Source organism: Emydura macquarii, unplaced genomic scaffold (genome assembly GCF_026122565.2).
Source record: "Emydura macquarii macquarii isolate MOO-44397 ecotype Brisbane River unplaced genomic scaffold, CSIRO-AGI_Emac_v2 contig_1483, whole genome shotgun sequence".
In the NCBI taxonomy this organism is placed as follows: domain Eukaryota; kingdom Metazoa; phylum Chordata; order Testudines; family Chelidae; genus Emydura; species Emydura macquarii.
The window spans coordinates 2,349,666-2,418,473 of record NW_027131620.1 but is presented as its reverse complement, the minus strand read 5'-3'; the positions used below and the strand labels follow the sequence as shown (position 1 = coordinate 2,418,473).

At 58.4% G+C, this 68,808-nt stretch overlaps 3 protein-coding genes across 3 annotated transcripts; all 3 read left to right on the top strand.

The window, feature by feature from the left end:
• Positions 1–5,849: 5,849 nt before the first annotated feature.
• On the top strand, positions 5,850–8,095 carry SLC52A3 (solute carrier family 52 member 3). The gene is made up of 3 exons (XM_067554582.1): positions 5,850–6,904; positions 7,573–7,696; positions 7,883–8,095. Exons 1-3 carry the CDS (start codon positions 5,850–5,852, stop codon positions 8,093–8,095), a joined length of 1,392 nt encoding a protein of 463 aa, XP_067410683.1.
• A 24,932-nt stretch (positions 8,096–33,027) lies between these two features.
• Positions 33,028–43,047, top strand: SCRT2 (scratch family transcriptional repressor 2). The gene is made up of 2 exons (XM_067554581.1): positions 33,028–33,169; positions 42,341–43,047. Exons 1-2 carry the CDS (start codon positions 33,028–33,030, stop codon positions 43,045–43,047), a joined length of 849 nt encoding a protein of 282 aa, XP_067410682.1.
• Positions 43,048–51,104: 8,057 nt separating this feature from the next.
• On the top strand, positions 51,105–52,587 carry SRXN1 (sulfiredoxin 1). The gene is made up of 2 exons (XM_067554580.1): positions 51,105–51,458; positions 51,857–52,587. The coding sequence occupies exons 1-2, from the start codon at positions 51,213–51,215 to the stop codon at positions 52,058–52,060; spliced, it is 450 nt and encodes a 149-aa protein (XP_067410681.1). The 5' UTR covers positions 51,105–51,212; the 3' UTR covers positions 52,061–52,587.
• The last annotated feature ends 16,221 nt before the right edge of the window (positions 52,588–68,808 follow it).

The window sequence follows — 68,808 nt, the reverse complement described above, 5'->3', positions numbered from 1 at the left end:
CCAGTTCTCCAGGCCCCTCGCCGCTGCTGTTCTTGCGTCTCCCGTCCTGGCCAGGCGCTGACGCTGCGCTCATTGCCATGGCACCTGAGCACCTTCCAGCAATGCTGCTCGCAGCGGCCTGGTACATCCCCCCTTCCAGGGCAAGGACCCATGCATGGGGGGGGGCACCTAACCCACATTCCGCTCGGGGGCTCCATGCCAGCAAAGTGTGTAGCTACAGGGCAGCCAGAGAGGGGTCAGGTTTTATCTGGAGGCCTGTCTGGTACCCCCAGAGCAGCTGTGGGGGAGAGAGAGATGCAGCCAGGAGCTATAGTAACGAGCATCTCCCCTCTCTGCGAGATGCTCCCCCTTGTCCGTTCCAGTGTGATACGGCGATGGAGGCCTCCGGGGAACCCACCTCTCCCCATACGAAGCCAGCAGCAGTGGGAGCCAGGCAGGGAACGGAACAGGACCGGGGGTGGGATTTCACGTCGGTCTCTTCCCAGCTGCTGCAGCCTGAACCAAGGCAGGGCTCCTGGCCGCTGGAGTCAGGGCTGGGTTTAGGGGCAGGCGACTGCCTGGGGCACCAGCTTCGGGGTGAGGTGCCGGGCTCGGGCAGGCCATTTTTGTTGTTAGCGACAAAGGGGACCTAGACCGTGTGACGTGCCATGCGTCAGGCATCCCGTGTGTGGATTCCTTTTCCATACGCCTCCTAGAACGTTGTCAGTCCTGCCCCCGGGGGTATATAAGGGGTATGTGCAGAGGTACAGATCCTAGCGTGCAGATGTATTGCCTTGTCTGACAGGGATAAATCAGGCGTGCAAATCGTGCAGCAAAGCCGTGAAGTGGGCTACAAATGCCATAGAAATAAGGTAGTCAAAAATTTAACACATGGGGATGGTGGGGGGGCGGGGGAGCACCGAAGACCCTCCCTGCTGGGGCACCATCTGGTCTAGGGCCGGCCCCGACTGGACTCATCTAAATCTCCAGTCCTGCCCCTCCCCAGCTCTGGGTCCACTTGAACTCGGTCCCATCTCAGGGAGGCCCCGGATCACTGGATCTGGGGGGCTGGCGTTGCAACCCGGGGCACGGCGTTACGGCGCCGCTCGGCTTTGGCCCAGCCGCCCCTCCGTCATGGTGGGCAGGGAGATCAAATCTGAGTGAAGATGGGGAGGGCCAACTCCATAGCAGGGCCCCAGAATCCTTTAATCCAGCCCTGGTCCTGTCTGGGCCAGCTTCGCGGGAGCCCGAGTGGCAGCTCCGCCTCTGTGACACACAGCAGCTTCTGACTCCAAAAGAAGGTGACAGCCGGGCAGGGCGGTGAGCAATGGGGCCGCCATGGGGACGGTAGGTCTGTGAGCTCCTGCGGGCAGGGACCCGCCACGTTCCAATCCACAAAGCCACCCTGCACAGCTGCAGAAGAGGTCCTGGGCTGATCCAGGGAGTGGAGAGAGAAGGCAGGCAGGTTGTGTGGGCTGGGGAAAGGAGGACACAAAGCAGCCTGGGGAAGCGCGTCTGCATCCCCTTAGGGATAGGCAGGATTCCCGCCGGTCAGTGGGAGAGGGGGACCTGTGCTGTCAACAGCAGCACATGTTCTTGGGGGACATGTGAACAGCTGACGAGGGAAACTGTTCGGGGAGCGACACCTTGTGTGCATCCAGGGGAACAGCTTCTCCAGGAGCACGGCCTGGCAAGCGCTGGAGCTGGGCTGGCCGCTCACCGGCTCTGTTTCCCTGACACACAGCAGGAAAACTCCGCCACACACCCAGAAGGGACTTGCCCGGCTGTGACGGCGTCCCCCAGAGATCGTGCTCTGAACGCAGCCGGTCTTCGGAGGCTGCCCCCCTGCTCTCCACACACCAGCGCAGCCGTCTCCTACATCTGGTCTCAGCGGGATCAGCCCCCTCTCCCCCAGATCTGCCCGAGCTGCCCCTACGAGCCCCTTCGCCGGGGGCCATGCACCCTGCCTTGCCATCAGACGCGATGCCCAGCCAGCATGGGAGTCAGACGGGTTTATTAGTTCTCAGGATCACCGCGCAGAAGGACTTTGCTAGCAGCTTAACTAGAAGTTACAGCGGCGGCTACCTGGGGATCCCCGTTCTCAGGGCTCCCTCCCCGCCGGCCCCTCACAGGGGACTGGTCTCTTTCCCCAGCCACCCCCAGACCTGTCCCCTAACCCCTCCCCAGTCCTTTGTCTACTTTCCGGGCAAGGTGGCCACTCCTCTTGGTCGTAACCTGTTCCAGGGCAGGGATCCTGGCGAGGTCTGCGTACCTGTGTCTGGGGAAGGCACGTCCGCCCTCTAGCGGCCTCTGCAATGATCACACAGCCGGCTCCCATCACTGACATACAGGAGTGGCATATGGGGGGAAACCGAGGCACGCACACAGCACTCAGAGAAAACCCCAAGAATATCTCCACTTCGTCTCACCCGCACATCGCCCCTTCTCCAATCCTGCATTCCCCCATCGTCATTCTTGGGCGGGTGGCTTTGCCTCCTGAAATCAACGAGCGCCGGCCTTCCTTCTGCCTCGCAGTTGCCCCCATCGTCATTCTTACTTGTCTGCATACGGTTCCTGGCGCGGCTTTGCCTCCTGAAATCAACGAGCGCCGGCCTGAATACGACCCACAGCTGGACCCAGCCCCCTAATCATTTTTGTTGCCCTCCGTCTCTCTCCAGCTTCCCCCTTTTTGTATTGGGGGGCCCAAAACTGGACACAATCTGGGAGGTGAGTCTCTCTCCCTGTCTGACTTTCTGACCCCGCCCCCGGACTCCCCTCCAGAGGTCCCCGTGTTCTGGAGGACACTGGGGGAAAGGGAAGGATGCAATAAATTGCCTCCAGGCCTTTAATAAAGTCCTGGCTCAGAGAATCTCCTGTGGGCAGGAACATGTGCAGGAATAAAATGTGATGGCTTTTGGAGGGGCACGTTCTGTGCCCCTGCTGCGGCCCCGGTGCCAGAATAGCTTGCTTTTCCTCCAAGGTCCCAGGGCCGGAGCAGTTCTGTGTCCCCACCGATTACTGGGGTGCCCCTGCTTGCCCCGCCTTGTGCACGCCCCTGCCTGGGGGATGGGTCACAATTTTGTGGCAACATCCAGAGTCTCATGACAATCGAACCCCAGGCCTGACCGTCAAACATCTGAGGTCATTTGCTTACACGACAGCCGTCTTCCGAGACCGTCCCAGCTTCCACGGGCTGGCGCCTCTGAATGCTATTTGCAACAGCAAACGCAAGATCCCACGCTGGATCAACGCCTCCTACCCGGTGGGACGAATTTGGCACTGTGTGTATGCACCCCCGCCCTCGCTGGCTGGAATCAGACCTGTTCCACCGTGTGTCCTGGCCCCTGTACTGCTGGCACAGATTCCCCTTTGCAGAAGGAGTGGCGTTTTATTTCCCACTGTCGCCAGGATAGTCTGAGTGGCCACAACATGCAGCGTGGAACGTTCCCAGACAGGGAACCCTCCCTACAGGAGACTACCCCAGGGCACGAGGATGATGTTGAAACAAGATTAAAGGAGGCTGTTGCTATAGCTCTGAGACCTCTCCTGATCTCCATTTTAACCAGGCCAGAGTCTTTATCGGAGCCCTTCAGATAATCCTCCGCCTCTCCCACTGGATGCTCGCAGATCCTGCCGGGGGCGCTGTATCATCATGGGGCAGTAACATGAGAATTTAAATCTTAACCTAATCCCTGCCCATCTTTCTCACAACCCTCCCTCCTCCCCCCCCTAAATAGAGGGAGCCCTACAACAGCCAGGTGGTTCCTTGGCCCAAGGAGACTTGCCCAGTGTGTTACCAGAGTGACAGGCAGTGCAGCTGGCTCTGTGGTGTGCAATATGCCCAAATTGCGTACCAAAGGGTCCATCCGTTCTTGCTCTGGTCTGTCTTTTTGCTTAGCTGTGACACGGCCCCACAACACCATGGCAGGGCCTCACTCCAGGCGCCCGCCCGCACAGGAGGGAACGCAGGGGAATTCACCGAAGGGCAAAGGGCTCTTTAGAAGTTGCAACACAATCAAAGTAACAAACGTGCTGTCGCGAGGCTACGCTGAGCAACGGCGTTAATTCCCGTCGCTGGGTGTGAGACAGCGAGAGCAAGTGAGTTTAAACAGGATCTGCATCAAGCACGGGTGACCCGATGCAAAAACAAAAAAAAACAAAAAAAAAAAAGAGAGGGAGGGAGGGAGCGTTGTCTAGTGATTAAGGCACAAGACTAGGAATCTATTCTCTGCTCTGCCACTGCCTTCCTGTGTGATCATGGGCAAGTCTCATGACAGCTCTGTGCCTCAGTTTCCCCATCTGTGGCATGGGGAAAATGCCCCCCCTCCTTACAGAGGGTGTAGGGAGGGTTCATTAATTGCTGGGTCTAACGAACGTTGAGATTCTCAGATGGAAAGTGCAAGGGAAACACAAGTTTTATTACGTGATAATTGCCCAGAACGTCTGCCCTGGTCTCCAGCTATACCTGTGATTAGCCATTTCCGGCCCAGGCCTCTGCACTTCCTTGTGCCTGCTGGAAACAGAAGCCCCAAAACCCCACCACCCAGGCTGTTCTCCAGGCGCTGCTCACCCAGACGAACCAGGAAGTGCCAGGAGTGAGGTCACCTTTCTGCTCAGAGGTTTGGCGTATGTCCACACTGATCCTTCATGTCTTTTGAGGGTCCCCCGGGACTCCTGCCCATGAAGGCTAGTTCCCGGCAGGCCTGGCTCTGGGGAGCTGCTCATTTGGGGTCCACATGTGAAAGGTCCAACATGCACCCTGCATACTTGTCTCCCTGCAACTACCCCAGTCTCCCAGGCCACGCAGACTACAGGGGAAGGGAATTAGGGGAATCGGCCATGCAAGACTCCTGTGAAAGATGGGAAAGTCCTACATGTCCCAGCCGGGGGGAGCAGTCCTCACCCCAGGTCACTGACCCCAGAGAGCCCCCAGCCAGCATGAGGCCCCTTGTACTCAGTGGCACTGGGGCAGGAGCTGTCAGCAACATCTGGCAACGCGGGGTCCCCACGACTGCCGGTAGGGGGTTGGGGTTCTGGGGCTGCACGCCTGAACCAGCAACCCAGGACCCTCACATCTCTAGGGGCCGGCTCAGCGGCTCTGCTCCTGCAGGCAGCTGGGGGTTCGGCTGGGGAGGAGGAGTTCAGGAGAGCGGCTGACTCAGCTCTTTCTTCTGGGATAGGCAGGCTCTGGTTTCAGGGTGGAGCTGCTGGCAGCGCGTCAGGCGTGTGAATTCACCTGCCATAGTCCCGACTTAACTCCTCCTGGGGCAGGCACAGGGCCGGGCCCCTTGTGCCTCTCTGACCTGCGCTGCAGAGAGGTAGGTGCACCCCCACGGAAGGGAACCTGCCAGGACCTGAGTCAGGATCACTGGGGGCCCTCTGCCGTTCTCCCAGGTGCAAGGTAAGGGAGCGCACCTCTCCTCTTTGTCTCAGAGCTGCCCGGAGCAGGAGGGTAGGAAGGCAGGCACTGCCCGGCCTGGCCTGCCTCGCACCCCATCTCTTGGCTCCAACCGTCCTGGGCGAAGCCTGCCGGAGGCAGTGACGGGAGAACTGCCCACCGGGCTCTGCGGCCAGAGAGCCCCCAGCCCTGGCAGGACGCTGCGGCGTGTCTCGGGCAGCTGGGGCGGCCCTCCCGCGCCCGGGGACTGCCCAGGCTGGTGCGGGAGCGCTTGGGCCAGTGGGACGGCACGTGCCACCTTGAACACTTGCCGTTTTCCCGAGGCGCTCTCAGTGCAGTCCCAGCGAGCGGGGTGGGGGGAGCAGGGCTGCCCGGGCCGGGAAAGGCCCCGGGGCTGGAGTGAGCTGGCCCCGAGGAAGTAGCTAAGCCTCCCCTGCCCCCCTCTCCTCCCCAGGGGCAGGCCAGCTGAGCGATGGCGCTGCTCACCCACCTGCTGGCGTGCGCCTTCGGGACGGGCTCCTGGGCGGCCGTCAACGGGCTGTGGGTGGAGCTGCCCCTGCTGGTGACCGAGCTGCCGGAGCAGTGGTACCTGCCCTCCTACATCACCATCATCATCCAGCTGGCCAATGTGGGGCCCCTCCTGGTCGCCCTGCTGCACCGGCTCAAGCCCGGCCTGCTGAGCGAAGTGGCCGTCATCTACACCGTGGTGGCTGTGGGGGTCCTGGCCTGCCTGCTCCTGGCTTTCCTCTGGCGCGTCACCTCCCCCATCGCCGGGGCGCCCCACAGCACAGCCTTCTTCGGCCTGGCCTTCTGCCTGGCGCTGGTGGACTGCACCTCCTCGGTCACCTTCCTGCCCTTCATGGCGCGGCTGCAGCCGCGGTACGTCACCACTTTCTTCATGGGCGAAGGGCTCAGCGGCTTCATCCCGGCCCTGGTGGCCTTGGCCCAGGGCGCCGGCATCGCCAGATGCGTCAACGCCACCCGGGGCGCCAACGTCACCGGGGGCAACCACACCGCCGAGGGCAGCCAGGTCCAAATGGAGACTCAGTACCTCCCGGCCAACTTCTCCACCCTGGTCTTCTTCCTCCTCTTGGCCACCATGATGGGCGCCTGCTTAGTAGCCTTCTTCTTCCTCACCAGGCTGCCCACGGCGTGGGAGCTGTCCAGACAAAACTTGTGTCCTAGCGACATCACCCTCCACTCGTTTAGGGAAATCCCAGGGGACGGCCCCAGGCTGGCTGGGAGAGGCGGCTGCTCTGCCGTAGACTCCCCCAGGGGTGGGAAGCCAGCTAGCTCCAAGAAGGGAGCCGATCAGCCAGACCCGGAGAAGGTTAGCTACTCGCTGGCCAAGTTTGCCTTCATCTACCTCCTCGTGGCCTGGGTGAACTCGCTAACCAACGGGATCCTGCCATCCGTGCAAGCCTACTCCTGCTTGCCCTATGGCAACATGGCCTACCACCTGGCCGCAACCCTGAGCTCCATGGCCAACCCGCTCGCCTGCACCGTCGCCATGTTTCTGCCCAGCAGGTACGTACACCCGTGGCGCCCGCCTCACGTAGCCCTGAGATACAGCGCCCACAATGAGATGGGCTGGGCAACACCCGCACCCGCATTTTGCACCTGGGCCTCTTCGCCCACCCAGACTGCTCGGCAGGCCCTCACGGACACTGAATCCACCCGCCGGGAGCCAGGGCCACTTAGAGAACCGCTCGCCAGCCCCGGCGCTGACGCCAGTCGTAAGGAGCATTGGCCCGGACGGTAGCCGGGAGATAGTACACAGACAGTCCCCCAGCCCTGCAGTTCTGAGCACTGCTCATGCTAACCCCCTGGGGGGGTGTGGGGGGACACGCAGACACAAAGGGCAGCTGACCCTGGTACCTGTGTGACCTGCAGGTCACTGCCCCGTCAGCAAACCAGCCGAGGTATTTACTGCTCCAGGAGAGACCCCCCACTAGAAATACCAGGGGAGTTTGTTTGTTCCCTTAACTCTTCGCTCTCCTGCCTGCAGGTCCTCGCAGCTGCAGGTGCTGGCCAGGCAGACGCAGCCAATTCTCAGCCTCCCAGGCGCATCCGTTTCTGGGCCCCGAAGTTCTATGGGCTGGGACTCCAGCCGCCTTCGCAGGGGGCAGAGAGGGCTGAGCCCAGGGGAGGTGTGTGGATGCCTGGCTGGGAGTCACTCTCTGTGTCTCACACAGGTCTCTAGCCCTGCTGGGGGCGCTCTCCATGGCCGGGACCGGATTTGGAGCCTATAACATGGCCATGGCTGTCATGAGCCCCTGCCCCCTCCTGCAGCACTCAGGCTGGGGGCACGCCGTCATCGTAAGTAGCTGGCCCGGAAACCTTCCCCCGACCCCCAGGCTCTTGGGTCTTTCCTTAGTCTCTGCGGGGTCTTTGCTGCCCTCCCTTCTGCTCTGGCTCCGGGATCCCGCACCGGTGCCTTCCCCTCCTCCCCGCTCCCGGCCCCCACCCCACTGCTCCCAGCGGATTCTCTGTCTGTCCTGACAGGTCCTTTCGTGGGTGCTCTTCATTGGGAGCCTCAGTTACGTGAAGGTGATGATCGGCGTGATCCTGCGGAGCCAGAGCCACGGCGCCCTTGTGTGGTACGGTGCGGTAGAGCAGCTGGGGTCCCTGGCGGGGGCCCTCATCATGTTCCCCCTGGTGAACGTCTACAGCTTCTTCCAATCTGCTGACTATTGCAGCCTGCGGTGCCCCGTGTGAACCGGATCCGCCTGGAGCATTCCCCACATCGCATCACTCCAGGCTGTCCGCTGGAGCTCGGTCTGTGTGCTTTTGGGCAGGCAGGCGACTCTCTCGTCCCAGCTGCTCTCAAGCCTGACATTTGTTTGCTCCCATTGATTCTGCTCCCTGTGGCGTGCCCTGGGTGCATGTCACGTTCCTGCTGGAGCTCAGTGAGTCGTGGAAACACAGGGCCGAAGGGGATCTCGAGAGTCATCTAGACCGGCCCCTGGGGCTGAGACAGCACCCAGTAAACCTAGTCCATCCCTGACAGGTGTCTGTCCAGCCCCGTCTTCAAAACTCCAGCGACAGGGGATTCCACAGCCTCCCTGGGCAGCCCGTCGCAGAATTTAACTACCCTCCTGGTGAGAACGTTTTCCTGCTGTCTAACCTGGCTGCAGAGTGAGCCCATTACTTCTTGTCCTGCCTTCAGGGGACATGGAAAACAAGCGATCACTGTCCTCTTTACAACAGCCCTTGCCAGATCTGACGACGTATCCGGTCCCTCACTCCGTCTGCTTTTCCCAAGACTAAACAGGCCCCGTTTTTTAACCTTTCCTCGTAGGCCAGGTTTGCTAAACCTTGTGTCAGTTTTGTGGCTCTCCTCTGGACTCTCTCCAGTCTGACCACATCTTTCTTAAAGTGCAGCGCCCAGAACTGGACACACTTCTCCAGGTGAGGCCTCACCAGTGCCGAGCAATGGGGGACAATTACCCCCCATGTCTTACATGTGGCACTCCTGCTAGCACACCCCAGAACAGTGTTAGCCATTTTCACAACTGCCTCACATTGCTGACTCGTTCAACTGGTGATCGCCTTTAACCCCAGCTCCTTTCCAGCAGTACCGCCACCTAGGCAGATATTCCCCGGGCTGTACACTTGATTTTTCCTTCCTACGTGCACTACTTGGCACCTGCCTTTATAGAATTTCTTTATGTTGATTTCAGCCCAATTCTCCAATTTGTCAATGTCATTTTGAATTCTGACCTTATCCTGCAAAGTTTCTGAATGTTTTGTACAAATGATTCTGTACCTCATTGTTTTCACCAGAACCAGGGAAGTTGGAAATACTGCAAGGATAACGTGATATAAATAGCCAGTGCTGGAAATCTAATGAGAAAGGAACCCTATCTTAGACTACGTAGCTCAGATAAACAACACCCCCTCTTCCCCTCTCCTCCACCCCCCCAAAAAGAGGAAAAACAAACAGCTGACGTTTGGTCTACAGTTCTACATACATGCAGAGCAGCTCAATTTTGTTTTAAGGTAACGAGGGTTTTTTAGGCGTCTAGAACTTGTTTCAGTTATCGTACATCATACGATTTGCTTTCCACTATTGAAGAAACAATTTCATCATTTGAAATTCCATTTGGCACCTTTGTTTCTTCGTCAGTTCACTGTCCGAGTCACAAGACACGACTCGGTTTTACCTGAATAACCAGAACGGGCTGAGCTAAATTGGCTGGTAGTGCCATGTTCTGAAATGTGTTGAAGTCTGTGCTTGACAGTCCGTTAAAACAAACATTAGGTGAAACGTTTTATAAAGAACGGCAGATTATAAGGATGATCGTTTAAAATGAGCTGGAGTCTGTAGTTCATTGTTTTAGGTAGATGTTAGCACCCGCTCATATGATTCAGGAAACCAGTTACATCCCATTGCCTTAAAGAACATGTGCATGTCCCAAAAGCAGCTCAGACCATTCTATCGCCGCTCTGAAAACATCAGTCCGAGGGCAGCAACCGTGAGCAGGATGCTAAGGAGACGGAGAAGTCAGGCCCTGCCTGAGTCTTTGTAGAGCCCAGTGCATTTGTCAGCACTAGCATCCCAGCCAGATTCCTCCTTGGGTATCATTCCTACCCAAATTCCCCTTTCAGTTCAATGGGATATACTTTTCTTCTTCACTTCCTGTCCTGAACTGCTGTGAAGTATTGTTACTTCCCACCCCAGACATGGCTGCATTTCTCTGGCAACTGACGTGCTCCCTAAGCACCTACCGCTTGTAACGCGTGGAGCGCTTTAAACTTGTGAAAGGTGCTGTCTAGACCGGTACCTCTGCCGCCACGTTCACGCCGCTCCTCTGAGACGCACTGTATCTACCCGGCGATACACTGCTTCAGAGAGCTCTGCCAGGATGCAGGGAGCCGTTGTGGGGGGTGAATCCAGCCCTGCCAAGATTTGCATCCTTCTAGAGTCTCACAAACATCCTTGTGAAAAGGACAAGGTGACCGCTACAGCGGGCAGCCCCGTGCTAGGAACCTCAGGCGCTTGCTGCTCCGCCAACAGTGCCAGGCACTTGCAAGAATCCTGCAGGTTTGTGGGGAGGCAAAGGGGTGCATCGGGGAGAGAGCGGCATTCCTGACTCTGAATAGGACCGGGGTAGACACAGCACAGCTTTGTACCACCAGGTGTCAGTGCAGCCCTGGAGAGCGGAGAGAGAAGGCAGAAGTGGGCTGGTTACGGCTAGGGCTGGTTACAGACCGTGCTCCGACAAGGCTGGTTGCAGAGGTCATGCAGGGAGCTGGCCTGCAGGGGAATAAATGGCCACTGCCGCTGAGGGCTGCAGGCTGACTGGGTTTGCAGCTAAGCTTGGCTCGCCCGGGCAATACTTGCATGGGACACCGCTCAGGAAAGCTGAGTCCCAGCTGATGCAAAGCCCTGGGCTGTGGAGTCCTGAGGGCCTGAGGGCCTGGCAGTTCTGCTCATTCAAGAGCTCCCCCTGGCCCTGGTAATGGCACTTCTCCGGCATAGGTTTGGAGCTCTTCTCGGCCTGGCCCTAACTCTGTTGCTGGTAGATCCTACCCAGAGCTGGCTGCATTTTAGCCTCCGAGGAAGTGGCCCCTTCCAGCTTCCAGTCTACAGGGCACCTCAGGGAGCCGTTCTTCTGGGTCCGAGGGAAAGGCCGGGGGCTTGACGGAGCTGCAAATGAGGGGTGACCCGATGGTGCTGCACTGGTGGATGGCAGAGGAAAGCCACGCTCAGGGGCTTAATTAATCGTGTCTCACCAGGTCCACGAACCGTCCCCGTAGCCCACACGCAGGAGGGGAGTGGCAGGAGCCATGAACAGTTATCTGTGAGCCAAAGGGAAGGGGCCATTAACCCCTCTGATCCCACGGCAGCGAGCCGGGCCCCTGCCATGCTGGGTTCTGGGAGAGCCCTGTGCCCCGCAGCTCAGCCCCTGCTGCCCTCCATCACGGCGGATGAACGCCTTAACTCTTTCATGGCCAATCCAAAGCATCTCCGGTCCCCTGGGAATGAGCCCTGGAGGGGCATCCCCTCCCCCCCCCAGCACAGGCCGCTTCACCCCAGCGTGCAGCTGTTCTAATGCCCCCGGCGCAGGGACTCCCTGCTCCTTGGAAAGCGGGGGAGGGAGCAAGACAATGGTGGAGGCAGCCGGCCCCCCCCCCCCGCCGTTAATCACAATTAGGGAGCGGGGTGTCAGCTGCATTGCTCAGTTCATCAATCATGGGGGGGCAGAAGCGGCAGCCCAGGCAAAGGGAGACACAGGGTGACCCAGTTACCATAGGAGCAGTACGGCAGCCGGAGGGTGGGGGGCAGAGACAGCAGGGCCCCCACCTCCCCACACAATTGCACCAGCCTCTAATGAGTCTAGGGCCAAGAGGCAGCAGAGGGGCGGGGGGCCAGCGAGCCCCTTCCCCAGCGGGATGTGCTGCAGTTACATGGGCCCTGGTGGAGAAACCCTCAGCGCCGCCCCTGCCGTGATGCCCCCTTTCAGGCTGGAGCCGTCGGCTCTGGGCTAGCTGTGGTTGCGGCCCTCGGCTGGGGCCGCTGCAATGCAAAGAAGCAGCAAGAACCGGAGGTTAGGGCCCCCCAGCTCCAGCCGCTCCCCCAGCAGGGCCCCGTTCCTCTCTGGCAGAAAGCTGGTGCCAGCTGTGCAGGCCAGGTTTGCCCTCACCCAGCAGAGTCCCAGGGACCAGGGGCTGCCTCCCTTTCCCGAGTTTGGGGAGCAGAAAGCAGCCCCATGGCAGGCCCTACGCCCTGCTAGCCACCGGGGGGTAGTAGAAACCGGTGGTGGCTTTTGTGGGGGCCAGGGGCGCCTATCCGACGGCCCCTATCCGCAGCCGGCACCTGGCCCACAGAATCCCTGCCTTCGCCGTCTCGAGGCTGCACTGGCCTGGGCCCCTCCACGGACCCCAGCAGCCGCCTGGCCAGAGGGGCTGTCCTGCCGGGAGCAGCCTCCGCCCGTGCCCTGGGGTCTGCACCCGCTGCCTGGGCGCAGGTCAAGGAGCACCGTGTTCTCATGGGGGGGGCCTTCCCCCTGCAATGTGCTCCCCCACCTCAGGGCTGGTACTGCTGGGTGGGGGGGCTGCTGAAGGGGCACAGATTGCTGGGGGGGCGCAGAGGGGAGGGGGGCTGGTTTGGCGTCTCCTGGCTGGCCGGGGCAGCGCACGCCCAGGGCCTGATCCTTCTTAGCAGCCTGGCCAGAGGCGCTTGGACGGCACAGCCCGGATGGGGGCCACTGCTTGCCATGCGGCCGAAACACAGCGGCTCCCACCCGCCCACCTCCCGGGCCAGTGCAGGGGTGCAGCGGGCCGCCGGGCGCCGCAGAGCGAAGGGAGCGGCCGCAGCTGAAAGGGCCCCGCCTGCCCGGGCACAGGACCCCACCAATCTCTGCACCCCCCAGCTCAGAGGGTTGCGCTTGTGCCTTCTACGCCTTCTGCCCCAAGGGGGGGGGGGTGCCTCTCTCCCCTCCCCCGACGGGGGGAGGGGCTTCTTGGCTAATTAACTTGGCGCTAATAAGCCGCCGACTCGGCCTCCTTTGTGCCCCCGTGGTGGGCGGCGTTGAGATGCAAAGCGCTCAGGGCCGGGGCCTCCTCGCAGCCCCCCGGCTCTGTCACACGGACCCCAGGCTGCAGCTGGCCGGAAAGGGCCAGCACCACCTGGACATCCCAGCTCCGAGGCAAACGTCCCCCCGCAGCCTGGAGGCGCCAGCGAGTCGCCCGACGGCTCTTCCAGCTGCTGGAAGGCTGCCCCCCTCCACTTCACCCACGGCCGCCCTGCTCCAGCCGGAGAGCGTGCGGGGAGCTGGCTGCATTCACACACACTCCCCGGGGGGGCTGATGTACCCCCCAGCCGCAGAGCAGGCCAGGGCGGTCTCGTGCACCGAGCCTGAATGTGGGAAGCAACGTTAGCTGCCCCCCGCCCCGGCATCCGGCTGGGTCGCGCTGCAGGGCGGGAGGGGGAGCTGGGGCTCGGAAATCCCAGCTGCCGAGTGCTGGGCCAGGGGAAGCAGCCCTCCGCACCGGGAGCGCCGTGCCAGGGAGGGAAGGGTCTGATCTCTAGGGAGTCACGTGCAGGGGGTGGGGATAGCACCCTGGTGTGGGGGGGGCCTGCGGGAGCCTCCCCTGGGAATGCCAAGCCCCTGGTTCTATGCAGCCCAGCCCGGGGGACAGTCTCAGATGCCAAAGACCCTGTGTGAAAGCCAGGCTCCGGGTCCCTGCAGTTTCCGCCCCTGATGTCACCCTGCGGGGACGCCACTGGCTTCGGCGGCCTTCCTGGGAGTTTACATCACAGCCTGTGAGAGAAAAACCAGGCCTGTGTGTGTGTGTGCGCGTGCACACTCACACTCACGTGCCGGCACTAAACGGCAGAGGGGAGACACACTCCAGGCCAGCCTTTGCTCCGTTGCACCGGGGCAGGCAGCAGGGACGGGTCCCTGATGTCACCGCGAGCAGAATGAGGCCCTGGGGTTTGCCCTGCCTGGCGGCCGAGGAGCATCGGGCGACTGATCCGGCACCGGAAGGGCCTTTGTGTTCAGCCCGCGCTACAGCCCTGGGCCCGCTTGCTACAGCGTGACGCCAGGGGCCGGCCGGCCCTGCAGCCGCGGAGCTGGTGTTTGGTTTGTTGCTGTAAACGGCCGGCTCGCTGGACTGACCGGGCTGGTGAGATGGGGCCAGCTGCTGGGATGTGACCATTCCAGCGCCTTCCAGCACGTGCAGAGATGCCTGGCGGACGTGGGAGGCAGTTTTCACAGCACTGTGACACCCTGTTACTGGGCCCCGGCCAGCTGGTCTGAGAAGCCCCAGTATACAGATGGGGAAACTGAGGCACGGAATGGCCTATGGCCACACAACAAGTCGGGGCCGAGCTGACAATAAAACCCAGGTCCCCAGCCACATCCTCCCGCCACTTTGCCGCACACACCGGTACGGCTGCTCTAAGCTGCACATTGGAATGCGGTATCAAAGTGCTGGACGTACATGCCAGGAGCCCCGGGCCCAGCCCCACTCACCCACCAGCCGAGGTAGCGCTGCACTGGGGGGGACTCCCCGTGGGGCAGAGAAACAGGGCTGGCGCTCGGGTCCCGCCCTGCCGTTAACCCCGCCGTGCACAGCCGGAACAGGAAACTCGGCCTGGACCGCTCGGGCTGCTGAGCCTTTGCCCCTTTGCCCAGCGAGGTGCCAGGAGCGGCTGTCGGCCTCCGGCACAAAAGGCTGGTGCTGGCACGCTTTGCAGGCTGGGATGCAGCGGGTGCACCGGGCCACCTGGCCTGCCGACTGCTCCTCTGCAGCGGAAGAGCAGCGCACGGCATGCGTGCCCCTGGGAGGGGCGGCAGGCAGGAGGGAAAGCCTGTGCGGGGGGCCGCCTCAGACTAACGGGGTTGTAGCGAGGAGAGAGGGGCCGGTCGGGATGTGGCAAGCAAGGGCAGGGTTGTAGGTCCGAGGAGGCAGCGCCGGCTCAGTCCCGGGCTCTGGATTTGGATGGAAAAGGCTGGCCCAGGACTGTAGGAAACAGGCAGAATAAAGGCTGAGCCGCCAGGAGACATGGGCCCATCCGCTGCCCCAGCAGGATCTTTGCACGGAGCGTCCTCAGGGGAGGTGGTGTGAGCGGGTCCGTGCCAGGCCAGGGAGTTCCCTGCCCAGAACGCGCCAGCGTGTGCAGGAGGGAAGGACGCAGGCCCAGCACTGAGCCCTGCGCGGGACCAATGGCCGGTCCCGCACTCCAGACTGGAGTCTCCTCCCCCCCTGTGCCTGTCAGCTGTGGGGCCAGCTCTGACCCCCTGCCTGGTGGTAGTGCGGCTGTTACAGGGTGTGCAGTCGGGGCGGGCGAGGTCTGTCCCGCACACACAGACCCGGCAAAGCACGTTCACTGTCCCGTCACTGCAGTGCCAGCCTCCTCGTGGCCTCCTCCTGTCAGCCCCAGCTGGGACCGGCCCCGCAAGGTTCACGCTGCTGGGGTTGCACTGTTTCACAAGCAGCCAAGTCACCCCCAGATCGGTGCCTTCCCAAAAGGTTCCTGGCCCGGCCCCTGGCACCTGCAAGCACCCAGGTGGGTCTGGGGGCGCAGGTGACTGATCTGCTGACTGACTCTGGGCCTGGGGCAGGAGGGATCCTCAAGAGACGACGAGTTCACAAGAGAAGGAGCTTTGCTGGTCTGGTCTCTCGGGCCTTGTCCATGATGGCGTCTCTCACTAGCGCTCGGCCAAGTGTGTGTATCTGTCGCTGTCCCGTCCTGGGGTTACCCATGCTGGCCCTCACAGCACTGGACTCTACTGATGAGCGCACGGCACGGCAGCCCGGGCAGGTTAACCTGATGGCTTCCTAGCCCTGCCTGTGCCCCGGCAGGGACCAGGGCTGCTATGCAGTCTGGTGCATCAGACTCGACAACGGGACGGGCGTCTGCTCTGCCACAGACTTGCCAGGGGAACTTGGGCAAGTCACTTACCTTCCTTGTGCCTCCGTTTCGGCAGCTATCAATGGGGGGCGGAGGTCCCAGGCTCACAGGGGGCGCCGGGGGTCTGAATGCATGAATCTCTGCAGAAGCGCTTGGAGGCAGAACGGCTGGGCCTTACCACAACCCTCAGGATGCACAAATGCATGCCCAGCTCCGGCCTGGCTCCTGGCTGCCGCAGACCAGGCCCAAACCCTTGGCTGCAGCCCCTCCTGCGGGCACGGTGCCACCCACTCGCAGCGGATGGGCAGCGGCACCACACCACCAACAGAGCTGAAGGGGCTGGAGAACAACCCAGAGCCCGGCCCAGTCTCCAGCCGCTTGGCTGGGCTTCCCTGCCTGCAGCGTCTGGGGCAGCTACATCCTGTGACTTGAGCGAGACGTAACCTCCCACGTGGAAAGAAAGAGTCCCCACGACACACGCCCTGGGCTACCTGCCCCCCCCTCCCACAGACAGCCCCACATCCAGACACCCCCCCTCCAACACACTCATTCACACCCCCCCACACATTCACACACCCCCTCCCCGGGGGCGTCCGGCAGCTCAGCCTTTGTCCCCAGCTCTTTGTCTCACAATCTGCTTCTCCTCCCGGAGATGAGACGCTGGGGGCTGGCAGTCTGTTGTTTTACCTTAAAGACACAGATACAGGCAGTGGGGAGGGGGCTCCAGCTGTTCCCATGCCGCCTGTGGGAAGGACACAGAGAGACTAGCTAATTTCAGGCAGGCGCTGCCCCTTCTCCTCCCCCCGCCATCCCTCCAACACCCCACAGAACGCAGAGCACTGGAGTGGTCCGGGGGTCGCTGGCTCTCCAGACCCGGAAGAACAAGGCTATCATGGCTGCACCGTCCACTGCAAACCCGACCTCCCGGCCCTAAAGGTTCCCTGGTTTGCTCCAGCCAGCCCCAGGTGCCCCATCCCTGATGGCTCGCCTTCCCACTCCTTCCCACCCCCCACGGCCTGCTCCGGACCCCTCCAGGCAGCCTGGCCATTGCTGGCGCGAGAACCTTCTCCCCTGCAGGCCCAGCCGTCTCACCCAGCCTCCCTGTATCTCATTAGCCTAGTGCCCAGGGCGAATCCCAGCGCCTTTCCCCCCCATCCCCCCCGGAGAGCCCCCGCAGGGACCTGCCTCATTTGGCCCTGAGAAGCGCTTTGGAGGCCTGTGTGGAAGGGAGAAGGCACGGCCAGACGCTCTCAAGCCCTGTGGGGCAGGAAGCGGTGGGGTGGCTCCCAGGGCTGGCACCCAGCCGAGAAGGTGAAGACACCGCCGCCTGCTCCGGCGACCAAGAGCAGCAGGCTCCGTCCCTGCCTCCCCCGCCCCGAGATCAGGGGGCGTTTTGCCTGACGTACGTTGAAGGACTGAGGCACTGCACCCGTTAGCGCATCCCTCGTTCACACCCCGCCCCAGCGGCTCTGTCCAGACGGGGCGTGCAGGGGCCTGGTGGGCTCGGCGGTTCCCTCGGCCCTAAGCACCGAGTCACCGGAGCGCAGAGCTATGCCCCGGCCCCCACCACTCACGGGGCTGCCGCAGATGACCCGTCAAGCACAGAATCCACTGAACAAGTGGATCAGCCCACGGCAATCGCAGCCCGGCCGTGGCCAGCTGTGCAAGGAGAATGGGCTCAACGTGCTGGAGAAACCGCTGGCAGCCATCACTCAGCCAGTCCTTCATCTCTCCCGTTAACTCATCGGGGAGGCAGGGCGGATTCTGCTGAAGACGAGGCCCTCAAGTCAGGAGAGCTGGATTCCATTCCTGACTCTGCTACCGGCTCACAGGGTCACCGTGCGGAAGTCTCTGCCCCACTCTGTGCCTCAGTTTCCCCATCTGCACAACGGGGGTGGTGAGCCCGGCCTATCTCACAGGGCTGAAATCAGACAGTAGCCTTTGCAAAGCACCCACAGATCCACGGAGCAGAAGGGGCTAGAGAAAGCACCAGGTGTCATGAATCAAACAGAATTGACGGTGCGGGGCGGGGCCCGTCCACTTTGGAGATGTCCAGGTGACACGTGTTGACTTGTCAGATGACGGGTCTGCCAACGCCCTCCGGGGCGTCCCTGCCACACCACATGGCTGGGAGGCTAAATCTGCGAGCAAGTGTCAGATACAGGTAAGCCCCCCAGACAGAGACAGATAAACAGACAGACAGACAGCTCTTAGACGTGAGGCAACCACTTCACTTCACTTCCATCCCCTGCAGTGTGATGGCGCCAATTAAACACGCTGCCTCTGAGCTGAATCGCGGGGAGATGGACTCTGGCCCCGAAGCTGTCCAGGGCTGTGAGCCGAGCGGCAAGTCAACCTCCGACAAGAAGGTTCCCAATAAGCTTCTGGGCCATGTGACCCACCCCCCTCCCACCTCCCCCCTGATCAATAGATCAGTTTCCTCTTCGCGCTCTCCTGGCAGAGCCCAAAGTGCTAGGAGGAGAAGCAATAGCTGGCAACGCCCCTTCATTCCTTTGGCCCGCACAGAGACAGCTTCCCATCATGCCCGCCTCGCTTTCAAACTTTCTCTTCCATCCGGCTAGCTGCCCCACTCCTGTCTCTGCCCCCGCCTCGCTGAACACCTCCTGGCATCCCCGCTACTGCTGGGTCGCCAGGCCTCGGGTCTGTAAAACGTGGCTCCCCAGAGATGCTGCCCACCAAGCCAGCTGTGAGCCCGAGGTGCTGGAAATGTCTCCTCCTTGCAAACCACCTGGGAAGCCCCATTCCAGTTGCTGGCGCTAGCAGACGGCTGCCCCGCTCCCGGCTGACCTAGGAAAATGCTCCGCCTTTTCCATTTGAAGGCCAGAAAGGACCATTGTAATCATCTGATCTGGGCTACTGCATAGCCCAGGCCTGAGAACCTCCCCCATGGATCCTGCCCTCCAGCCCAGAGCTTGTGTTGGAGCTAAAGCACAGCTCTTGGAAAGAGATCCAGGCCTGAGCTTTTTCAACTTGCCCTGCCGTCCCAATTTGTGTCACCTAGCACCTAGGAGCCTTAGTTATGGATCAGCACCCCCTTGTGCTAGGTGCTGTACAAAATCCTGGCCACTCTATGTAGCTGTATCACTGAAAGGAGATAGTATCCCTCTGTTTTCTGTGTATTGCACCTTTCAACATAAGGAAGTTTCCCTGTATCCAGCCCCCCCCCGCCCTTTGCCCTTAGCGGCAGAGCAGCTGCCATTTTGTGTTCAGTTCAGAGGCAGATTGTACGAGTGAATCCCTCCATCTCTCTCCCTCTAGTGAAGGCTCTACATGTATTCTTCCTTTGCACGATGATCTCCTTCTTCTTAAGCGAGTGTCTGCCAGACTGAAAATGGAGGCTGTTGCAGGCTTGCTGTCCCTTTAAAAGGAAATGGGCCCCAGCCCCACCTGTGGCATAGCTCACTCCCTCCCCAGCTGGGGAAGACTGAAGAACGTCCTATATAATGAGAGTCATGTGGCTCACGCAGGCCTCTGGGGGTAGAAAAGGGAGATGCCTGGATTGTGAGTTACTGGGGAAGGTAGAGATTTTAGCAGAGAGTAGAAGGCTCCTGCAGGGGACCCTGAGATAGTGGGGGAGACAGGACCCCAGCTTGGGGGGGCTGGGAGTAGCCTTCCAAAGCAGGAAAGCTGTGAGGAGCTTGGTGAAGAGTGGCTATATGGACTTTGGACTTAGAGGACTTTATTTGGGCTGGGCTAATAAATGAGGACATTATTGACCGAGAGAAAAGCCTGTGTGGAGTTGATTGAGGAGCTCTGAAGGGAGGGAAACCGAGGCAGGGATTTTGCAGGGCCACCCTATACCACAAGGGGGTGTGCTGGAGTCTGGAACCTTGTTTGAGAAGTAACATGCTCTTTGCGAATGGGAAAAGCAGAGTGAGAGCAAAACAAGTCTCCCCCAGGACAGAAAACTCACCTTGGGCTGGCTCTTGCTTTGCCTTTCCTCTGGGGAAGTGGTCTAAAGCCTTTGAAAAAGAACCTCACAATTTCCCCTTGCAGCAGGGAAGCCTCATGGTCCCACTGTACAAGGGGGGAGAAAGGAGAGACCGATTATTTGCACAAGCGCCGCCGAGAAGTGAGGGTGTGCACCGGGGCACTCGGCAGAGTTGTGCACCCTGCGTGCCCAGCGCATGCACACAAACCAGGAATTTGCCTATGAGTAAACCCAGCTTGAGCACACTGTGTGTGTGTGTGTGTGTGCGTGTGCACGAGACAAAGTGTTTAAAATGTGGGCCTAAATGACTTGCGCAAGGTCACACCATAAATGAGCTTTAGGGCAGCACAAGAACTGCAGGGTTCCTGGCTCCCAGTCCTGTGCTCTGAGCGCTAGTCTCCTGAACATTAGCTTCCGCACGCCCCACAATAAACAGCAGCCGCTGGCTGTGGGGGGCTGGGAATGTTGCTTTGGGGAAGAGTTACTCCAAAGACCGAGAGCACAGAGATCCCTGCTCTCCCTCCAGGCGCTGGCGTGCAGTGAGAGACAGCTCCCTGTGTCCACTGCCCTGTGAGAGAGACAGCAGTACACGCAGCCCGTGTGTACTGACACGCTGTAGCGCAGAGACACAGACACACAACCGCCTCAGACGCAGTGCGCCTACGGCACCTCCTGCTGGCAGGGAGCCGGGCTGAGGTTGCGGGGAGCTCCCCAGGCTTCAGTGCTTCTCTTCCCAGCTCTGCGGAGAGTTTAGAACTGGAGATGCTGTGAGCTCTCCCCGTAGCCATCACTGACAAGGTCATTATGGACAAACAAGCCAGCACTCACAGCCCTCCCTTCACCCGCTGTCTCTGGGCTCCCACCTACCAGCCAGCCCCGCTTCCAAACTGAGGGAAAAGCGAGGGGCGACACACGCAGCAGCACTGCACTCCAGGAACACCCAGTGCGCAGCGTGGGGACGGCAGGACGGCCAGATCTATTTCGGGCGGCCTGGGGCGTTTGTACAGGAGCTTGCTAACTCCATTAGCTCTCTCCTAGGCCCAGCTTGCAGAGTTATTGATTGCAGATCCTGCTGCAAGACGGGACCCTGCTGTCCTGAACAGCATTAGGGAGCCTGATCTGCAGAGGAAATCCACATGTGCACGAGTTCGGATCTGGCGCTGCAGTGTCCAGCTGGCTCATTGCTGATGTCAAGCGAGCCATGCATTCAGGACTGTCTGGATGCCTGTGAGGGGTGTGTCTGTGTTCGTGTTTGACATCCCAGCAGCCCTCTCTGAAACGAAAGCAATCTATCCACAGGGCAAACACCCTCACAGCCATCCTGCAGTTATTACAGGGCAGCTCCAAATCACTTCCCCTGGGCTCCGGCAATGCTGGGGCCACCTGTGGCCAATCATCTGCTGAGTCCCAGGGAGGGATTCATGCGAGGGAAGGGGAGGGGATTTGCCCCTTCCGTTCCCCATTCCTCTTCTGCCCCCCACCCCCAGCAACCAAGGGGCAGCGTGCAAAGCAGCAGTGGGCTGCAGGAACTGCCGGGGAAAGGATGATGTCCGGCAGCCTGGGCAGCAAAAGGTGCTACAGGCGTTTTCAGAGATGACGCGAGTCTTGGCTCTGCCCCTTCTGTCCCTGATACTGAACCGGGGAGTCCGTGCTCTGCTCCCACCCGTCACTGAGCGGAAGGGTCCAGTTCCTTCCCTCCCCAGAGCCCATCCCTGCTCACCTCGCTAGTCGGCCTTGCTCTTGAACCCGTGTTCAGCCCACATGCAGAGCTGGCTTTGAGGGCTCAGTCCCCAGGGCTGAGGGGGGGCCCCATTCTGTAGGACACTCCCCTGCTGACTGTGGGGCCGGGGGGCTGCTGCAGACTAGGGACACGGATCCGCATGACGTTCGCCGGAGCTGTGCTCGCAGCCTCCGGCAGGAAGAGAGCGGGCAGGAGACAGCAAGTGGCTCCCCCAGCCTCCCAAGAACAACCCAGCTGATGGAGCCCAAGTTCCTGCAGGCAGCCCCGGCAGTGACCCCTCAGCCCTGCAGGGAGCAGGGGGAGGAGTGGGGGTCCCTGGCTGCCTGTGGCTTCAATGGCGGTTGCTGAGCTAAATTCAGGGCGCTGCTTTGGAAACCTGGAGAGGCGGGTGCCAGGCCATCGGAGCTCTTCTGGCAGGGCCGGGAAGCTTTCCCGCCACGGCCTCCTAGGGATGGGATGGAGCTGCCAAGTCCCCCCTAGATCCCAATGCCCTGCAGCTGGGGGGCGCTGAGATCCGCCCATGCCAGCCACAGAGCCTCGCTGCCCAGCCGGGATCCATAACCCTCTGTCAGGACGCTTTCATCCGCAGACTCCATTCACGCGCCATAGATCAGCCCCTCCCCTGGCATCCCTCCCCCTCGCCCTCCGGGGGATTGTCCTGTGCAAACAGATGGACAGAGCTGGAAGGGGGAGGGCGGGAGACAGACGAGCCAGCAAGCCGGGCCGTGTCTCTCCACGCGCTGCACAAAGGGGAAGGCATTCGCTTTGCAGTTCAGGGACTTTGTCCTGCTCCTTATCACACCGAACAGACCCGGAGCCAGGCCGGCCTGCGCCTGCGCCCCACGCTGCCCCATTCATGGGCACACAATAGCCAGTTGGCTTGTAAGGTGCGAAGATTAATTGCCCAATAACCAGGAGTGTGGGATGGGGGAGCCGGGGGGGGGGGATAATGAAGTGTGCAAAAGTTAATTTGATCCTTGACTCGCTGTTTGTCAAAAGGGACCGACAATACGGTTACGTCTTGGCAGCGGAATTGAGAGAGTTCCACTCCGGCTCGCGGCTGGCGGCCGCCACCCGGGCCCCTGGGCTGGGGGTGGCCAGGGTCACAGTCTGGCCAGGCAGAAACGGGGGGACCTGGGACCGGAGAGGGGAGGGGGCGCAATGGAAAACAGCGCAGGAAGGTGCTGAAAACGAGGTCTGTCCTGCTACCCACAGGCATGTAGTGCTTCTGCTGGCGCCCCACTCTGCTGCTGGGACCCCACTGTGCTACTGGGACCCCACGTTACTGCCCTCTACCGGCACCCCACTGTGCTAGTGGGACCCCACTTTACTGCCCCCATACTGGCACCCCACTCTGCTACTGGGACCCCACTTTACTGCCCATTATGCCGCCATCTGCTGGGACCCCCCCACTCCATAGATCTCTCTTCACTACAAACCCTTAGATCCCACTCGCCTGCTATCCCGTGGGCCCTCTGAGCACCGCTCCTCCGGCTAGCTAAAATGGCACCAGGCAAACGCCCAGCGGGGCCCTCTCTGGCAGCGCCCGCGGTCAGTTCATAGAAATCCTGCCCCGCTTCGGCTCCTCAGGAGCCAGGTTGCACAGTCCTGCTCCACGGACACAGGAGCATTTTGCACAGCATGGACTTTGAAGAGCAGCTGGAGCTAGTGGTTAGAAGAAGGGCCTGGCAGGCGCAGCTTTGCCACTGACTCACCGCACAGCCTTGAGTGAGTCATCCAACTATTCAACTTCCATTTCTGTAAAACAGGGATAACGCCACTGACCCCACAGCTAGGGCCGGTGGGATTCTCAGGTGGGAAGATCTGACCCTATACAATGAAGATGATTAGACGTTACAGACTGAATGCTCAGTGGAGTTTGAAAGCAGGAATATTTCCTCTATGGATGAGATGACGATCCTGAGCCTGTGTGCTGTGTGTGCTGTGTACTGTGCAGGATATGGCGCAACAGGGCCCACAAGCAGCAATCTCCAGCTGCCCCCAGCGAGGGGGTCGGTTTGCTCCCATTTAAAGGCACCGCTCCATTTCTTTTCAGCTCAGTCCCAGAGCCAGCTCCAGCTGGCGAGATTTAAAGGGGAAACCCCAACCCGAGCAGTGCTGGGGGCCTGGTGACGGCTCTTAAATCAAGGCAGCCAGCAGCCGGAGTCAGGCAGTGAATGCTGGGCTGGGGCCAGGTGTGCCCAACACAGAGATGAGGTGATTAACGTGCTGCCCGCGGGCAGCGGAGGAGGGCTGGAATCCGTCCCCTCTCTCAGAGAAGTTAAGCATTCGTGAGAAGGGAGCCGAATACCGGGCTCCGTGCAGGCAGGCTCTGTGCATGCTCGGTCAACAGACCTCCACCCTGAGCAGCACTGCCCCTTGTTATGCCAGGCCTGTGCCTCCACGCGCCCCTGCCGGCGGCCCTCCATCCTGCATTCCATGGCAGCACCACTGCCCAGCCCCTCCACCCAGCTCTGCGGTGACACCTAAATCCTTACTCCAGTCCCGTGCCCTCCAGTGAGCTCTGCCAGCCTCCGGCGCTGGCCCCTGCTCTCATGCATGGGGCAGCACGGGGCACCTCATCCCATCACAGCATCGAATGGCGCAGGGCCTCTGATCCTGTCCCGGGGGGGTCAGCCAGATGCTTTGTGTATGGCTGGGCAGGGCTGGGCTGGCTGGGCAGGGCAGGGCAGTCCAGTCAGGTCCAGTCCATCCCCTGTGTGATGGCCCCGTGTCTTGCAACGCACCTTGGACTGTTGGGCAAAGCGTCGGGCCAGGCCGCGCCTCACTGCTCAGTGCGCTATGGCTGTGCAAGGCGCTGCTCATTGCATCGGGCACAGGCCAGTGCAGTGCAGCTCAGGATGTGGGGCGTTTTCCTTAGCACGGCGCCTCCCAGATGTGAAGGCAGCTGCCAAACCTCTGGCCCTCAGCAAGTGCCAGCGGAGCCAGTTCTGGTGCCGCCGGCATTTCTCCATCACCCTCCATGTCCCGGATGAAGTTGGATGGCCCAGTTACCCTAGCACAGAGGGTGCCGTCCGTCTCCCAGCATGAGAGGCCGCCGCGGCGCCGCAGAGCAGGAAGAGGGAGTGGCTGAGCCCAGGGCACGGGTGTGAACAGAGGGGAGCGATGCGCAACACTGCAGCACCCTGGCGTGCACCGTGGCAGGGGCTCACCGTAACCTGTGCTCCTGAAACGGAGGCCCAGGTGGAAGTAACTGGCGCAGGGTCGCGCTATGGGAGAATCGGGAACAGCACCCCGACTCTCATTCCTGTCCCTTTGCCAGACACCCATCCTTCTGGGGATGCTCCCCTCCCCACCCCGCCGGTACAGCAACACCTGCAATGCCCATCTCTCAAGCCCACGGGTGTCCCCTGCCTCGATTTATCACGCCCTCTGTGGCTTCCACGTTCTTCAGCGCGGCCCGTCTGCCTGTGCCCGTGCCCATCTGGCCGTGAATCCCGGCTTGGTCATGATTCACTGGCGGGCATCCCCGGCCCGGCTGAACGCTGACAGGTGCTGCGTTAGCAGCAGCAGCCTCGTGCGACGCGCCCCGGCCACGTTTCATTTCACGCTTATAAGGGGGATAAAGGGCGGGCTGCGAAGGACCCATTTGTCAGCTGGGGCAGTGGGAGGAGGGGAGAGAGATACTCAGGATGGGTGTGCCAGGGACCAGTCAGCTGGCCTCAGCCCCGAGGAAGGGGGGCAAGAAGCATTAACTCCAGGCCCCCCCAGGCTCCCAAGCCAAGGTGTAACCAGCCCTGAATGGGGAGAACATGCTGTGCAGGAGGCTGTGTCTGACCTGGGATGATCTGTTCCCTCTTGGATGTGTGGGGAGCTGCGGGAGAAAGCCGGGGGTTCAGGCTGTCTGGAGCATCCATGCTGCCCTCCGTGCCCAGAGGAACCAGAGGCAAATCCAGCTGAGTGACATGCTTGAGGCCTTTGTCCCTCGGGTTGTGTTCAGGAGACGGAGCCCAGGAGATGTCCACGGTTTGGCTGGTCAGCGCGTAACAGGACGCAGCTAGGACGGGCTAGTCCCCCTGCTCGCACTCGGTACCTCTGGGGCTGGCTAACAACCTCCCCCCACCCCAGTCACACAGCCACGGTCCCAGCTCCCAGCTCAGGCCACCCAGCCTCTTCCGCTGCCGTCACCCTGCGACCCCGCAGCTCCAGCCCCTGGCGAGTGCCCCTCCAAGAGGCTTTCAGTGAGTTGTCAGGGGGCTGCGCCTCCTGCAGCCGTAGCTCACTGCTGTCCTGGCCATTGTTCGCGGCCCCGGTTCGCTCTGCACATGGTGCGGAACAGGCGAGGAGGTGCCTCTCCGCCTGCGAGCCCAGCCCCCCACCAGCCGCTCCCAGCCTCAGCCTCCAATATAAATGCAAATGGAGGCAGGCCCCCGAGGCATGTCAGACTGGGCAGTGACTCCTAGGCACCCATGCTGATAGAGAGACTCGGGAAGGAAGTGGGGCCGAGACAAGCCAAAGGAGCAATGGCCACCCACCCTGCCAAGGAGGCAGCCTGCGACCCTCGCCATGTCTCCCCTTCACCTCACTGGACTACCGACACCCTAATCACCTCCCTCCACATCTGCATGGCTCCCAGAGGACCCCCTCCACCCCCCCAGACCACATTGCAGCTGACTTCTAGTCCGCCTCTGATTTCACAGGACCGCTTTTGCACCTGCAGTTGACTGAGACCACAGCAGTGCCTGTGCAAAAACTGCATTTGCATATGCAAATCAGGCACCGGGCAGCCCACTGCCCAAAGTGCCCACTGTTCCTGGGTGCAAAATTGATGCACACTCGCTTCAGCTGGTGCAGCCGGCGGCATGAGCAAAATTGAATGTGCAAAATCGGAGGCCAGGCTGAACATTGGGCTGTGACAAAATAATTTGCATATCACCCTAAGTTCACACAGTGATTTACAATGGTACGGCCAACTGCTGTCATCTTTCCCTCATTTCTACTCAGTCTAAATGCAGGCAAAACCTGCACCAAAGCCAACAGGTGCTGAGCTCAGGGCAACAAGACAAATCCCTGGAAGGTGATGTGGAGGCTGGTGAGAAGGAGGAGGAGGAGGAGGATGGAGGCAGAATTACCCCCAGAGGTGGGTTTTAGGTAGCAGGAGGCTCAGCAGAGGACTGAAGTGATGAGTAATGGTCAATATATCGACACTAAGTGACGTGTCTCGCCCCTAGAGGCTGTGATCTATACATGTCCCATTGACTTTAATGGGACTCTCAGAGCAAATCCCCAAGCAGCTCTGAAAGCTGAGAGTGAAAACAGCAAGGTGAGGAACTAGGGAAAAAGCAGATACAGCCCAGTAACCACCTCCCCGCACGGCCATTGAGATCAGGGCAGTTTGTGCCAGTCAGTGATTTCTCTGAACTCCTCTCCACGTTCGAGGCTGGTGTTTTTAAGTTACTCGTATATTTCCACTTAGGGGGCAGAATGGTTAACCTTGCCAGGGGCAGCAAACCACCCCCGGTTTCCTGTCTCGTTAAGCTGGGCAGGAAATCTTAGGCCCAGATTTCTATAGCTGCAATTGCACACCACAAAAACGCACATGTGCTGTTTGCAGGCACAGTTACTGCACGGGCATGAGCAATTGTTGTAACTGCAAATGCAAATTCTGCACGTGACTATCAAAGCCGGGCTTTGGGCTTTAGTTCCTGCAGCCCCGGGAGTGTGCAAAATGACCCCTGGAGATGGTATATCATGCACTTCATGGACATAAAAGAGGAGTCGTCTAGTTCAGTCCTGACAATGCACCATCCTTTGAGTGTAAGCTCCGTGGGGCAAGGACCGTCCCTTGCTGTGTGTTTGTACAGTCCTCCTGCTGAGTGGAGCCTCAGGGCATTCTAATAACACAAGTAACAAGTAATAAAGTCCAGGCTGCCTGTGGATTCAACCACTGTGAATGACCCATTTCCTGGGGGATGCTCTTCTATAATCTACAACTTCACCGCTGGGCCGTTTCCCCTGATGCTCAGCCTACATGGTCCTTTGCTCAGAGTCCTCCTGTTAATCTTGCAGAGCCTGAGCCCACCCTGCCCAGCCGCTCTCCTTCCTTGTCTGCATGCTTCAAATACTAACAGCAGGTTCTCATGTCTCCACCTCTTCCCTCGCCATGGCAGAGAAGAGAAGGGGCTTCAGCCGCACAAATGGGGACATTTCATCTTCAGGTAAAGGCAGAGCTGATCCCTTCTGAGAGCACTCCAAGCCCTGGCGGTTCAGCAGAAATGCAAGCCCTTTTTCCATTGCATGGGGAGGGGGGAAGGCTTGTCCAGGGTGAACACCTGGGAACTGGACTTGCTGGTGCTGGTGGAAGCGGCCAGCAAGCTCCCGGCAGCCACGCTGATCCACCCAGGCGAGACTGGCGAGCTATTTTCTTTCCAGCTGGAGACATACAAAGTACTGGAGTTCCTAGCAACACACAGGTGCTGCTCCCGGACATTCAGGGCATGCACGCAGCACCATTCCCAGAGAAAATATCATCTCTTTTCAATCCACGCGTTGAGCCTTGCACCTGTGGGTCTTTCTCCTCCAAATTTAGTCTGCCAAGCCTAGCGCCTGCCGGTTCTGGCAGGATTCCCTTTGACCCGACAGGGAACACTCAGCTTGTTCCCTCCCCACCCCTCCTCACCCTGAGATGAAACATAGGAAAGAATCAGATTCAGATAGAGTGAGAGGGAAATTATTTCCATACAGCTGCCCAGAAAGCCTCCAATTTAAAGCTCGCCCAGTTGTGTTTTAGAAGAAAGGATGCGTTTCCTTCCTGGGTTCTCTCTCTCTCTCTCTTTCTCTATTTGGGGTGGGTGGGTTACAGAAGCTTATTGCAGTCAGCAGTATTAGCACGGCTCAGCAGGACTGATTGCAGGTTATTAACATACATTATCTCACTCCCCTGCCTCTGAAAAGAGCGGAGTTACTATTCTGCCGTCTCCTCAGCCCTCCCTCTGCCCCCTCCTTGTCTTTTACACTTAATTACCTCACTTATTACACCACAGCCGGAGAGAGAGAGAAATCACAGGACACAGGGCAGGCAGGCAAGCCCGACACAACTAGGGCGTGAGTAATTGCCTATTCTGCTAACGTGCCTTCAAGGAAGGAAATAACACACACACACACATAAATAAATAAGGGGACGCAGGGCTGAAAAGCACAGGGATCCTTCCATGCGTGGAGGCCAGAGCGGAACACATGGCATCTAAATAAAAGGTTCCAGTCCCAGTCCTGAAAGGGATGCAGTTGGATGTGACCTCCTCCTAAGGGACTTGTGACCTTGAACTTGTAGGGCCTGTGATGTCACAAGTCCTTGCTGGGGAGACAGATGGGGTGTGATGTCACAAGAAGCTGTGATTGTTCTTTCAGCCGGGCTGCTCGAAGTGTGTTGAAGGGGAGAAATGCAGCGAGAAAGCAGAGAGAAGTCGATGCCACGGAGTTCGGATCTGGGTCAGAACTTCCCCAAAGCACAGGGGGTGTTTGAAGCCTGGCTTTGGCCCATTATAGAGAAAGGAGCATTTGAGACGCTCAGATCTGAGTCCAGAGCAAAGTCTGAGGGCGTTGGGACCTGGGGAGTTGATTCAGTTCAAGCCCCGGGGTCTGGGAGTCTGTGACATAAGTTTACTCTGCAGAAGACGGAGAAGAGAATTTCTTAATGGGGAAGGTTCACACTAGGCTATTTAAGGGGAGATGGTGGCGCTTTGAGTTATCCTGGACACAGGTTTCCGGGTTGATCAGCTGCTCTGCACTAGGCCTGCACAGGACTCCAGGGTATGAGGTTAGCCCAGCCCATTAGCAATGCAATTCCCCACTGCCTGGGGCACTATGGACAGTGGCCAAATCATCTCCTCAGCCCAGTAGGAGCGGATAAAAGAGGCAGGCCTCCCTCGTGTCCCTGTGAGGGGTGAGAAATGTGGCAGGCCGGGCAGCTGGCACCGTCTCCCCGTTCGCCAGCACAATGAGGCTCCTTTGCGCTCGAAGGTACGAGGTGATTCACTGCGTTTCCCAGACCCAGCTCAAACGCCAGACTTCTCTCAATGGCCCCAGTCTGTTCCTGAGCTCAGAAGAGGCCTGCTTTCCTTGCAGCATGTTTCGGGGCAAGGCAGGGTGGTCTAGAGGACAAGATGCTGGACTGGGACTCATCAAGCGGTTCTGGGCCTGGGGAACAGAGTAGGGGCCTCTGTGCTCTGGGGAAGGGACGGGACGGTATGTTAATGCATGTGTGTGCGCCATTCAATCTCGGTCTGGACTGCTTGGTGCTACTGTGATAAAAAGAACAATAATAATAAAGCCATCTCTGGTCCCACTCAAGGCAGGACTGGGTATTATCTAGACCATCCCTGACAGGTGTTTGTCCAACCTGTTCTTAAAAACCTCCGATGGAGGAGAGTCCACAACCCCCCTAGGCAATTTATTCTAGTGCTTAACTACCCTAGCAGTCAGGAAGTTCTTCCTAATGTTCAATCCGCTGCAGTTTAAGCCCATGGCTTCTTGTCCTATCCTCAGCGTTTAATGAGAACAGTTTATCTCCCTCCTCCTTGTAACGACCTTTTATGTACTTGAAAACTGTTATCATGTCCCCCCGCGTCGTTTCTTCCAGCCGAAACAAACCCACTTTTTTCAATCTCCCCTCAGAGCTCATATTTTCTAGATCAGTCCTGAGAGAGACCATAACTACACCCAGGAGAGGAGAGTCCATAGCACCTTCTCTCCCTCAAGAGACATGAGAGGAGTTTTCGGTCTGGGCAGACGGGACAGCTCCGGTCACAGCCTGGGGACAGTTTGAACAACTCATTGACTCAGGTGTGAGGTGCTGAGCAGAGCAGCGCCTGCCTCAGCCTAGAAACAAAGCAGGCGGCCTGCTGACGGGGGTCTGGAAAGATTGGGAAGTTGTTTCCACCCCAGCGAACTCCCTGACCCAGGTGCTGCAGTTAACCTCCTTCCATGGGAAAGGAGAAATATTTGGCTGCCGTGCCGTGGTAGCTGTGTCGGTCTCACCCACCTTATCTCTCCAGTATTTGGCTGGCATTTTTAATTACTGTTATGGTGCTTACACTGACCACTTTCCATTGCAAAGTCCTGTGACGTGTGTAAGTGTCCCCATCACACAGGCTCTGCTCTCGCTACCATTACTGGTATCGTCCCAGGATCTAGCGTTCGTTAAGTGCTGACAAAAGGCTGGCACCTTAGAGTTAGGTGCAGAAGAAGCCATGGTCCTTTCCCAAAGAGTTTGCACACACAGTACGCAGGCAACACAAAGCAATGCAGGGGCTGCCCCGGCGGAAGGCTCTGTCCTGCAGGGACAAATGTTTGTTGGTTTGTTAATTTAATGGGTGGGGGGGGTCTGTAGCAGACATTTGTTTTGAGGATGGATTTGAAGGACAAGGCAGGGGCAGAGCCAGGATTAGAATTCAGACGCTCCCACACTTCATCGAGGCTAGGACCTGTGCCTTCATAGCTGAGGTCGGATGAGGCGATTCATCAGAAGCCCTAGATTTTACACCCGTCTTAATTTTCTGAAACAAAATTCCCTTTGACTTAAAACAACCACCTAGAACATGCAGGGACCAATTGCCAGAAGATGCCGGGCTCTGCTCTTGCGTTCATAGAGGTTCACAAACCCCATGAGTGTCTCTGAGGGGTGTGGAAAACGTACCCCCAAAGCCCTGTCAACATGCGTTCTTTGGTGCATCGCCCGTTTGCTGTCAGAGAAACATACCCGTCAGAGTCCTGAGTCTAAACACTGAAGTTCTGAAGTGTGGATTTCCCTTCAGATCAGATCAATTCAGAGTCTTTACATCACTTCAGTTTGAAATTGTGTTTCTGGAGGAAATTATCTCCCCGGTTTATGGGGCCAATCCTGGAACTACGGCAGGAACCGGAGGAAAATAACGTAAAACTGGGAGGAAATAATATAGCTCCATGTAGGGGTAACATGATCTGATGGGGCCTCCACTAAGCTGGGATATTCTTGCACAATTGCAACAGGGGAGCAAACTCGCTGCCGATGTGACTCCATTGACTGCCGTGGAGTGACGCCAGTCAACAATTTGGCTCAAGCAGCTACAAATTCAGGGCAGGCCAAAAGCATTTAAGAAATCAGACGGAGGGACAGTTCTGAACTCCTTACTCCCACTTACCGTGGCCTGATTGTGGACCACAGGAACAGGCCCTGATTGCCCAGCTAATGCTGAGAATCGACAGGGTCTTACTCAGTGGCAGAATCTCTTCCCTGGGCTCTGTAACCCTGCCATGTGCATGCATTTCTGCAAAGCAAGCACATTCTGCAGAAGGCAGAGCCTGAAACCTACTTGGCTGTAGCAGCAAAGGCAAATAACCCAGCTTCTTTACAAAGAAACAATGTACCACAAACCAGCCCTTCTTTTTGTCTTAGATCCGCAGGGGTCACCGTTTATTGCCCACCTTTGTTGAACTGGGAAATCAAAAAGCACTCCCCTCCCCCAGCATATGGATCTAGACTGTATTATTCACAGGGTCTTAAAACACACTGGTTGCACCAAGACAAAGGAAACAGACAGACAGAGCCGGAGAGTTCATCCTAACAGTCTCTCTCCCTCTTCACCCCTCCTTCTCAGACTTCCTCTCTCCTCTTCCTCATGCACGTGTCTCTATTGTCTGCCTTCGGGTGGACCAGAGGAAAGAAAGAGTATTAAAGTGTGAAACCCGCCAGCCCCGGCGTCTGGCGGACGAGCTGCTTGATCATTTTCAGGGGGTTTCACTGCATTGCTGGGTATTTCCTGCCACGGAACGTGGGGCTGCACAGCAATGAGATTATTGTCCTTGTCACGCTGCGGTGTGCTGTTAGAGCGTGCGAAAACACACGCGTGTGCATGTACGGGGGGGGGGGGGGGGGGGGCCCACCTCTCCCTCACCCAATGCCGTGGTGTGTTGAAGAAAGTTTTCCCTTTATTCTGGAGCACGTCCGGGTGCTGAGCGCTGCCCTGGCCTGACACCGGGGTCCTTTTTGTTGTGGGGTTTTGTTTTGTTTTGGCCTTGAACCGAGTCTCAGATCAAGGGCCGTGTGTCTGACTGTTAAGCAGATGGGCAGTGGGCCATTCCTCCCCCCCCCAATTTTTCCCCCCTTGTCTTCTCTCTTGCCCCACCTTCTTTCACTTTTTCTCCATCTCTTTCCTGCTTCTTTCTCTTTCGCACACTTTACCCATCTCACTCTGCCCTGCCCCTCTCTCTCACACACACACACACACACACACACACACACTTTGTCTCCCTTTCTCTCCTTCCTCCTCCATCCTCCCTTTCTCACACACACACACACACACCCCCGCGCTGTGTCTTGCCTGCCTGCACAGCCGCTGGTCGGTAATGTGATGGCTGTCCTGGGGGACAGTTGATGGATTAGCGAGCTAAACAGCTCCATTGCAAAGCACCACCTGATCTCCAGCCTGCGTCCCATATAAAGACCGCGGGCCCGGAGTGCTGAGCTCAGCCAGTGTGTGCCGGCTTCCCCCCCCCCCTGCCTCCCCGCCCGCCTGCCCGCCCGCCCGCCGTGAGTGCAGGGAGCTGTCCAGTGCTGATCCCCGCCGAGAGCTGCCCCCCGAGCTCGCACCATGCCCCGCTCCTTCCTGGTCAAGAAGATCAAGGCAGACGCTTTCCAGCCCTGCCAGCTGCCGGCGCCCAGCTACCATCCCCTGCAAGCGGCTTGCGTGCTGGCCGGCTCCCGGGCGGGCGGCGGCCCCGGGGCGGAGAATGGTAAGTGCGGGAGGCAGCGGCGGCGGAGGCCGAGGATGGAGAAGGGTCCCGGGGCTGAGGCTCTCCCCTGACCCGCCGCACGGAGGGTCAGCGGAGCGGGGTCCCCGGTGCCCGGCGGGGCGGGGTCGCAGGCTGCGGGACCCCTGGCTGGAAGGGGGCTCGTGTGCCCGGCGCAGGGGTGTTAGCGGGTTATGGCTCCTACACACCGCGGCGCGGATTATCGGGGGTGGGGGGGGTGCGGATTATAATGGATTGGAGAGGAACCTCCCCCCCCATCCCCGGGCCGAGGCTGTGCGCAGGAGGCGCAAGACCGGACTCCGGAGCGGCTCCGGAGCGTCTGCAGAATAATGAACCGGCCCCGTCGGGTTCGCAACGGGGCAGGGAAGGGCCGGACAGACGGTCCCCGTCGCGGCAAGGCGGGATTCGAACCCGGGGCTCCAGCGGCCTTGTGCGGGGCGGCCCCTGAGCAGCCGCCTGGACTTTAAAAGTTGCGTCTCTATGGGGGGGAGGTGCGCGTATTGGTGTAGGTGCAGCGGGTGTGTGTGTGTGTGTGTGTGTGTCTCTTTCTTAGTACCTGTATTCGCCAGTCCTGTTTGTGCCTGTAGTCGTGTGTGGGTGTGTACAGGCAAATGCACTTAAAAGTGTCCCTGTGTTTGTGGTAGTGTGTGTGTATGCACGTGAGTTACATTGTGTGTGTGTGTGTTAGGATGAGTGCACTCTATTGTGCACATACATGTGTTTATGGGCTTACGGGGTGTGTTGTGTGCATGCATGCACTGGGGGATGTGTGTTGTGGTGTGTCGTGTTTGTGTGTACGGTGTGTTCTCTTGGGTGTGGTTATAGGCGTTTGTCTGCATGGAGTTGCGTGTTGTTGTGTATGTGCCTGGGTTTGTATAGAAGGGGGTGTGCTGCTTTGGCTATGTGTGCGTGTGTGTTGGGGGCAATGCCTATAGCATGCACTGCGGGCAGTAGGCAGGTGTGTTGTGCGCTGGGTGAGCGGAGTGCGCACGTGTGCCTCTTCCTCACAAAGGTGACCCCACAATCCAGCAGCCTCTGCTCCAAGTTGTTCTCCTGTGAAATTTCTCCCCCAGCGGTGTTACAGCCCTTTGGGGAGTCTGGCTGAACCAGGCTTTGTTACCCTCCACAGGACACACACGGGTAAGGGAGAGGGGGCAACTTTTCTGCCTGAACAGACCCCACCAGTTTCTGGAAATGCCCCCGTGTTGTAGTGTCTGAAGCTGGGCTTAACCCCTGCCCCGGGCTTGTCTCTGGATCACATCCTGCTTGGCCTGTTCAGTGCAGAACAAGTTCTTCAGGGCAAGCAAACAGCCGCGTGGACAAGTGAGAGCAATTCCCGAGGAGACAGGAGCTGACTCAGGCAGGGAGAAACGACATCTCAGGAGGAAATGGGGCCAAGGGCTTTCACGTTCCCGGGGGACCTCATTGTGCAAAGCATTGCCAAAGGAGTTACACTCCACAGCCCCGTCCCAGCCGTTGGCTGAGAGGCGCTGTCACGTCACCAGCTAGACCTGTGGCAGTCATGCCGGCGGCTGTTTGTGGCTGCCTGGGGTAGGCTCCATGTCACCGAGGAGAGGAGAGGGATGGAACGGGCAGGGGTGCCATGTTCCAGCCTGTGGCGTGTGGTGGTGAGCGGGAGTGTCGGAGAGTCAGGCTGAATTCCATGGACCGGGGGGCAGAAAGTCTGCAGGCTCCATGAGAAGGCCCTGCCCATGTCAGCGTGACAATTCCGGCACTGCATTGCATCCATCGTGCCCAACACCATCGCTGGAGCAACAAACGCCAGGCACGGTGGTAATACGATACTAACAGTATGTTCCTCCCAGATGAAACCACACCGGGCTGGCCCTGGAGGCTCCCCAGATGTGTCAAGGGCTGTGTGACGCAGCCCCCCTGGAAATCTCCTCAGGGGGCAGGGTAGAGATAAGCACTGCCGCTTGCAGACATTTGGAGGTTCCAGGGGAGGTTACGTCACTTGCAAAGTTGGGACAGGCTGGATGATTGCAGTGCCAGGCCCTGTTCTCTGACCTACCCTGGCTCCGGTGACAGCCCTGCCTGCCAGGGGGGCTTTGGGGAACTGGGAAGCAATTCCCAATCCTGGACTCAGTGCAGCTAACAATCAACTCGATGTGAGCCTGGTCATTTACACTGGTGGGCGCTAGATCTGCTCCTCCTTCGAAGACGCCCTCTGCTCCACTTAATAGAAGAGGTGGGTGGGCGGGAAACAACTGTTGTCATCCCCCGGGAGCCTGTTCCAACCAAATCGCCCCCGTCAAGACACCTCTTCGCAATGCTGAGAAGGCTACAGCACTGCCCCCAAAGAGGCAGCGGCTGTGAGATGAACTGTCTGCCTCTCCCTGCAGGTGTCATGAGGAAGAGCACGGGCCATGCTCTATCTTACAGGTGGTGCAGTCAGCTAAAGGGTGCTCCACGATTCAGCATGTCACAGCCCCACCAGGCCTGCTCCCCATTTCAGGTTCACACCGTGACATTAGGGGCCTGGGATTCCCACCGTGTCCTGAGAAACTGCCCTTCCCCATCTGTCTCGCCACGTCGCTAAGATGATCTAGGACACATGGGTCATTGCTTCCTAGAAGAGAACTGCTGGGGCCAGCTGAAGGCACACTCAGTAGAAGGCTCTCGTGCATGAATTTGCTTCCTCTGAGCTAGAGTCTGGTGGCTTTGACACACCCATGGGTGAGGTTTGGTCTCTAGATGCCTGAACTGTCTGCAGATCAGTGATGCATTGTAACAGCAGCGCTGGCCTGGCCACCCTGTACTGGAGGCAGTGTTCAATTCTATCTGTAAATACGACTAAGCACCTAGAGAAAGGGAGGTGTTCCCGCACGCCTGAACAGACAGGCAAGGAAGGAAGGGTGATCCTGTAGCTGAACGCTGGCCCTGCATTCGAATCCCACCCGTCACTCAGGCAGTATGCATGGCAACGTGCAAGTCACTTGCCCGCGCTGTGGTTCAGTTTCCCCAGCTGTGAGATCATTTCACTTACCTACCCTCAAGACGCTTCATGCGTTCTCATTGGTGCAGTGCTTGGAGTGTCTCTCCAAGAGGGCCCTACAGAAGTGTATGGAGCTATCCCAATTCAGTATATTTGGGGTGCAGTTAGTTTAACAGAACATCGTCTGTTTCATCCTTTCATTCTTCGGATCGCCCGGATCCAGGCAGTGACCCAGCTGGAAGAGGACCAATCACTATTGATTTAATGCACGAAAGAAGAGGAATACTGGGTGACGGCATTAGCGGTGGCACATGTGGGCACAATGAATGACATTCAGGGGCTGCCCGTTTGCTACCGTGCATGCCCCTAGGGGTTGGCATTTGGGATCTATATGTTTGATACAGTGGTTGGATGAAGGCGTGTTTTCATCTCATGTCTCTGATGTAATGTTGTGGCAAATTCAGGCTGTGCTTTCAAACAGAGAGTGGAATTTCGGGGGTCAGGTCCTGTCCTGAGAATGCCTGTGCGGCTTCAGGAGTTTTCTGCTTTCTTCCAGACCCCCACACCTCCCGTTCTCCCCACATTCCTGTGTGTGGAGCAAAACGTGTGTGAAATATTTTGTGCGCTGGGTGAGGGAAGGGAATGGAATCCGTGCAGGCTGGGGAGAAGCTGTTGATGCGTCTCTTCTGGAAATAACCTTGCTGCGTGTTGGAGAGAAAGTGTGAAAAATTGCTGAGGAGAGTGCTTTTCGCCCAGCGTGTGTGACTGCACTCTGTAAACAAGGAGAGAGGAAGGAGAGGAAGGGAGGGGGAGGCAGCTACATAGCAGAGGGGGGAGGACCAGGGGCAGGGGAAATGTCAGGCTGCACAGCTCCATCACCAACACCCTGCGATGGAAGGCCACAGGAGAGCAGTGTTTTTACATCACATCCAGGCAAAGGGGGGGGGGGGAGGTTACTACCTCTTAGGAGATGACAGAAATATGATTCAAGGGAATAAAAAGCAAGTCTTTCTAGAGAGAGGATGCCAAGAAAGCGTAGGTTGGGGAGAGGACAAAAAAATCAATAACTAGGCAGGCGAGGGCCAGGGAAAACTGCAGGTCACAATCAAGCAATCGTGGCAGCCTAGCACTTAGACTGAAGCAGGCCAGGAGCGAGAATCGCCCTATGCCAAGGGCAGCTCCACCCCCAGCCTGGATACCGCTGCACCCACCACCCCTCCCAGGCAGGACTGGCTTCTAAAACTACTTGTGAGGAGTAAAACTGTTGCCTTAGGAGATGCAGCAGATTGCCCCCAAGTGAGAGGTGTTTTCAGAAGAATTCCCAGGCTCGGTTCCCGTGCCTGCTCCCCGGCCAGCACCTAACTCAGCACAGACACAGCCATTTCCAGAGTTAAAGCCAAGATCAGAATTTCTCCCCCAAACCAAAGCCTGTGTGCGTCTCCTCCACACAGCTCCTTTCGGTCACCACACACACAGGGAGCCTGGGGTCTCGTCAGACGCCCAAACGCAGTTGGGAACAGCGCGCCCCAGCGAGAACAATGTATGATCAAATTCCAGTCAACCTCGCGTGATGTCCTGGTTAAAGGAGGCAGGAAGGTCTTGCGGCGAAGGCACAGTGGGAAGGGGGGAGATGAGGGACAGCAGATCTGGGGTCTGCTCCTGGCTTTGCCATGGGCTTACTCTGTGACCATGGGCAAGCCACTGAGCATCTTCTCAAATACACCCACCATTGCTGGAGTACTGGTGCAGTTTAACCATGAGCAAAACCATTGCTCCAGGCCCTCCCTGCCTTGGTCTCAAATAATTGCCATACATACAGTCCATGCAACGAGGTTGACAGCTCTCAGCTCAGCTCTGCCATCACATCCATGGGTTAAGCTCTCCCACAGACAATGTGGTTTGGTGCATAGACTGTGACCTCCGGAGACCTGGGTTCTGTCCTAGCCCTGCCACTACTTGCTGTGTGACCTGGGGCAAGTCCCTTCACCTCATCGTGAGCCAGCTTCCCTACCTGTAAAATGGGAATAATGCTAATGAGCCCGTTCATGAACACTGCGAAATCCAGGGATGAGAAGCACTCTCTGGGAAAGCCGAGTACTTATTAGGATTAGGTACTGGCAGAATGGGGCCTGTCGCACAGTTCACTGGAAAACCACTCGTGCCCCAGAATTCACTGACACAGAGTATTGGGTGAGGTAGGGGACTGGCGCTCTCTGAGTGACTTTCAATGGGAAATCGTGTCACGGCCGGGGTAGTAAGTAGGCCCTGAACTGGGGTGAATTAGTGCCAGCTGGGCTGGTGCAGAGGGAAAAGGCTTCCAGGAGTTGGTGTTGAATGAGCTGGTCCGGGCTCTTAATTACGCCTGTCTTTCAGCACTAGCCCGACTGGTTCTGGTCTATTGCCTGCGACTGTGGCGCCTTCTAACCCCCACACAGTGGACCCATTCCCCCAGCAGGACAGATCCACCTCCCCCCACCCACTTTTTCTGGTGCCTCCCCCAGCACTGTGTACCCAATTGCCTCCTTGCCCCCCAAATTCCAGCTCTTCTGGGGGAACGCCCCATCCGTTCCCCACCTGGCGATTGGCTGTTTTCACAGAGGGGGGAGGAGAGCTCAAGCCCATTCATATTTTTTATCATTGAAAACTCAAGGGCTTTATATAGGGCAGGCGGGGCTCAAACTCCCAACCTGTCAAGCTGAGCATCGTTGGCACATACCGCACGGCACAGGAGCGGGTCTGTCTCAGGCCTTTGCTGCAGTCTCAGGTCAGCCCGCCAGCACTGCAAGGTTGGTGCTGAACGCTGCATTCATGGTGCTCTCAAGAGGGGAATTTACTTCTGCTCCAGTGGCTGGTGCTCATCAGAATTCCTTTGCCTAGGAGCGCCACCTCCTGGTGGGTTCACACCGGCCTATGGAGAACAAACACTTGCCAAAACGTGCCCTCTCCCTGGTGGAGTAGACTATTGCTAGCCATGTACACATCAGAACATGCTGACATATTAATCCATGGCTCATTTGAACCCAGGGCCGGAGCGTACAGATGAGAGGCTGATGCCAGTGGAATGACACTTTTCTCTCTCTCCTCAGCTGCAGGGATACCTTAGGAGTCAATGGAGCTGGGCCAGTTTATGCTAGTTGAGAATCCGTCTCCTTCTTCCATATTTTACCGTGTCACACCAACAGGAGCCGCCGGTGCTGTTTTCAGCCGTGGCAGCCGCATTTCTAATGCAGAAAGTGAGCCCAGCCCATAGCCTGAACATCTGGGTCTCTTTATCTCTCCGATGAGCAATACCGACACGGGTGAGATGCATGTGCTTGTGGTTTTGCACAGCGTCTCCTTGCACTGCCTCTTCAGTGCCGGTGTGTTTCAGAGATGGGGTAGACAGAAACAACCCAATGGCTCAAGCCCGTTGTTGCAGTAGATGGGAGATAAAATGTAAGTCTCTAAAAGTCACACGTCCAAAGGCGTTTGCAACGGGGGTACCTGCACCAGCCACATGTGAGCCGGGTCATTGTGTGTTCAGAGGGACCCGTGTGTGCTGATTATCTGTTTTGCATGCACAGGCAGGGAGTTTTGTGGGTGCACCCACTGCACAGCTTCCCTTGATGAATTCAGCCCTCCATAGTTTAAGTGGACATGTAAATTATTAGGTAGAAGGTAAATATCATCTCAGGTCCCCAAAAGATGAACTGTTCTATCAGATCAGAGAGATCAAAGATCATCAAACCAAAAAATACACTAAGACACCAAGTGATGTCTGCTGAATAGTGTGTTACAGTTTCACCTCATGCGTGTGTGTGTGTGCGGCTGTTTTGTTCGGTGCCCAGTTATTATCAGCATTAATAAACCCAGGATGCATGTACTGAAAGCGCTGATGCTCACATCAGAGTGGTAGAGAGATGTTTACTGCCAATGGGTGGGTAGCATTTGTAAGTTAAATGGTGGGTTCTCAGCCGGAGGGACAGAACCACCCTCCATTTCTCAATAGCTAGATGGATAAGGGACTCCCCAAACTTTTCCTGTTGTTAGCAGGGGGACTGGTCTGGAAAAGGCTGAGACCACTGAGTTAACGATGTGCCATGAAATGTATCCTGCAGAAGGCTGTTGAGTGCATAGTGTTGCACAAAAAATATCCCTCTCCTGAATCACCTTATTCGAGTATTTTACCTTTCCGGGCACTGCAAGGTCCAGATCCTCTCCTCTGACTCGGTGGGTGGACCCCCAGGGATCCCTGCCTATGGGGCAGAGAAGCAGAGCATGGCACTTCTGTGGCAATGTTTCCTCACAGATATGCACACCAGACCCTGCAGATAGCGCACTGTGGGTTTGAGCTGAGTACATGGGGGAGGGGAGCTGGTAGAGGATTCCAGCCACATGCTGACTGACTGAGTCAGGATCAATGTTGGCATGCACTCTCCGTGCTGCAGAACCCCCTGAGAAGGAAGGGGGGGGGGGGTTGCGCCATTGGAGCCCCACGGTCAGCCATCCAGGACCAAAAGCAGGAACAGTTTTGGAGCTGAAGGCACTCCACATGGGTGGCTTTGGTTTCCTGCAGTTCCCCTTGAGACTCCCTGACTCTTCCAAGGTGGAGGGTAAGCCTCCTGGAGTTTCCCGATCCCTGCATGAGTTTTCCCCTCCGCAGTAGATGAGCTCAGCCATAGTTCTCTCCCTACTCTTTTTCCTTTAAAGGGGGTTCAATTGTCTCATTTGGGGCATGGAGCCTCTGGTCTCTTGTTCTCAAGCCTGCAGCTTTTCCTTACAGCTGCATTTCTGTCTTCTCCTCCTTGCTGTCAGTCTACCCCAGCCTCCGACATCCATTCCCCCCTTGTGTCTCCAGGAGAGCGGTGCTCCCGGATTCTGGGCCCCCTTGTCTCTGGCAGGAAAGCACCTGGCGAGAGCCAAACTGACAATCCTGTATTCTCTTGAAGGTCGCTCCATGAAAACAGCACCACGGCCAAAGAGCTGTCCTACATACGCCCCTACATTTCAAGGTTGCACGCACACTGATAGCGTCGAGAGCAGGCTGTGCCCGTGTTCCCAGGGGGAATGGCTTGAGACGGAGGGTAAGACAGGGCGACCTCTGTGTTCCTGCCCAAGCCCTGTCCTGAGAGTTCACTTTGGTCTTGTCCAGTTTTCCCCAGGTTTCTGAAGGGGGATGGGGATGCTGAGAGACAGCACAGCTCATTGTGAGTGTCTGCCAGTGTCATAACGAGGAATTAACCCTTGGCAGCCGCCTAATGGCCTGGGAGAAGGGCAAAACGGATTCAGAGCACAGGCAAAGTGAGTGGGCCAGGGGTCTAGCATCCTTTCCTTAGCCAGCATGACTCTCTCAGCGGTTGGTTGGATGGTGTGCAGCAAGGGGAGGTAACAGATCGAGGCTGGGCTGGGACTGTGGCCCGGGGCCCGGCTTGCTGTCGAGTGGGAACAGGGCGGCTGGATGCACATTGAGACAGACGGGTCAGACGTCTGGGATTCTGAGCGGGGGACTCCTGGGTCTCATGCCGGGAGACGGACAGTGTACTCTGCCAGGCCCAGCTGCAGCCAGAGACTCGCAGATGTTAGCAAGCGTCATGGGGAACCTGGCCCCGATCTCAGTTTGTGATAAACCACCAAACTCAGAGCAGAGCCAGCGGGGCCTGGGCTGCCGGGGGCTCAACAGACCGAGGCAGAGGCGCCATAGGACAGCGAGGTCCTTACACGGAGCTCTACTAATCATGGCTGTTCCTCACGGACGCCCGCACGGCTTCGACTAACGCTCCAAGGTCCCATCCCACCTGGGGCCGCGTCTGTAGAGCCAACCACTCCCCATGTCTCGGTCAGGATTCAGGCAGGGATCCCCTAGGACTTTTGAAAAAACGGCACCTGGGTCCCCCTCTCGTTTTCAGCCCTCTCCGGCCCCCCATCACCCCCAGACTGGCGTCTCTGCTGTGGCTCGCTATAGAGACAGCGGGGCCAGCTGCAAGGTTCGGAGGCCGGATTAGATTCTGAGCCATCTTCAGGAGCACCCAGACTTGGCGTTTTCGCCTCGGGCCCACCTCCATCCGTAGCCCAGCCAGGCTTTTATGACAGCAGTAACGGCCGCCCCAGGGAGGTCCTGGTCTCCCAGGGATGGGGAAGCTCAGGGAAGCTGGGATATACACCCAGGAGAGGAGAAGCCCCGGTAGATGGTGATCTCCATCTGTGTTTGTCTCCTGCAGGGTACATCCAACATTGCCTCACGCCCTCTGGCTACGAGACGGACGACAAACAAGGGCTCCAGCTGGTGTCCTCAGACCCGGCCTACGCTCCGGCGCCCGAGGAGTACAGCGATCCCGAGAGTCCCCAGTCGAGCCTCTCCGCCCGCTACTTCAATGGCGAAGCCGCGGTCACAGACAGCTACTCCATGGACGCTTTCTTCATCACGGACGGCCGCTCCCGGCGGCGCAGCGAGAGCCAGCGGCGCGGGAGCCACCGCCACTCGTGTCACGAGTGCGGCAAGACCTACGCCACCTCCTCCAACCTCAGCCGGCACAAGCAGACGCACCGCAGCCTGGACAGCAAGATGGCCCGCAAGTGCCCCACCTGCGGCAAGGCCTACGTCTCCATGCCCGCCCTGGCCATGCACATCCTGACCCACAACCTCAAGCACAAGTGCGAGGTGTGCGGCAAGGCCTTCAGCCGGCCCTGGCTGCTGCAGGGCCACAAGCGCTCGCACACGGGCGAGAAGCCCTTCGGCTGCGCCCACTGCGGGAAGGCCTTCGCCGACCGCTCCAACCTGCGGGCCCACATGCAGACCCACTCGGCCTTCAAGCACTACAAGTGCAAGCAGTGCGAGAAGACCTTCGCCCTCAAGTCGTACCTCAACAAGCACTACGAGTCGGCCTGCCTGAAGGGCTCCGAGCACGCCTGTGCGCTAGGAAACTGAGCCCCGTCCCGCCAGCGAAACCAGGGCCGCTCGGCCTGCAGGGCCCGAGTGCGAGAGACGGCAGGGACTTTTGCAGCTAGGTCCAGCCGTGTTTGCTGGAAGGATGCGTTTTCCCAGGGATGCTCGGCCTGGCTTCCTGCAGTGGGGAGGCCGTGTGGGGCGGGGGGGTCCCCGGACTTTTCCGTCACGGACCGGGTGAAGTTTTTTAATCGAAATCTCAAACGGTGCCGACCGCCGGTTCCACAGCTCTCCCGTTTCCCGCCCGCCGGCCTTCTTCCTCCCGCTCCCAGCTCTTCCCCTCGCGGCAGAGGGAAGCAACAGCCCCCGACTCGCTGGGGGACTCTGGGCAGGATCTACTCGAAAGCTGCTTTGCCGGCGAGTCGAAGTTCCTCCCCGGGAGGTTCGCTCCTAGCTTCTCTTCAGGCCCAGGGACCTCGGGAATCTCCTTGCGTATTTATTTAATTTATTGCTCTATTTATTTCGTGCTGCTTCTTCTCCCTGAGAGAATCGACTGGGGAGGAAAGAAACTCGTCGTCTTCTCTGTGCCGGGGAGCTAAACTCATTGGGTTCAAAATGCACCAGCTGTGAAGCTGTGAGAGTCTTGACAAGACAACAAGGGGACCAGACGGGGCATGTGGGTTCTGTGCGATTGGCAGGCCTGTGGGGAGGGGGCGTCTACGTGACTGGCAGGCTACTGGGAGGGGTGCACATACAAGCGACAGTCTTGTGGACAGGAGGGGGTGCCGCATGACTGACAGGCCTGTGGAAGGGGGTGGTTCTGTGCGACTGACAAGCCTGTGAGCGGGAGGAGTGTCGGGCCAGGAGAAGGGGCCGGGCCCCTGTGCAGTATGTCCTTGTTGGTTTGCTTGTGGGAGTTCCCTGCTCTGTGACTGACAGGAGGACGGAGGGGTGAGCCAGCAAGTGCATGTTCCTCCCGCCACAGCCATGGGACTGATGATAGAAAATCTCACCATTCCCTGCCTCTAGGAGCCAGTGACTATGTGGCAGTCAGGTGTCGGGGCAAGCCCCAGCTCCTGGAGTCATGGGAACATGTCAGACTCTCGGCTTTTGTTTAAAACATATAGAAAGATTCTAGCCCTTAGGTTACGTTTCTAAACTTTTCTCTGCAGCAATGGGTGCCCCCTAGAAGTTCAAAAACCAGAAGGTAAATTGGAAAAAAAAAACCCAACCCAATGCTGAAGTTTTTAAAACAAAGCTTGTGATTTTTAAGACACAGAGGGAGGCAGAAAAGCCTCCTCAGATCCCTGCCAACACGCCCAAGGGAAAAGCCCTTCCCAGGCACAGGTTTTGTGATCTGGTCCATGATGTCAAAGCCGTGGCAGTGAATCCCATTTGTGCACTGCCGTCCCAGGCTTGATGGCCACCTCCTGCCGGAGGAGAAGTGGCAGGGTGTTAAATCCCAAACTCAGTTTGGGAAGGCCCACCCCCCACTCCCCATCCACCCCCACGCTCGCCCGGAAGCTGTGAGGTCACGCGGCTGGGTTTACGCTGGGAGGTGGCCGCACCGGGCTGTGACTTCGTGCGGACGGCCAGGTCTGAGAGGGCAGCACCCTGACCCAGCCTGACTCAAAGGGAGGGCTTCCATCCCCCTTACAGGAAGGCCTCTGCTGTGGTCATTGCTCCGATCCCGCTGTGTTCCAATGGGCTTCCTGCAGGGCCCGATCCAGCCGGCAGCCTGCCGAGTCAGACAGATTGGGATGAGGAACAGACTCCCCCAAGCACCTCTCTCAGTCACAGAGATGGAGTTCTCGTTGGCGGGGGTCAGTGAACGGGGAGAGAACCAGTGTTACTGTAAAGTTCGGGGAGGGGGGAATGGGTCTATTTAAATGCTCTAATTTATATTATTTATAATTTATGCTTTTGACTATTTATTTGCCATGACAGAAGGGGCCACACCAGATCCTGGGGCCTCTTGGCATGTGTCCTCTCAGAGGGTCTGAACCTGCCTGCAGAGCCCTGCCGTTCCCAGGGCAGCTTGCAGAGTGGGAGGGGTGGCGGGGCATTCGGTGACCTTTGGGAAAGTACTTTATTCCCAGACTGTAGCTGGCAGTTCCACGGCCGGCTGAGAACCTAACGCTCGCCTGCCACGTCGAAAGGCACGGGATTCTGCACTCTGCCGGTTGTGAGCAGGCTGTTTAAGGCAAAGCTGTTCTCCTTCGTCTTCCTCAATGCCGAAGAAGGTTCCCCTGCCCTTTTCCAGGGTTCCAGGCTGCGCAGGGAATAAAACCGTCATTTCTATGCAACTTTCCAAGCGGAGAACGCCCTTTGCCATTCCCATGCGCTCCAAACCTTTCACCGCCGCTGCTGACGGCACCGTCTGCGGGAGTGCTGGGCTTCCTCTCCCTCACGCGCAACCCTCACCGTGCAATATGGCGCCGCCACCGCAACACTTCCTGTTTCCTACCTCGCATCCTGAGCCTGCAGGAGCGCTAAGTGACGGACTGTCAATCCCACGCTGTCTGCTCCAAGAGACCAGGCCTCATCAGCAACAGGGCCTGGCAACATGCCCAGCTCTCAGATCCTCACGTGTGTAGGAATGCACACACCTAGGTACCTGTATCCTCCTTCCAACGCACACCCTGCACTGTTCCTTTGCGCACGTATGTCTCACATCTGCTAGCATGCTTGCGGTCTTTTCTGTGCACCTGGACTCACAGGAACGCACCTTGATTGCACAAGAGACTCCACACACACACACAAGTGGTTGCACATATGCACCAGGTGCACAACCTTGCAGGCACCATCCTACCCGCCATCACACACTCTCAACTAATCGTCACACGCCCACAACCTCCGATGCAAACTGCATCACACGCACATTCTCTGTGCACATAGCTTCGCTTACGTCGCCTGCTGTGTGTGCATGCACACACGCACACGCACACTGCTGTATTATACATGCAGAGCTTCACTCGCCCTCACACACATCCTCATTCACAGCGCCATTCACACACTTTGATTCATGCCCACATACACACACCCATTTACACATGCAGTGCATCTCTCTCACACACACACACACACGTGCTGTGGGTATTCTTCCCTGATGGGCTCTTCCCCAGGTGGAATCACCTTTATCATAAGCAAAACTCATCTTCCCCTGGGGGCAGAAGGTAGCGCACCTGTTATAGGTGTTTATTCATGAGAGCTGGGGCGAGCCAGCTCCCGTGATATGATTGCACTGGGGACCATGCAGGTGCGCCCGTCCGTCCCTGCTCCGTGTTTATACTGTACATAGGAAATACGACAGCAATAATTTTCCGTGCATGATTGATTTTTTCTGCCAGGTTTTGTATTTGACAGATCACAGTGACACAAGTCTACTGAGAACCGGCCACCTGCAGTATTACTTCTAATGCAATTCAGGGATATTAAAGGGACTTCTGCTACTCAGACACGTGTCTCTGGAGATCTGTATGTATGGCTGAGGGGTGGTTGCAAGCTAAAGCTGGGGAAACTAGTAGAAAAATGTAATACACCTGAGGAGCATCACACTTGAACCATTCAGGCAGGTACAAGGACAGGTGACATGTTTAGTAAACATCTGTCCAAAAATAGCCCTTGAAAATCACCCCGGGCATCAAGACAGCTGTCGTTTCCCCGCTCAACCCCTGCTGATCCAAGATCTCCTTTCCCGGGGAGCAGCAAGACACCTGCTTTCGTTTTCATTTATGAAATATTCCTTTTATTAATTTTTTCTCATGCAGAACGAAGAGGAAATTAAAAATCCACTTTCCCTATTCTGTGCAATAGATAGCTGGAATCACTTCTGCTTATAAGATTACAGGAGCCAAAGCATACACATGCACTGACTTATTTGCAGGCATCTTTAGGATCTCAAAAACAAAAAGATAAATACCAATAAAAACAAGCTAAAGGTCAGAGAGGGGCTGGTCTTCCCCGAATTCCTTTGAGGCACACACGTGTCAGCCCTGTGAAAGCCCCATTCACGTATCTCCTGCCCCTTACAGAAGCATGAGAATGGCCATAGGAGAACAAACCAATGGTCCAGCTGGTCTCTGACAGCAGCCAGTGTCTATAGCTTCAGAGGAAGATGTAAAATCCCCACAATGCACCAAAACAGGCCTCTCCCGCCTCCTTGGCCCTGCGCAACCCCTGAAGCCAATGGGCGTTGGGGCCGCTCAGTGTCTCGTGACTGGAGCGAGCGCGCGGGCAGCTCGGGTGAGGCAGGGCGGAGCTCTGGGAGCAGGGGCACGAATCAATGGTACTTTTAGGGCAGGACAAGTGAGTGGGACGGGCACCCAGCAACTGCTGGGTTTGTCCTTCGCTTCCTGGCACTTTTCTCCAGGCACAGCCATGCCCCGTCTTGCAATCCTCTGCCTTATCCCGCTCGCGCTTCGGCCAATATGTGCTGGTCTAAACTGTTCCTCCTGAGGCAGGCAATTCCTGTGTGCAACCAGAAGAAGATGCTCTCCTTCTGCTGCTGTGAATTCAGTGCACAGACGGGGCAAAAGCAGAGGTGCCTGCAAAGAGCAGAAAAGGAGAGCACTGGCAGTGGGGAGCTGGCCGCTCTCCTTGTGTCGAGAGTGCAATCTTTGCTGCCCTTGTGGCTTCTGTTGCTGGCACTTCTGCTTTCCCTTCTCTGGGCGCTGGAAATTCTGCAAACAGCAGCCCTGGTGAGCTCACGCTGGGGTGAGCAATAGATTTACGTTAATGCCACCCCACTCGTTAAAGAGCCAGCGAGGCTGTGAGCAACAGCAGAGCGCTGACCTGGAAATAAAGAGAAGCAAAGTCTTAAATAGCAGCACTCCACTTAAAAAGCTTCCCCAGTCAGCCCCGCAGGGATCCTGCGATCTTGAAACGCATGCCAGAAAATCCCATGGAAGGAGCCCAGACCCATATTACACATGCCGAAGGCCGATTTAGAAACCAGACATTCCAGCTGCCTGGGCTTTTCCATTCGCTCCTGCGCTCACAAACGCTAGCGCTGGCTCCCTGGGAATGAACCTCATTAACAGCAGAGCTCCTCTGTGGCAAGCAAATCATTTGCAACCCTGATCCTTTGAGTGGCTTTGTTATTTGCAAGTATTCGCCGAAGAGCTGGCGAATCCTTGTCAGCCTCTAACGCTCCGGAGGCAACAGTAGCACAGCTACAGCACTGCAGTGTAGATGCTGCCTACGTCGATGCCAGGGGTTGCCAACGGCGTAGTGAAGCCACCTCTCCGAGCGGCAGTAGCTAAGGCAACAGAAGAATTCTTCCATTGATCTACAGGGGGGGTTAAATCGACCTACCTACATCTCACAGGGTGTGAAATTTTTCACAGCCCTGAGCACTGTCGCTAGGGTGACCTAGGTTTTAGGTGTAGAGCAGGCCTGAGTTACCAGGAAACTTTGCCTTTGGCGGTTCACGATTCATGGAGTTGGTCACCTGAATCGTCATGTATTGTTTCTGCGGCCGGATGGCGGGCTGGGAAACATCGTCAGGAGGAGACCTGTGAATAAGGCTATGGTTTTGCAGCTGAGTCAGCCTGCCTGCTGAAATTCATGAAACTCCTGGGACTTGCAACGCTCGCTGCGAATACCTTGCAGCCGTCCACATGCTCACCGAGAGCAGATAAGACAACCCCACAAACCACAGCAAAACTGGGCCAGTGCTGTCAACCACAAAAACACTTGCAAAGCCAGTTGGGGGCGGGGGAGGGTTTTTTTAATTATTCACCCAGCTCCACACAGGATCATCTTTCTCAGGCCCTTGCTCTTGCTTTGGCCTGCCTTCCGATTTGTTGCCCAAGGACCCCTTGGGAAATGGACTGCGTCTTTTGAGTCGTGAGCCTCCATGCACTTACAGGTAGGCTGATGGGCCTCTTGTTCATCTATTTTTAAAATATACAAAACGTGCGTGTGAAACTACATATTCTGGACGTGTCTCTTTCTCCAACCATCCACAGCTCACCTATCTTCTTAAGTAAGCAGAAGAAAGGATCATATCTTCCTCTGTGTTTGTGTAACCTAATGGGACCCAGATACTGACGGGGACCTCAGCACACTAATAATAAATACAATAATAAAAAACCAGCAGTGATTAAACACCAGACCAAGGGCATGGCAGTCACTGGGCAGGAGGTATATCCACTTTTGGGTAATAATGCTGCCAGCTCCTACGCTTTGCATCCTCAAAGCAACTTCTGGGCATTCACGAACGTATCCTCCGCACAGCCCCATAACCGGGAAGTCCGGCTCGTCTCCATTTTACAGCTGGGAAATGCGACAGGGAGGGTTAGTGCTTTGCACAGTGCCACATGAGCAAGTCAGTGTCAGAGCTGGGCATTAGACCCCCAGAGATGCTGGCACCTAGACCTGTGCTCAGACCTGCCTCTTTCAATCCCCACCCGCGTTCAGCGCCAATGGGCCGGGGATGGTTTGACTTTCCTAAAGCAATGCGGAGAGACAGGTCATTATCACTGGTTGGTTTCCCAGCTGGCTGGCACAAGGGGGCTGGAGCCCACACTGACTGGTACACTACAGGTCTACACTGCAAAAACAGAACCTCATCATGCAGAGAGAGACATTTCAGCTCGGCCGGGAGCCCAGGCTCAGAACCCAAGCTCCAGCCCAAGCCTGACGGTCAATGCTGCTAATTTTAGCCGGTAGCATGAGCCCAAGTCAGCCGCGCCAGGCTGCGACTGGCTTCTGTAGGGCTTTTCTCTTTTGTGGTGCGGACGAACCTGCTGCAGGCCCTGGAGTCTCTGCTGAATGAGCCATCGCGGCGTCCCCGGGTCTCGGCTGCATGTGCACCCAGTTGTGACGCCAAGGGCTGCCTTGGCGACTTCCTGGAGCCCGAAGGCCCGGCTTAATTTGCTGCATAAATGTGTGCGCATCTTTAGTGTCAAAGACAAAGCACGTCTCATCCGCTTGCACTCGCCCCCACCTTGCGAAGTGAAGAGAAACGGCTGCTTGGCTTGGTTCGTCGGCCAGGCACACCAGCCCTCGCGCAGATCTCTTCCCGCTTGGGCCAGTTACAAGGAGCAATTACCCTCGGTCGGGAGATTTTCTTCACTCAGCGGCAATGTGAGGGGGAGGGGAGGGTAGTCCGGTCGTCCTACCTGGGCCTGCCCCAGCTGCGCACCGTTTGGGATGCTGTCGCACAGGAAGCGGATTAGGGAGATGACCCAACAGAGGATTGATCTGTAATTGTGCCAGCTCCGGTCTTTGGAGCTGCGCCGGTGATAGAGCTTGTGCCTCAAACCCTCCTCTGTAAACCTGACCGGGACAGCGACGTCCCTGCCTTGCTGCTCGATAACATCTTCGTGTGTTGTTTTAACGCAGCGCCTTCCGTCCTCAGGGTTCGGGAGGACATCGATGCAGTGGTCAGCCAGTGCCCTGGAATGCGGCCACCTCTGGGTGGAGAAGGTCAACAGGAGGAGAAGGAAAATTTCAGTCCAGAACAAAATTCTGGCCCATGCAGGACGTTCTGGAGTGTTATTTATTTACAGGAGCGCTGGCTGTGTGCCAGGCACGGCCCCAGCACTCCCAAAGGACAGGCCCTGATGCAAGGAGCTGCGATCACCCCGGGAGCAGTGGTTTCCCGGCCAATCCCAGACTGAGACACTGACAGGCAGCCACCTCTGGGATGGAGGGCGGCGTCAGGTGGAGGGCAGGCTGGGGCGAGGAGGTGGTGGTGTGGTTGAAGACACTGAGGCCAGAGCCCCCAGCTCATGGGACATGCAGCCAAGGATCTCGAAAGTCCATGCCGAGCAGAGAGGCCCGGGCTGGACCCAGCCGAGGGCTGCCCGTTCTGCTGTTTCATTGTGAGCTGGCAGAGGAACGCAAGCCCCGCCTCCAGGGGAGCAGTGATTGAACTGGCTTCCTGGCTGCCCCGTGGGCCAGGGCGAAGCATGCTGCACACTGCACACTCACCGTGACTCAGCTGCGCTCGCCCGGCCGGAAACAGCCTCTCACCCTCACACACAGCAGCTGGGGGGAGGCGACTAGAAACCCAGCCCAAGGCTTAAAAGCAGAGCGTAAAAGCTGCGTGCAACTGCGAAATCCGCCCAGGGGCCGTGAGCCTGGCCAGGTGGAGCTGGGCTCGGGGAAAAGGCTCCTGTACACTCCCCTGCGAGTCCCAACGGTGCAATCCGCACCTCCTGGCAGCCTTCCATGGGACTGTGGGGCACCAGGGGCGGATGCAGTGGGTGAGGGCGGGCAGGCAGTGGGGTGCGCTCCAAGGGGCTCTTGGCAGGGGCTGGGCCACAGTGATGGCTAGCAAGGGCCCCAAGGGGCCAGCTGCAGTGGAAGAGGACCAGGGGAACAGAAGCATCCACTCCGACAACATCCCCACCGTCCATAACGTGCCCATGAGCGTGCTCATCAGACCCATCCCCTCGGTCCTGGAGGAGAGCAAGGTGAAGAGCCTCCAGGAAACCATCCAGGTGAGATCAGGGGCAGGTTATACGGACTGGGGATGGCACCGCTTGGCTGGCCACGCTAGAACAGGGCCACCTGATGAGCCAGGGTCGTGCAGGGAATTTCCACACCAGCGATGCCAGGGCTGTGCCCAGAAGGGCCATGCCGCACGAGGCACGGGGGCATTTGCCTGCTGGGGACGCTGAAATCGTACGGGTGATACAGGGGCTGTCCTAATCCTGCCAGGAGTGTAACGTCAGCCGTAGCTCGAGCAGGCACTGCTGTGGGGCAGCTCACAGCTGGGGCGCTGGCGGGGTGTCAGCGGTGTGAGTGTGGAAACCCCGGCAGAGGGAACGGAAGGGGGTTAACGCCCTGCTGCTTTTTGACGCTGTTTATGACACGCTCTCTCTGCTCCCCGCCCCAGGAGGACCCTGACAGGGTGCCCCCGATAGACGTCCTCTGGATCAAAGGCAGCCACGGGGGCGATTATTTCTATTCCTTCGGGGGGTGCCACCGCTACGCAGCCTACAAGCAGCTGAAGAAGGAGACCATCCCTGCCAAAATCATCCAGTCGACCATCAGTGACCTTCGCACCTACCTGGGCTCCTCCACCCCTGACCTGCGCTAGGAGCCGCTCGCTGGGCATGACAGACCTTCCGCTACAGTGCGTGGGAGCAGTTCACCCGACGCCCCTGCGGCGGGGCCTGGCTCCCGCAGTCCAGAGCTACCTACCCCATAGCAGGGACCCTTCGTCCAATCCCAGGAATGGGAGCTGCCGGCTTGACCCCTCCACAGCCACCATCACCTTCAGGGGGAGCCTCTGCCTGACTCCAGGACTTGCAGGGGAGACTCTCCACTTGCCCCCGGGGATGTCCCGGGCTGACGCAGCCAGGGGCCCCTGCCTTGCAATGGGATGGGACAGTTTTCTGCATGTCTTTGCGTTGCCTCCCCACGGCCTGAAATCTGACTGAGGCCAATGACCGGGCTGGGCAGAAATGCCTCCAGGCAGAGGCCCCGGGCCCAGCGGCAGGTGGGCTGGCGCGAGGCTGCGACTGGCTGCAGGAGTGACTATGGACCATAGGTGTGGGGAGCCTTGCTTCGGGTCTGACCCCGGAGCCCAAATGTTAGGGGAAAGGAGGGGAGGCCAGGCATGTCCCAGTGCTCTGCTGGGAAAGGGGGCCTGTGGGGGAGGGGAGGATTGGGATTGATTTTAATACGGGGCAGGGGGAGCTCTTGTAAGCTATTTGTGTAATAAAACTGAACCGTCTCCGGTGTGCGGCGGTGGGTCCAGGCGACGGCAGAGAACGCTGGACATCCCACGGCACAGGGGCGTGCGTATAGCCGAGGCTTGGACGTGTGCAGCTGTGCACAGCTGCAGGCACCGGCCATCGGAAGGCGCCAATCCAGGCGTGTACAGGTGCAGCTGGATGCCGCAGGTGTCCACGAGTCCATGTAGATCGGGGACATGAGGTTCCGCCGCTGTCCCGAGCAGACAGCAGATGGCACCCTTATCCCATTGTCAGCGGCCGAGGGACCTCCGTCTGCTCGTACTTATCTTCCCAGGGCCAGAGCCTTGCGCCGTGGGTTCAAGATGACCCCATTTCCTCATGTCTTCTGCGGAGCGCCCTGGCTCACTCAGGGCTTTCCCAGCCCGGCTTGCTGCCCCCCGCCCCCAGTCCACGGTGTGCTCAGGTACCCCCGTCTGATCTGCTGCCCGGGCACCTGAAGGAGTTGATGCCTGGCTGGCGGCGCTTGTCTCCTCTAGAGAGAAAGGCTAACCCGGGTTAGGGCACAAGCCGGGGCATCGGGAAACCCAGCTTCCGTGTCCTGCTCCGCCCAGACTTCCTGTGTAACCTCGGGCCTGTCACGGAGCGTCTCGGAGCCTCGGTTCCCATCTGTAGCTGTGAGGATAACAGCCCCGCCCTGCGCCGCAGAGGTGCCGGGGGAGACATACATGAACGCTGGTGGAGCGCGCGGATACCAGGGTGACAGGGGCTACAGAAGTACCTTAGCTAGACAGGCAGGCACTGGCGTCCTGGGTTCTGTCCCCGGCTCTGCTGCAGACACTGCGTGTGGCCACGCTGGGGGGATTCCCGCAGTGACGGTCCATGTGACACTCTGATGCCATGGGGCCGCTTTCAGTGCTGCATGTTCTGCCCTGCGCAGACAGCTCCTGGCTACTGTCCGTTCTCAGCTGGTCCCCATGGCTCGACTAAATCTATAAACTCTTCCATCCGAGGCTCCGAACTGCCTTTGTGCCCGTCCCCCCGAGAGCCAGGTGAGCGTCCCCTCCACGGCACAGGAAGCCAGGGGCAGAGTGGGACTTACTGAGGCCCAGCCTGGTGCACTCACCACTCCACTCCACTCCCCCTAAGGAGCTTTAGGGCGAGCGTGCCAAAAGCCACATCCCCGGGCCGCTCTGCTCTCCCTCTCAGCTTCACTCGGCCTCCCTCAGTCTTTCTGCCCTGGCCCTTGCCCAGAGCTTTTTCCTGCTGAGCCAAGCCCAGGGAGCCCGGTAAATACTGCGTGAGCTGCGACTGCAGGGGTTCCATGCCAGCTAGAGGCCAGGAGAGGGCAACACGGCTGCTCCGGTTGGCCACAGAGACTAGTAATCAGAGGCTGAGGAATCAGGGACCACTGATGGAAGCCACGTTACAGAGAAGGCAAATTGACTCGCCAGCGCTGAGACTAGAACCCAGCTGTCCTGCCCCCTGTGCCCCTGCTCTGGCCACTCGACAGTCCCCCCAGGGAAGATCCTGTCTAGGAACGCTGATCTGGGAAGGCTACAGAAATAAGTGATGCCGGGGGAGGAGTGACCACAGGTTACCTGGATTTTAAGGGCTCTTTTAATCCAGAGCGAGTTCTGTTCAGCGCCCTCTGATCTGGGAGGGAGAGAATTAGCTGCCTGCCCATCGCCGTGCTATACAGACGGGCCTTCGACGCGCCGTGCGTGTTGCACTGCCATCCCGGGGCTGCCTCTGGGGCTCCCACCGGTTGCCACACGCAGCCTGCTTGCGAGCGAGCCATTTCCGTAAGCAGCCAGCGGAGAGGAAGGGAAGGGAAGGGGTGGCCGGGTTGCAGAGCCTGTGTGTGTGTCTGCAGGGGAAGGAGCCAAACATCAGGCGCTAGCGCTGCAGGCCTGCATGCCGGGCATCAAAGCAGCTCGCGGCCCCTCGGAGGAAGCGCTGCAACCACTGGGGCAGAGAACGGCCCTGGCAGGCGGCTCCCTCGGGGGCCGTAAATCTCTCTGAAGAATTGTGGCGTGCTAAAAAGCTTCCTCTTGTTAGAGAGAGGGAGGCGGTGGTGGTGCCTTCGATGGCGGCAGAGGGAGTGGTTCAAAGGAATCCTGCCACCTTCCACCTCCCACACCTGGTAACTCATCCCCGGACGGAGGGAGGTTTCCCCGGGAAGGACGCTGCGGCTCCCACCACTCAGTTTCACTGCAGAGTGCAGACACTGGGTGTGTGGGCCCCTGCCCCTCCCCAGCAAACACAGCCCGACCCAGAATCCTGCCGAGATTTATGCCCCTTCAAATCGGGATTTGGTTGAAATGGAGCCCGAAGAAGCTGTAACTCCACCGGCCGGGATTAAACAAAGCTGCCCCAATCCCGCCGGCAGCCCACTCACCCCCCATCCCACATGCACACCTCCTGCAGTTCACACCAGGGAGCTGGTGGGCTTGAAACGACCTGCTCCAGAAACCTGCCCCTCCATGTTTCCACTTTCCTCTGTAAACAGACGCAGGCTGTCTGCGCCGGGAGCTGGCGCGGGCTCCCCGGGTGGATGGATTTGCCGATCTCGGCCTCCTGCCCCCGCTGCCCCGTTCAGGAGAGGGGCACGTCCCTGCTCGGCAGGGCAGGCTGCAAAAGGACCCAGGGGTAAAGCGAGCAGAGACCTGGCCGGGTCCTGGAGAGAGGGCGGATGGGATCCCTGCACTTGCTACTGATGCTTTTCATTGCTGCGTCTGTCACCTGCCAGTTCCCACCGGGCTGGGCACAGGCAGACGGACGGACGGACGGACGGACGGAGCTAGGACCAGCCCGTACGTCAGGACTAGCCGAGGGTGCTGCAGGCCAGGACAGCGTGTGAGGGAACGTAGGCCCTGCTTCGTTCTGGCCTGCGCCAGGCGTCTCCGATCAGGGCTGAAACAGCCGCCAGCGCCAGGCCCGGCCGACGTCCTGCCTTCCCTCTCCCAGCCTGAAGAGATCCATGATAAAACATCCCCCTTCACAGCACGTGGCTGCCAATCCCCCCCCCCCCCCCCCTTCACAGCCTCGCCCTCGCTGGGTGCCCCAGGAGCCAGCTCTCCGGAGAGCTGCTGTTATTTATATCTGTTTGCTCCGTCTGTCTATCTGGCCGGCTGGCTGTCTCTCCACCTGTCCCCCTTCCCTCTGCCTGACCTGCGAGGTCTCCAGTAACGCAGACTGACAAATGACCTCAGCTGCCTCCAATCCATTCGTTCCAGCGCAGGAACAAAGGCGCTCTGTGGGCTGGCTCTCGAGCTCTCCTGGCTCGTGAGGGGTCCCCAGGTCCGGAACTGGGACAGACTTCCCGACAGGCATGTAATGCCTTCCAGGCTCTCGCTGATGGGCCGTATCGGTTCTCACCGCTTGCCAGGTAGGAGTGGGGAGAAGGGCTCCGGTCCCGTGGAGCTTGTGGTCAAAGGAGAGGGGCTGAGGCCGGCTGTGTCCTTTGCCCGGCTGCTGGCGGTGGTGCAGGGAGGCTGGCACGGTGGCCCAGCGGGTACCACTTCTGTAGCGCCCGCAGCACAGCTCAGAGCGTGTGCTTCACCCCCACCCCACCTCTGTCCTTGAGGGGTGGGCGCCCCAGACCTCCAGAGTGGTTAACCAAGGCTCTCCCGCAGAAAGCCAAGGCGCCAGAGAAAAGCCCGTCCCCTCTGTGTTGCTCCTGGAAGACGAGACCCCGTCTGCTCTACACTGGAGCAAAAGGAGGCGGGCGGGAAGCGCCAGCTCCAAGCTCTTGCTCCGAGCCCCTGCCTCTGCCCCCGCCAGGCCCGTCGCTCGGCCTCTGCCAGGGCATCGTCGCATCTGCTGGCACCGGCACAAAGGAAACCGTTCCCACCGGAGCACTCCCTGGGGCCGGTGACGCATTCGCAGGCGCTCGTCCTGCTGAGCCTGCAGCCAGCCCACGCCGCAGATCACGCTGGGGGCGCTGGGCAACCAGAGCTGCCCCAGCTGGGCTCAGACCTGAGGCCGATGCCGACCCTTGGTGGCTGGACGCTCAGAAAGCTGAAGGCCGTGGCCCGTTGCTACGTGGCTTCCAAAGTGCGCTGGGTCACTGCCCCTCGGCAGCCCTCATGCGACGGGGCGGAGGACGGGCTTGTGACGGTGAATGGTACATGCAACCGTGAGCCGCAGGCCGGCCGGGACGCCAGTGCGGACGAGAGCTCAACTTCCAGCCCGCGGCAGTATCCAGTTGGAGGCCCCCGTCCCCTCCCTGCCCACACCTACTCGGAGCTGCTGATCCGCCGCACAGCTCATCCGGGCGTGTACAAACCAGCACGCCATGAAACCCCCTCCACCCTGGTGAGCGTCCAGAGAATCAGAACGTGCACCATGCTGGTGGGGCTCACCCAGCTCCCCGAGGCCCCACCGACGTGGGCAGAGGGCCAACGCCAGCGCTGGTGGAGCTGGCATGCCACACAGCAACACGCTCACCGCAATGCACCGCCAGCACCACACCCCCAGCCTGGTAAATCACTTTGATAAGCCTGGTGCCTCTGCCCAAGTGTGCGAAGTGGGATCTGGTTTCCAGTTGAAAGGCGGCACAGAGCAGGATCGGATTCCCACGGGAGCACAGGAGCATTTTATGGCAGTTTTATGTGGTTTTCAGAAATCTGCTCCACCCCCCTCTGAGAAACAATCACAGCAGACTCAGGGCAGCTGAGATTTCCCCTCATCAGGACAGACCAGTGCTGGTCTGGGCTATGTGGAGCTGTCTCCCCGCCATGCACAGCCACACACATCTGAGTCCCACACCGTTTCTGCAAAAAACCTACATCTAGAAAAGGTTAAAAAGACCGCCACAAATGTACCATTTTTAACACTCTCTGTTAGTTATAACATGGGCCTGAAAATGTTATTTCTTCCCTGAATCAGTTTGTTCAGAAAAAGCGCTCGTGATTTCTTATGTGCCTTACCTCCTTTTTCACCAACGCACTCAACTCCATCAGCCCAGGGACCAGTGATTGTTACAATGAGCCATTCAGCACAAGAGCAAGGGAGGTTTTGTGTGGGTCTTGCGTAAATACAATGGCAGCCAGGGTGGAGAGACCTTGTGTGGCTCAGTCAAGAACCCACTCAAAACCCAGGGGTTCTAGAGTGAGAACAGAGCTTATAACTCCTGAGTTCCGGGTTCCCTTTGACTCCAGAGAAATGTGAGCGCTGGGCTGCTCCCTGGTTTGTTTTATCAGCCCAGCGGCACGGCAAGAACTGGACAGTCAGCTGTTTGGGACAGGACCGTCCCTTTCTTACTCTGGGCTTCTTCAGAACCTAGCTGCCCCTGATCTCCGAGGGATACTGTCACAGAAACAAGAATAATGATCCTCAAAAAAGAATCATTCAGTGGCAACATGTGCAGGGGGAAAGGGGTTGTTCCTTAACTACATGTCTCTGGAAAAGCTGTGGTGCAAATTAAGGGGGAAAATGTTTCGTGCGGGTCCCAGCAAACCAATGCTATTTGGAGGCCAGGTGAAATAGCCAGACCCCACTGGAACCTACCCTCCCACGCAGGGGAAACGCGGCCGCCGCTTCTCCTCAGCAATTCCTTTCTAATAATGCCGGGTTAAGCCCAGGTGGTGCCCAGCTGTGTGGCTAACGCGTGTGGACAGTTATAGTGGCCGCACATGCGAATAGCGTAGCTGCCTTTGCAAAGGACCAGAATTCCCATCGGCACAAACACCTACCTGGTCTGCACACAGCCGCCAGGTAGGTGCACACACAAACGAGGCCAACAATTTCATGCCTAACGGTTGTGCTAATCTCTCCCTTTAAACCCAGAGCCTACGCTCCCAGCGAGACGCCCAAATGGTTTAGCCAAGCATAGCAGCTTTCGCAGCGTGTGGCCTCCTCTGCGTCAGCCAGCACCTCCCCCCCAGACCAGATATCACAGTGGTAGGCGTCCATATCAGAATCTAGCCAGCTGGCAGCCCCGAAGTCCACTCTGGGTTAGACGCAAGCATGGAAGCAAGCACAAGACCAGGGGCTGCCCCGAACTCTGCACAGAGACCCATCCTGAAGCTGGGCAGGGAGAGTCCAGAGTCCCAGTCACTAGCGCCTGACGCACCAGTCCAGTGCTAGAGACCGGGAGCTCTTATCCGGTGGGACAAATCCAGCCCCTGTCAGCAGAGGCAGCCCCTCCCGGCCCTCAGCGCCGGAGCCCATCGCGTTTCCATTGCTCAGCGTGACGGGGCGTGAAAGCAAGCCGGGCCCCGCTGGAGGGCTAACATCTCCCGCCGCCCAGCCGCAGGTTGGGTTTCTAAAGCCAGCCACCGGGCCCGGGAAAGGGGGTGGGGGGCAACGATCCCCTCCTCAGCCTCCTCGTGTGAAGGAACATGCTGCTGTACTAAGGTTCACCGGGGTCAGGCCGGCAGCGTCCCGGTGGCCACATGTGTCCCTGCTTTAACACGGCGGGTCTGGAATCCATTTGCCGCAGCTGGCAGCCGTGTTTTCCCAACAGGAACCCCCGAGAGCAGGGATTGCCAGCCAGGCCCTCAGTGCCATCTGCTCTCTGTTTATTTACTTACGCTTAAGTATCACCTCCCAGATAAACAGCCCCTGAACAGAGGGGCCATGCTGTAGCATTTCCCCTGGAGAGAGGCTCTGTCCCCCCTGGCTTTCCACCCCACACACCCCAGCCTGACCCCCACAGAAACCCCAGCCTCCTTCGAGGGGCCAGCTCTCACGCACCCTGGCTGGGGCGACTTGTGTGGGATGTGACCTGGAGCAGGATCCGGCCCCACCTGCAGCGAGCACGGCCTGAATCAAGCCCGCTCGGTGCTCTGGCAGCCCGGCTCCGAGCAGACACAGCCCGAACGGCTCCTTCTCCTCTGGTGGCCCGAGCCACAGGCCGGGGAGCCAGAATTCCAGGCTGGTTCTGCCACTGCCAACATGGGGGCCTCGGACCGGGTCATTTCCCCACTCTGTGCCTCAGCTTCCCCACCATTAAAGTGGGGGCTCCGGGTGACCCCAGGATGTCTCAGGCTGGTGGGTTTGATCAGAGAGTGTCTTCTCCGAACACAGGAATGAGGCTTGGCCGTACAGTGAACAGTGAGGGAACCTGGTTGCTTGTTGTAAAATAGGAGTCAGGACAATGTTCTCAGAGCAATGCCCGTGCCAGAAAACCGCCGTGTCACTCTGGGTCGCGGCACACACGTAACCGCTTGGGACACGTCGGTGGCCAGCCAGCACTCTGGCTATGCAGCGGCATGCTGTTCATTTCTGGCCTGGGCCTTGGCATCTGTCCGTGTCTCTTCAGTCGTTTCTTATTCATTTTTACGGGATCTTCATTAAAACCTGGAGTTCTGCAGAGCACCTTCTTCTCTCAGTCCGGTTTCCCAGGTGTATGGCTATGAATTAGTTCGGTAGCACTCAGGGTCCGTCTACACTGCAGTTAGACACCCGCGGCCGGCCCACGCCAGCTGGCAGGGCTCGGGAGAAGGCGCTGTTTCATTGCAGTGCAGAGGTTTGGCCCCGGCTGCAGCCTGAGCTCTGGGGCCCGCCCGCCTGCAGAGTCCTAGAGCCCCCGGCGCCAGCCCAGATGTTTACATAGCAATGAAACAGCCCCGCAGCCTGAGCCCCAACGAGTCGTCCGCTGGCTTTTTAATTGCAGTGTAGACACAGCCTAAGCGCTCCCAGCCAAGATCAGGGCCCCGTTGTGGGGGCACATACACAGTGAGCGGCTGTCCCTGCCCTAAAGGGCTCCCAGCCTGAAAAGAGACTAAAAGGGGGGGGGGAAGGGGGCGTGTGAATCAGAGGCACGAAGGAAGGAAGAGATTTGCCCAATGTCGCAAGCAAGTGGCAGCGCCAGGAACAGAGACCAGGTCTCCTGACTGCCCGCCACTGGCCCACACAGCTTCATCTGCCGGAATATAGCCCCCCAGGGACGGACGTCGGCTCATGGGAAATGAAGCAGCAGATGCTGGGCCAGGTCTCCAAAGACGACTAGTTGTTTTGGGTGCCCAACATCAGATGCCTTAGAGGTAGCCGGCTCTCCAATGATGGGCGCGCGTCACTTTCTGAAAACCAGGCTCCTTCCAGGAGTCTCCAGCTGGGGCCCCTACAAACGAAGACAGCCAAAATCATGGGTCAATTTTCAAATTCTTAGCAACTGTCCTTCAGGAGCTTCCCGGGCTCACGTAACAGCCCCCACTTGTCATTACACAGGCGGGGCTTTCAAAGGCGCTGAGCGCTGGCTTCACTCTGCTCCCAGTGAAGTGAATGGTGAGCATCCTCCGGCGGTGTAATCACCAGCTCTGCTCCGATGAGCACCGCATGGATTGGCCACCTCCGATTCCACATCCACGGCCAGGCCAGAGCCCAAGTGGGAACTCGGGATTTATCATCCGACACTCCTCTGCCTGGGCATCCGAGGTCCAGGATCACCCCGTGAAACCACTGGGCAGAACTGCCTGAGCTCCCCTTGTCTGGCTGCAGTCGGCTGGGATTACTGTTCTGTCCAACACAACCGCGTGTTGGCACGGGTTCAGCTCAGAGCCAGGCTGAGAAGGTGACAGGGACGGGCGTTTTTTTTTCAACTCTTCTGAAGAAGCTGCCGTTTCCCCTGCCGCCTCAGGGCTCATGATCTAATCTCAGCCTCACGGAGGAGTGAAACAAACCAGCACCCTGTGTGAGTCAGACACAGAGCAGCCAGGGTGAGTCAGGAGCAAGGATACACAACATGACCTGGAACAGGCCAGGCGCACGGGCAGAATAACACAAGGCTGCTGCTTCTAGTCCAGCATTTTTAATAGAGGGGACGGCTTGAGACAGCCAGTTGGCTAAGACCCCCTGCCCATCACACTAACAAATATTACCTTATTGCTTCTTTATGCTCCCCCCGCTGTCTGTCAGTATCCATCCGTTGTCTCTTGTCTGGTACTTCAATGGCGAGTTTTTCAGAGCGGAGACCGTCTCTCTGTTCTGGGTTTTGTACAGCACCTAGCACAAGTAGGGCTCCATGGCGTGACCGCAATACAAACAATACTAAATCCCCAGCAGCTCTGTGAAGGGACCAGCCGGGGGTCAGGAGACCTGCCGACGTGCAGTTCGCAGGCAAAGGACACATGAGGTGAGGTCGCTCTGCAGCGAGCAGGAACCGTGTTCATTTTTGAAGCCTGATGAGGCTCCAGGCAGCTGTTGGTACAGTTGCCTGGTGGTGCTGCCCTCTCCTCAGTGTTGTGGGGATGCAGCCACGCCACCTCTTGCGAGGCACGGGCCAGGGCAAGAAGGCTGGGAGACCTCAGCGTGGCTGGGAGTGGGTGGAAGAAGTCTCCCCTCTGGATCAGCTGGGATCTGTGCAGGCCAGTGAGGTTTGGAGGCGCTGGGCTATTGAGGAGGGTCACTAAAGATCTGGTGGAAGGAGAAGCAATTGTCACGCTCGTTTCCTTTCCCCTTTCCTCTGGCACTTGCAGTGGGAACTAGGATTTTCTACACTCCCGAGAGCACTGTCCAGCACTGCGGTGCAAGAACAGCCGCCTTGCTTCACCCCAGAGGTGGCTGCCTTCCCTTGGGGGGTGAAGTTTATCCCTGCGCCCTGTGTGTAGAGGAGCCTGTTATGGAAGGTGCTGTGAGATCGGGGGGGATGGGGACCCTGCAGTTCATTAATGCTGAAGAAATAGATGCTCCTGGCACCTGCGTGATTTTATCACCACTCTCGCTGGCCTCCGAGTGTGATCGAGGCTGGGACGCACAGCCTGGCAGCGGGCTAGTCAAGGGAGAGGATAGGCAGCCAAGTGCACGTCCTATCTTTGTTCCCCTCTTAGGGAAGCAGGCCTCCTCCCACAGCGGAACAGACCCGAGTTCCCCAGCACTAACCCAGGGACCCGCCCAGCCCTTGTGCAGCTCCAGCTGGAGCCTGACCATTCAGGTGCTGGGCTGTGCACAGCTGGCTGCTTTGGAGTCCAGTGATCTGCTTGATTTCCTCAGCCTCGTGGCAGCTTCCTTTGAAGGACTGAATGCCACACCCTGTGCCAAATCCTCTCTTACAGGGGGCGGCAGTGCAGCCTAGTGGATAGAGCACTGGCCTCAGGAGAGCTCGGGTTTGTTCCCAGCCTCAGACAAGGTCACGTCACCAGCCAGTGCCTCAGTTTCCCCATCTGTGAAATAGAGATAATGGCACTGCTCAATTGACGAAACGCTCCCTATAAAAGCTTGGTCTTATTATTAGAGAACATTATAAGATCAATCCATTCCTCCTCCGCACTGCTTCTCACCCGGAAAGGCCAGTGGGTGAACGTTAGGGCGTAGGGTCAGTTGATTTCTCCTCCGTCCTGCCCCATCTCCCTTCCTCGTTGGTCTCTCCTCTTGTCTTTCCCTCTTGTCCTGCCAGGAAAGGAGAGCCCAACCCTTCGCTCTCGGGGTGGGAAGGCCTTCCCCAGACAGCTTGGCTTTGGAGGATGATCCGCAGGCATTGCTGATGAGGCTTTGCTTTCTCCCGCTGTTCCGCAGCCCCACACACCCCCCTCGCTCTGCGCCGACAGGAGAGAGAGAACCTTCCCGCTCCCCACCCCCTGTGCCCCAGAGCGCGTCTGACCATGGTCCGGCAAATCAACTCCAGCTCGGGTCAGGCCATCGCAGCAAAAACAAACAGGGAGCAATTAGTTCCGATTCCTGAAGCGAGGATTCCTGCAAAGGCCAGGGCAGCGTGCAGGGGCTGGGGGTTAAAGGCTATTGAACCAGGTGCTTCTGAGCCCCGGAGAGCACGGAAGGGCTCTTGGAATCCCAGCGTGCACCGTGGCCATTCCTGGAGCTCTTGCTTTCCCATAATCCTTCCCTGCTCCCCAGGAGCGGTCGCCGGGACCTCAGATCTGATGGGAAAGAGTCAGAAATCAGCAGAACCGGGGCCAAAGGGAGAAACGGGGCATGTGTACGTTGGGGTCAGAGAGCCTCCGGGCACTGCTCCCGCTGACACGCCCGGCTCCGAGACTGCCAGGTGCCGCCCGTCCACAGACACAGCCCGGCGGGAGCGGCAGAATGCAAAGCTGCACGGGCAGCTCACCTCTGGCTGTGTGGCTGGGATCAGGTGCTGTGGCTGAGGCGAGGGAGTCGTGGGGGTTCCTAGGCTGCACCCCCGGAAGTGTCCCTGCTCCAGAGACGCCAAGCACTGCAGCAGGGCCGAGGGGTTGTCATCAAAGCTGGGGCGTCAGGCTGTCAGTACTCGGGTCCCTGCGCTAGCACTGCTCATCTCCCCGTGCGCTGAGCCTTGTCCCCGGTGCTAGCCGCTCTCCGATCCCTGCTCTCCTGCAGCCACGGCGCTCTCTGGGAAGTGACAATGCTGCCGGCCCGGTGGAGCCGCAGGCCATGGGCTTGAGAAGCCAGGTCAGCTCGGCTGGCCGGGGCCTCAGATCAGAGGCTCTGCAAGGGAGATGCTGAAGGTTGTCAGGAAGCATCACCCATAAACCTGTAGCCTTTCTGTATTGGAGGGTCCCTGAGCGCCGGCCGGGGTTCTGATCTCCAGGTCAGGATGGCGGCCAAAATTGGCAGAATTTCCAGGTATCGCCTGCCGTGGGAAAACTGATGGCCACACAAAGTGTGCCGCAGGCGTGCGACTGCTGCTCCAGGCTTCTCTTCGTGGAGGACGGGCTGCACGCTTCTGTGCTGAACCGTTCGGGTGCCAGCTGACCTCAGTCCGTCTGGCTTCGGCATGGAACTAGATTTCGGTGCGCTCCAGTTCCCTGCAGCAGGTCTCAGCTCTGTGAGCAGCAGCCAGAGCCGCTGACTTGGGGAGCCGTGGGTCTGGGACTTCCCTTCCCCCAACCAGGAGAAAGGGCTCTCTCAAAGCAGGAGGAACGCTCTGTCGTGCAGGCCTTTTGGCGCCTTTGACTCCCGAAAGCTTCTGCCCCAGTGACCTTCCCTTTGCGGCAAGCTTGTGGATTGCCTTGTGTGGATTGCAGGGCCAGAGTAAAGCTCTCTTATTGCTGGACCCACACCAGTGCCTCAGGGCATGTGTCCAGAGATGCGTGTGTGCCTACAACTTCACGCAGGCACGCACGCACAGGGGTGTGCAGAGCAGGTGCATGCACAAACGCTTGGACACACAGGACGATGCAGAGGGTGGATAGATGTACAAGCTCACGCGTCCGCACAGGCACACACACCTATATGCAGCTCCTCCCAGGGGGAGGTGTACCCAAGCACACACTGGCGCTCACTTCATAGCAAGCGCTGCCTTTCACACTGAATGAACACAATACCCCTGACAGGAGCAGAAGTGCAGGCTCCCTTCACCCCTACATCCTCCTCCTGGTGAAACAGCCGGGCCTCCTGCAAAGCCTGCCCGTGCGGCCGCCCAGCGTAGGAGCAGTCCTCGCGCAGCGCTCTGCTACCTGGACAGGAGGACGGGACGGGAACCTCCACATGCTTCACGCGGGCAGGCTTGGGGAGTTTCCTGTGGACGAAATGCATCCTTCCCTCTCCCGCTCTCCCAGCCTGCTTTCCTTCAGCTGTTGCCCATGTGCTGGGGGACAGCTGCACCTGAATACACAGCCCCCGCCTATCCGTCTTGCCCGCTGTCAGGAGGATCAGTGCTGTTCCGAGCTCAGCCGAGTCACACCTCAGCAGGGTGCCGGTCTGTAAGAGCCTCCTTAGAAAAGCCGGGGAGGGGGGCAGAGGGAGAGGAAAGCCGTGAGCTGCGGTTGGAAAGAGAGGGAGGATGGGCCCGGACAATGCGGCTGAGAGGAGTTCTAGCCCGAAGGGGAGCTATCCACCTCCTTCTTCTCCAGAGGAGCCCGTCGCTCAGCTGTCAGCCTGGCCGGCGGGTGTCTTTGTAGGCTGTGCCCTGGACAGCGCATTACTCGCTCCCAAGACACCGTCCCCTGCTCTGCGCACAGCGACAGAGCCAGCACCTCGAGGGTCCTCAGACCGGCTGCCTTGGTGGCCACACCTGCACCAAGTGGGTCCGGGCATCCCCCGGGGCTGACGCGGAGCTGGAGCAGCCAGCTGCAGGCGTGGGATGGGGACACATTTTCTAACCTGCAGGCCTCGGCCCCCGCGCTGGGAAACGTCGCCTCCAGCCCCCTCGGCCAAAAGCGGGTGAACGCACCTGCCGCCCCGGGGGGACCCGTCTCCCTCTGGCAACGGACTCGTCCCCGCAGGGCTCAGTAACCCCGCAACAGACTCCAGGGGCTTCTCCAGTCTGACAAGGCAAAGCCACCTGTCCCGGGAGAGGCTCAGCTAGAGGGATGGGCCTTCCGTCCCTCCCTGCCACAGCTAGGGATCACCTTCCTCCTCGCCCCTTCTCCCCAGGACCCTCCCCTGGCACCAGAGGTCCTGCCCCCCCACATGACCCACCTACCCATCTCTGCAGAATTGCCCAGGCATCCTCTAGCCATCCATAGGGCTGGGTGTCCGGCTGCCTGCTAATCACAGCTAGGGTCTTTCAGCCTACGCGTCGGGCCAAGTGTCTGTCTGTCATACCCAGGGGTCTACCCAGCTCTCCTTTGAGCTGTGTCTGTCTGCTGTGTCTGAGGGCTGGGGCCATGCACTGACCCTCTGTGTCCATCTGTCTGTTTGCACTGTGCAGTCTAGCCACTCCCCAGTCCTGTGTCCATCCGCAGGCCCCCACCAGGCACGTGCTCCGGCCTGTTGGCTTGATTCCAGCCCTGGGAGCCTAAAGAAAAAGCGCAACATTCGAATGTTTTGGGAGCTCCTGCTGCTGGGAGGAAATTGCTGGTTCTTTACTACGGAGGTGATCAGCGCCAGCATGTGGGTGGTTTACCCTCAGCTCAGACTGAGCCTGGGGGAGCTGCTCTGGGGAACAAATTATCCTCCCCAGCCCACCCTCCGCCTCTGCCCCAGACCTTGCTCGGCCAGCGACAGGGATAAATAACCAGTGGAGCGCTCTGGGGAATCCACACCTCCTGCTGCAGATGCGCAGCCCCTTGTGCCCCGTGCGCACCTCTGAAACAAAGCACAGGCCTCTCTCAGGGCGGGCGGCCCAATGGCCCCTAGCACCCCAGCCCAGCCCCGCTGGCAGCAAAACTGTCCCAGGCCAAAGGGGAGGGAAGGAGCTGGGCCAAGAACCCTGGACACTTGCAACCTGGGTGAGGTTTCCCTTGGCAGTTGGCACAGTTTGGGCTGACGGGCAGAGGCTCTTGCCCCCTGGAAGACTCCATTCCTAGAGAAATTGTGGGGAAACCGAGGTGCCTATGGGCTGTTTCTGGCCATGCTGTGGTGGAAAGATGCCCTGTGGTGGTTACTGCATTACAAGGGTGGCAAGGCAGACCGTGGGAGACCTGGAAGCACCTACACAGTCCCTGGGTGCTGGGGAGCACCCCTGGAGAGAGACAGGCGAGGTCTCTGATGGGGAAGTCCTGCCACTTGCTGTGCCCATGCTACAAGCTTGCTTCTCATTCTGTTCTAACTCGTGTGGGAGTCATGTCTTGGACTGGAGGCTGTTTGGGGCAGGGACCATCTTCCTGGTGTATGTCTGGGAGGGCCTGGCTCAGTGCAGCCTCCATCCCGGACTCTCCCCCCTTGGCAGCACCACAATGCGAAGCACAAGGACCAGCCAGCTGTGCGGGGTGTCTCGGGACATTGTAGTGATGCATCGTCGGGCGCTTCTGAAGGAGGGCCAGCTGCTCATCTCAGTGGGAAAGAAAACGGCTCTGCTTGGTGGAACCTTGCTCTTCCTTGAAAAATGGCGCAGTCCCAGCTGTCCGTGGGAGCCGGGGATGCACAGCCTCATGGGGAGGGAATGGAAAAGCGGCTGACACCCCGGGGGCATCTCTGGAAACCATTCTGCTGGGGCCTGGTTCTGTTTAAACACAATAAGCCTGATTCTGCTCTCCGAGACGCGGAGACAAATCTGGAGTAACCCCACTGAAGTTAATGGAGTCTGGGCCCAGTCTGGTTCCAGCCAAAGTGTGGACAGGATGGCAAGAGCGGAGATCCGTGCTGTGCCCAGCTCCACAGACAGTCTGTGTAACTCCCCACTCTGCCTGTGTTCTCACTGCCCGGCGCTCCTTTCTCTCCAGCCATGCTGGGCTCAAGGCTGCTGGGATCCCTCCGACCCGCCGCGTGAATTCCACTTCAATTTACGGGCTATGGTCAGGCGGACAAATGGAAAAGGAAAACATCCCTGCTGCATCCCCACTGCTCTGGAAAGATCCCGTCTCTGCTCTGCTGGGAGAAGGAGGGGTGCTCTTAGCCTTCTGCCAGCAGCCTGGGCTCCAGCCAGTCTGTGGCAGCAACCACACCTCTCCACCGAACACACACCAAAGCTGGGAGCAAAGTAATTCCCGCACCAGCAGCGCACAGCGGCTCTGTCAGCGCCTCCTTCCTGGAGAATTCCAGTCACAAAGGGGACCCTGCTCGCTATGGCCCGGGATGCTCAGTGAGGGGCCCGTTAATTTACGAGCTGAGGATTTGGCTAAAGAGCATTGTGGTTTGTTAATGCAGAGCAAGGAAACACTCATGCTGCTCTGTCCTTCTGTGGCAAAGCAGCTCGGCGTTCTGCCCCTGTGCCCCCAGAACCAAGTCCCCAGCACCTCCTCGCCCACTGCTCTGCTCGACTCATTGGCCGGGTCTTTCTTCTGCATTTTGAATGTGTCGTTTTTCATAGACTTGTAGAAATGTCGGGCTGGAAGGGATCTCGAAAGGCCATCTAGTCCAGCCCGGTGAGGCAGGACCAAGTAAATCTAGGCCATCTCTGACAGGTGTTTGTCCAACCTGTTCTTAAAAGCCTCCAGCGATGACAGGGCTTCCGCAACCTACCTTGGAAACCTATTCCAGAGCTTAACTACCTAGAGTTAGAAAACTTGCCTAACATCTAACCTAAATCTCCCTTGCTGCAGATTCCTTCTTGTCCTGCTTTAGTGCACATGGAGAACAATTAATCACCGTCCTCTTTATAACAGCCCTTAGCAGACTGGAAAAGTGTGAGCAGGTCCCCTCTTGGTCTTCTTTTCTCAAGTCGAAACATGCCCAGATTTTTTAACCTTTCCTCGTACATCAGGGTTTCTAAAACTTTTATCATTTTCGTTGCTCTCTGGACTCTCTCCAGTTTGTCCACATCTTTTTCTAAAGTGCAGCCCCCAGAACTGGATCCCGTACTCCAGCTGAGACCTCACCACTGCCGAGCTGAGCAGGACAGCTACCTCCCACGTCTGACATACGACACTCCTTCTAACACACCTCA

What these genes read in the sequence shown, in the direction of transcription:
- SLC52A3 (XM_067554582.1), top strand. Translation starts at nt 5,850, where the DNA reads ATGGCGCTGCTCACCCACCTGCTGGCGTGCGCCTTCGGGACGGGCTCC. An exon ending in GCCATGTTTCTGCCCAGCAG is followed by an intron (nt 6,905 to 7,572) that starts GTACGTACACCC and finishes TGTCTCACACAG; the next exon opens with GTCTCTAGCCCTGCTGGGGG. An exon ending in GCTGGGGGCACGCCGTCATC is followed by an intron (nt 7,697 to 7,882) that starts GTAAGTAGCTGG and finishes CTGTCCTGACAG; the next exon opens with GTCCTTTCGTGGGTGCTCTT.
- SCRT2 (XM_067554581.1), top strand. Translation starts at nt 33,028, where the DNA reads ATGCCCCGCTCCTTCCTGGTCAAGAAGATCAAGGCAGACGCTTTCCAG. An exon ending in CGGCCCCGGGGCGGAGAATG is followed by an intron (nt 33,170 to 42,340) that starts GTAAGTGCGGGA and finishes TGTCTCCTGCAG; the next exon opens with GGTACATCCAACATTGCCTC.
- SRXN1 (XM_067554580.1), top strand. Translation starts at nt 51,213, where the DNA reads ATGCAGTGGGTGAGGGCGGGCAGGCAGTGGGGTGCGCTCCAAGGGGCT. An exon ending in GCCTCCAGGAAACCATCCAG is followed by an intron (nt 51,459 to 51,856) that starts GTGAGATCAGGG and finishes TCCCCGCCCCAG; the next exon opens with GAGGACCCTGACAGGGTGCC.